Below are 71,801 nucleotides of genomic sequence, written 5' to 3' on the forward strand. Positions count from 1 at the left end.
TGCACACAGACCCAGAGGCGGGAATCGAACCCTCGACCCTGGAGGTGTGAGGCCACATTGCTATCCACTATACCACTGTACAGTACATATTTTATATTTATATATATATATATATATATATACACAAAAAAAGTAAAAAATAAATGTCATGTATTAGAAAAAATACATTATATATAAAATATTCATAATATTCATCATATAATGCCAAAATGCATGCATTTTTTTTCATGTACAGTAAACGCCTTGGGTCAGCAGTGTGTGAGTGTGTGAGTGTGGTGTTAGTCCACGTGTCGAACGTGTCTATTTTTAACACGCTATCTATGGCTCCATCTCCTCCAGCGGGGTGACTTCTGTAGGGAGCGTGGAAAAAATCTGCTGTCACACACACACACACACAGACACACACGGGCATCAAACAGAACCTGGATGTGTTTCCTAAAACGCAATCAAACGAGCATTAATCCAGATCAAAGCACCGACACACACACACACACACAGGGCTGCGTGTGACGCTGGGATAACGCTGAGATCTGACTAATCCGCTATTCGGTACACACACACACACACACGACCGAGTGTTTTGGGGTTACAATGTATCGCGCGCGCGCGTGCGTGTGATGGTGATGATGAAGATAAAGATCAAAGGGAATTGCGTTACCTGAGGAGGTCGCGCGCACGCCGAGACGCTCGCCATGATGGTGCGGAGCTGCGCAATAACCGGAGACTCGAGCCGACTACAGCACACTACTGTACTCACACACACACACACACAGTGCTCCCTCTCGGCTTTATGTCATCCACAGCACACACACACACACACACGAGCTAAGCCGTGCATGCAATCAGAACCCAGAGCTCCTCATGTATCTCCTTTTATTCGGATTTATTAATCGGATTTCTCTTGCTCCCTCCTTTTTTTTTCTTTTTTTTTTTTAGTAGGCTCCATTTGTCCCCCCTCCCTCCTCTCGTTCATGTGCAAACAATTACACACTTCCATTGCATCATTCCTGCACACTACACTCCATGCACTCACACAACTCCTGAGCAGGGCATGTGATATGCTTATAATGCATTGCAATATTATCACTGAGCATCGTATTACATATACTTACAGTACAGTTTATATGTCTGGGTCACTCTACAAAAATTGTGGAGAGTGCTGTCAATTAGTTTTGTTGATGCCCGAATAATTTAAATTAACATAACACACACATTAACTTGTATATCTTTATAATCATGGAACACATTTTCTTACTTCAATGTTTAATTGATTGATTGATTGATTGATTGTTCGATTGATTGATTGTTCGATTTATTTATTTATTTTAAAAGGCCAGAGAAAGGTCTTGTCACTGTGTGGCCAAGTATACTTGGACAAGTGGAACTGTATATTTTTCATCTAAAGATGTTTTTTTTTTTCATTAATTAAATCCGACTTGTGTCACATTTAGCAACTTTTATCTAAAAACTGATCACTTTTTAAATTTCATGGAGCCATGTGATTTCTAGCTTTTTCTTCAGAACTAGAAACATGTGCACACAAAATACTTAAAACAACAGGACAGAATAAGTCAATTGTGCACTTAAATAACTCTAGTAAAAATGTAAATCATGAAACAATAATTGCTTATAATTAATGATATGAAATCAACATCAGTCACCCCAAACTATGTCATTGGCGTTACTGTTACACAAATAAGGTACATTTTGAAATACATTTGACATTATGAAATTCTGCGTGCGTCAGAGGTCACTAGATGAAAAGCACTGGACAAAGCTATGTCAGATGTCTCTTTTCATTTGTTTAGAAATGTCATCATTAATTTAGCAATTTTATAAAAAGCATTGAAGTCATTGGTGAAAAGCATATTTAAAAAGGCAAGTATTTGGAGTTACTCAGTTTATAATGATAACTGTCAAAAATTTGGACATAAAACCTGATTTCACCTAATAATTAACTGATTTTGACATTATTAAACGTCTTACAGTATACTATACAGTACATGGAAGACATTTTGTAAATACAATGAATAATTTTTCTCTAAATTGTCATTGGTCTTACCGTCAGCGTTACCAGAAAGGAAAGTAACACCAGTTATTTAATGTATTTTTTTTTTATAAAAATGCATTAAGCTCTACTTTTTGTTGATTCATAAAATGTAAAAGTAAGTTATTACTATTAAAGAAGTTCTAGATGTGAACATTTCAGGAGATTTTTAAGACCCAAATTCATAAACAATTAGTTTTTTTGTGGTGCCAAAACAACTCATGGGAGGACACGGACAGAAGCTTTTGAATAAACAAAATTTGGAGTGATAGTCTAAGGAAGGTAACTAATCTAGGAGTATTTTTCTAAGGAACTAACTGACTAACTAACTAACTAACTAACTAACTAATGAGCAAGCAAGAGGCGAGGGTGGCGAGGTAAAACTTCTTGAGGAGACATTGAGAGGAACCAGACTCAGAAGGGAACTCAATCATAAACAGTGAGATTAAACATCATTTCCATTTAGTACAAGCATGGCAACTGTGGAAACACCCACTAATGAGTGGCATGCAGAGATTTTGAGGGCAGTTCTTCCATTTGCAGCATTTGGCAGACGAACATATCCTCCTACCTCTGACAAACATGCAGCAGTGTGCGCACACATGAATCCCTGTGATAAAACTGGATAAAATTATATATTTTAAAATTATTTTTAGCCTCAAAGCTAACATACCGCCAGAATAAAACATTTGCATTCTAAATTTCATTATTTATGAGATATATATATATATATACATTTGTACGGACAAATTATAAATATCATACTGTATTTTCAAAAGTTCTAAATAATAAAGAAAATATTTATGATTAAATAAATACAGTAGTGTCACTACACTGGACCAAAATGTCTTGAATGCCTAACTATTAAACTATTTTTTTTTAAATAAATCCAATCTTTAATTAAAATGAATAAACAAACTTATAAATTAATAAATAAAAATAAGAATAAGCTTTTTTAAACCTTAAGGTAACTGCAACCAACAAAACAAACAAACAAACAGAAGTGATTCATGTGCGTTCGAACACCTGAGTCGACACCCTAATCGATTCATTTTATAAAGAACCGACTCTTTCGAATCATTCCTCGGCGCGGGCACGTGCATCAGGGCCTATTAAGTGGACGCGTTCAAGCGCGCGCATTCTTTTAAAGCGCACGTGAGCCGCTTGGACTACATGAGTAGTGTGTGTGTGTTTTGTAAATTTAAAGCTGCTGTGAATAGATGCCTGGTTTAAAATTAGACATCAAAATAAATCTGGTCTGAAATTTTATTAAAAAAAAAAAAGAATAAAGTGTATTAACAAGGCAAGTATGGTGCAAAGTCAAAGATATTTTAGTAAAGTGTGTTTAGTTATTTTAAGTTTAGTGCTGACAGATTGCTTTTGTATCTCTTTAATTGTGAACAGCTTATTTATAGTGGCCTTAACCTATAATCTGAGGTTTCCCTTTTTATATTTCTAGGATCTTTCTTTTCTTTTTTTATTTTAAAAGTCATGTCTCATCTGTCTCACTAAAAAAAGTAATTTAACCCTGACCCAGTGGCATTGTTGTAGCTGTAGAAAGAATAATTGATTCTGGTCAATTCACTTTGATTATTGTTGCTTTTAATTGCTTTGTTTTTGCATGCAAGCCTTTTATTAGGACTAGTTGTGCCAAGGGCCATCCTGTTCTCCTAAGGTTATTAGTCATATTATATAATGTCATTTAGATTAAAACCTTCATGTCTCAGTTAACATTTTTCCTCTGAAAGGGGGGTGGGGGGGGGGTTTGGGCTTCAGTTTCAGTTTAACAGTGCAATGTCCCTTTTGACATCAGTGTCTTTTACTGTGATCTGTTTCGTTAGTCTCAAACTCTCACTTTTGTCCTTTAGATATTTTCCCTTTAAATGCATGTGCTCGCTGTCTTTCTGGTGCACACAGATCGCAATGGTGCAGGTGCTTTGCAGTTATAATTTTATGTTGACTTGCGAGGTGCCATTCATTTAAGCACCAAATGATAAAACTTGCCCTAATCAGACACAAACAAACACAAACTGTCCTATAAAAAAAGGTGACGCCATTTTCCTGAGATTTAAATAATCAGATACCAGATATGGTTTAGGATATAGAACCCTTTTGGAACTTTAATGTGGTTCATATCAGATTTGTATACTATTATAAAGTCATGCCCAAGTTTACGTATTGCATTTTGTTTGCTTCAGATCAAGGCTTCCCTCAGTCATGGAGTTTGGCGTGACCCCGAAGCGCCACAACCCCGTCGACAGCATCTGCCGCAAGCTACAGACGATCCAGCGACGTGACCGTGAGCCTAACTCTCCTTTCCAGATCCCCAAACTGCAGTCGAGCAGCTACGACAGCCCGCACACGGGCCTGCGACGCAACCTCGACACCATCCTGAAGAAGCGCAAGGGTGAGGCCGAGCAGAATGGCTCGCCGCTCGTGCTCACTCCTGGTGCATGCCGTGATTTGGGAAGGACTCCCGTGACGCCCCTCAGCCCCGTTAATGCCACTTACACCATCACCGGCACTTTGGGCACGCTGTCGGACAAGGGGAACGTGGCACCCATGCCCAGCCGAGCCTGGCAGCTTAGCTGCTCCACACCTGCTTTCCAGAACGGTGACGCTCGCTTCAGCTTCACACCAGCTCTCCAAAACGGTGACGCTCGCTTTAGCTTCACACCAGCTCTCCAGAATGCTGACTCTCGCTTCAGCTTTACCCCGAGCGACAAGGAGAGGAGCAAAGCATCAGCACATGGCCTGCTTTCCTACAACCTCAACTTCTGCTCATCAGATGCCTCCACAGTGTTGGACTGCGACCTGCCTTATCCAGCCCTGGTGGTTAAAAGACTCTCGATGGGAGACGGTATATGTCCCAAAAATCACTACTCTTGCTTAGGAATGAATTGCTCTTAAAGGAATACTCCAAATATTTTAGAAATTCTCCCCGGGGTGGAGGCCGTGTGAGTGCAGTGACCTCACTGTCACGTTTAAGAAAGCCAGCTTGAGATGATTTTAGCTTAGTGACATGGTGTGTGATCAGGTCGTAATAACGGGATGAACACGGTCAGAAACAATATACTCCGGTAGCTTTGGCATTTTAAACCATGCTCAATTGGTACTAAGGGGTCTAAGTGCTAAGAGAGTCTCCTCCACACCGTTACACCACCACCAGCCTGAATCGCAGATACAAGACAGGATAGACCAGTGTTATTTATCATGTTATTTATGACCCCAAATTCTGACCCTACCGTCTGCATGTCCCAGCACAAATTAATAAATTTTTCAATCTTCTATTTTTCTGATGATTGTAGCCTCAGGTTCCTGATGAGTGGCACCCAATGTGGTCTTCTGCTGCTGTAGCCTATCTGCTTCAAGGTTTGATGTGTTGTGTGTTCAGAGATGCTCTTCAGCATACCTCGATCGTAATGTTATGAGTTACTGTTGCCTTTCTGTCGGTCTGGCCGTGTCCTCTGACCTCTGGCATTTTCACAACAAAAAAAAATTCCCCTTGCTTGAAAGAAATTTTTTTTCAGACCATTTTGTATAAACCATTCTGTATATAAATGTTTGTGCATGAAAATCTCAGGAAATGAGCGGTTTTGGAAATATCCAGACCACCCCGTCTGGCACCATCGACCATGGCACATTCAAACAACGTGCAACTTCAGCAGATTATCTTGACCAGATCTACATGCTAACTGCACCGAGTTGCTGCCATGTGATTGGCTGATTACATACTGGTCTTAAACAGTTGTACAGGTGTATCTAATGAAGTGGCCGGTGACTGTATATGTGATTACTATGTGCTTAAATTTCCACAAGTTATCTTTTATTTAGGGGGAGGGCGGACAGCAACGCTTTTTGTCTGAATCTAATCATTCGAATGAACTCTAAGGGCAGATATCGAAACTGCATGGACAGATGTTTAAACTATGATGTTAGTCATTAGCCTGCTCCAGATGTGGGGTCGCCATATTATTGCATAAATATTAATCGCAGCATTATCTGTAGTAACTGCACTACTGTCGTTGTAGTTAATGGTAGATAAGTTGTAAACTCTGGAGTATTCCTCTAAGTGGTTTGTGACTGAGATGACGTGAGTGAGCATGTAGTGGTGTTTGTGTCCTTTAGGTGCTTCATTGCCATCTGAATCCAAGAAAGAGAGCTTGGCTGAGGTCAGTCTGATCTGTGAAGAGGATTTGCTTGACACCATTTTTCAGGCCTGTGATACCCAGTGCAGAGGTACTACACACGTGTGTGTATATATACACACACACACGCACACACTTTAGCATGTCTGTCATATGCGAGTCGTTAGAATGCTTAATTTACTAGTGATAATACAAGTGACAGTATATTTTCAATAGAGATTAAGGGAAAATTGATTCAGTTATGTTTAGTGATAGTTTTGTGTGGTGATTCCCGCATTGCCACACTTACTCCAACATATTTTTTATTGTTATTGAATTTACATATGATTGCAAAATGTTGCAGTTCTTCTATAATCATACAGGTGGTGCTCTCTAAACTATTCATACATTTCCAGGCAGCCCAGAATACTATGTGACTGCAGCGAATAATTTACATTTATTTATTTAAAGCCTGAATAGAATTGTAACAAAATCAAAAATTAATAAGTAAATATTAAATTTGGATGTTTATAAAATCACGATACTAACCATTGCAATACAAATCGAATCAGCACTTTGCTATTGTAAAAATGTCTTATCGTCTTGACTCTGGTGCGTCCCATCCCCAATTTTTAATCTTTATTTTTTTCTTTTCCATTTATTAAAAGCCAAGAGCATTTTATAGTGGGTATGAGTGCCAAAAAACAGACATACTGGACTTTATTTTTATGCTAGCAGCTTTTTTCTTAGTGCTCGATGTGAAGCACATTTAAAAGAGGCTTGTACTTACTGTACATCCCGATGTAATAAATCGCATTACCTGCTCACATGAACAGATCATGACGCGTGTATTTTAGGGAAAAGCTGTACAAATTATTTCATTTTGGAGTTTAAATGCAGATTGTAAACTGATTTCCTAGTATCATTTTTAGCTTAGAAGCTACTGTAGCATCACTTCAAACATGAAGACCAGTGTTCAACTCTTACCAGATTGGTACATAACTGCTAAAATTATTTTAGATTTGTTCATTTTTAACCAAATTAATGTTATAAAACCGATTGACTTAAAAAGTGCATGAACTCAAATGTTGAAATAAAACTGTGGAAAAAATTGGATTCTTTGTAAGTGTGTTAAAAATTCAATTTTCAGTTTAGAAAAGCGGTATAGACTGAAGGTTTAGGTGAAATATTTAAAGTGGGGGGGGGGGGAATGATTCTACTTGGCACTTGTTATACAACGTTAGCACTTGTACTGTACATTCAGCTCTAGATTTAAACATGCACAGGATTTCCTACAGGGTGCTGTTTTTCCTTTTAATTAATAAGTAATTAAATCCTTGTCCTTGGACAAGAACTGCAAGTATCTAAGTAACAAAGCAAATTTATTTAAGTAAAACGAATTAGCTAGGCTCTCTCTAATAAAAATATATATTATACTTGCAACCCTAACAATAGTCCATATCTGGTAATCCAATATTTTCCTAAATTAAAAACAATTCCAATAATTTTTATTATTAGGTAAGTAAAGAAAGTAAGTTATAAATACACAAAGAAATGTAAGTAAAGGTCAATATGTTGAGTAAGGTAAGTTACTAAATGAGGTAAAGCAATTAAGTTCAATTTAAGCACTTTAAGAAGAGATTAAAGTCAGTCGAAGTAGATTAAAAAATTATTGAAATAAAAAAACAAAAATTATGAAAATGTACTGCTGCAAAAACATTTTTAGCAAAGAATATACAGAAAATAAAGAAAGAAACAGGTTTTATAATGTTATCTAAAGGAAGTATATTAGGTAACAAAATTTAGCAAGTTAAGTAAAAACAGCAAATTAAGTCAAGTAAATAAAATAAATATAAAATTGTAGCCACTTCTTTCTTTCTTTCTTTTTTTTTTTTTACAAATTTTGTTTTTGCTAACTGGCTCACACTAGCATGTTAAACTGTCGTGTACTGTATTTTTAGGCAGTTGTCCTCAAGGTAAAGATAAAGAAAGAGACATATACATGCTAGCTTGAATTTTATGGAAATAATTCTTTAATCATGCTAACTGGTCCATGTTTTTACTGCGGTTTGCCTACAGTGCAGTAAGTTAGCATGTTCAGGCTCGAGCTATTCCATTTATCTCAGATTTACCTCGTCCTGAGCTCCATCACATTTTTATTTATTTTATTTTTTGCTGTTTGTTGGTAGGTAAAGTGTATGTGTCTCATATTGTGGACTACCTGAGACACACGACGAGTCGCAGCTCTGAGGACAGCGGCCTGGAGGAGCTGTGTAACATGCTGGACCCTGAACGCAAGGACATCTCCATCGACCTGGACACCTACCACGCCATAATGAAGGAGTGGATCGAGGACTGCCGTAATCAGGTGTATGTACAAATCCTGACGTGGCGACAGAGTCTTCCGCTGCTGTTGTTATTTTGAGATAATATAATACAGATTAGTATTTTTATTTGTATTATTTAATGCATTTTACATTTTTTTTTCTTCCTTTCAGGAAGGATGATAAAGATGTAACTCAGGAATCGGTCAAATTGGCAGATCATTTTTCAGGTAACTCTGATCCTAGTGTGTCTAGTTGAAGATATACAGTGTATGTATGTATGTGTGTGTTTATGTATATATGTGTTATATAAAATATTTATTTTCCTAACCATTTAATTTTTTTCTACTGTCTTTATTTCATCTGTTCTCTCTTTCCCTTTGTAGCCAGGAAATCATTTCTGCTGAATATGACCTCGGGCAGCCTGGAGGCTTTCGGAGGAGAACCTTCGAGAGCTGAGCTGTATGTCTGTGTTTGTGTGATGTGTGTTAATGTGTCAATAAAAAGTACTGTATATTAGTTCTGTTAGAATCAATAAAACTGCTAAAATGTGCATTAAATTGTTCGATTTAATTGAGGAAAAGCTGAAAATGTACCTATTAATCATTTAAAATTAAGATGTTTTTCCCACTTGTTCTCACATCTTGTCCTTTGTTTACAGTGAGACGTCGGATTTGGTGTTTTGTGTGGCCGACTTGCAGTTCAACAACCAGAAACTTCAGGAGGAGGTCCGGAAACTGAAGCAGGCCACCGAGGCGATGGAGGAGACCAACCAGAAACTCCTGGAGGAAAACGAAGAGCTGAAGAATCAGGCTAAAATGTTCCACTTTTTCATTTATTTATTTAATTATTCATTAATTATATTTCTTTTCCCACCTTCATCTGTTCACTCTGGTCTTCCTTTATAACCTGTATCTGTTGTGACTGATCTATGTGTTGATGTTTTGTTTACCTGCAGGGGGCAGCAGTTGCTACAGAAGGAGCGCATGCTGAAAGAGGAGGTGGAGGAGATGAAGCTGACTTTAAGCTCTTCTGAAGAGAATCGAGCCCGAGTCTCAGCTCAGAGCAAACAGATGGTGAGAATCGTACTGCATTCATGTATTATTATAATTATTTTTATGATTATTATTAATAATAATAATAATAATAATAATAATCACATACCACCTGGAGCACTACCTCATATATACAGTGGATAATTTACTGCGAAACATCTTTACTTCCCATGACAGTAATTGGTCTATACCCCAGTGCTATTCTCAGTCGATCCTGATTGGTCAGAAGGTGTTGATTGGTAATTTTTACGGCAGCCGCTTATTATAAATTTATGTTAAGGCACTGATTCTAATATGGCAATGTGATACTTTATAAAGCAGATATTAAAAAAAAAAAATTAAGCTTTTTTTGATGAATAATAAAATGTAAAAATGTAAATAAATTAAATATGAATGGAAGGAGTTTCCGGTGGCAGCATTTTGTGGGAAGATGTAGCTTTGTTTTCCAACATGATCACAAAAAAACAAGGTCTTTAATAAGGAAAAATAAAGAGAGAAACTAGCTCGGTCCACAGACATTACATAACATTTATATGACTAAATGAATAAATGCATGATTAGCAGAATGGAAAACTTGAAGTCATTGTATAAAAGGTATAAGGGGAATAAAACACCACATAGTGATGCTGCTGAAATATATGAAATATTTTGTTATAGAAAGCGTAAGTTTAATGAAAAACCTTTTTCCATTACCTGATCTCTGTTTGTTTGTGTTCATCCGCAGGAGCGAGAGAACCTGTCTCTGATATCGAAGATCTCCTCTCTGCAGGATGAGGTAGAGGCTCCGCCTTCATCAGTGTTTTAGAAATATATTGATTAATCAGTAGCTGGAGATTTTTAACAAATTAAAATGTACGTAAAAACTTATTATTCACTTCCACCATAAGGTTAATTGTAATATGTGAAAAAAAAAAAAAAAACGGTTCTTAAGCTCTGGTCTGGCTCTTAATGATATTGTATGCATTTCTTATATAATTAAAATTATATATTATACATTAAATTAGAAATTATATTAAAAAAATATTGTGTACATTTATGTGAAATGTGTTAAAGTAACAATAACTATTGTTTATTTATGAATCGCAACATACAATTATTAAACATACAACTACTGTAATAAACGCTTTTATGTGAATATTAAAATTCCTTTATTATTTAATATAGTTAAAATTATAAAAAAGGGTGTCAATACTCTTGCAGTTGACATGGCATTTACATTTGCTTAAAATTTGAATTTAAACACAATTTTAAAAAAGCATATTTTGTATTTTCAGTAATTAATATATAAATTTTTATTTTAATGTTTTATATTTTTTATGTTTAAATATAATTTTTAGATTTGTCATATTTAAATTGTAATTGTTAATGATTTCAATAATATTTTTTGGTGTATAAAAGTTATAAATAAGTGACTTTTCATTAGAGGAAAGATAAATACATTCTTGTATAGTTTATATGAAAAACACAAGGATTCAATTGTGTCTCTCTTCAATAATAAGAACATGAAGATGACTGCGGAGATGGATGATCTTCAGAAGAAGATGAAGACACTTTATGAGCTTAACGCTGACCTGCAGGTGGCTTTTCTTTCACAGATTATTACACTTTGTTGTCTTCTATTCATTTTGTTCGTTTTAAATAAGATGATAAACCGTTCCCGCTCCAGGCCCAGACTCATTCCTTTGACGCTGCCATGACTGACAAGGACGCGTCAATTCAGGAGGTCAGTCTGCTGCTAATAAGATGAGATTGAACTTCAGTTTGTGTTAACTCGTGTTCTGGTTCAGAGAAACATGATTTTGTTCACATAAAGCATTTGTATGAAACTAGTAAAAAATAATAGTAGAACTCGAATGTTTGCAGTTCCACTGTTGACCACTAGAGGCCACTAGCCTGGATAGTGTGTGTATACTGTATTTTAATGGGGCTAAATCTATGCCTCAAAAAGGTTTTTGTGGGTTTTTTTTTTTTTTTCTTATTAAGCTAATATATGCACAGGGTTACTAGAGCTTTCACCGCCCAGCTTGCGAAAGTTTGTACCCACTGTAGCCTTATGAGTAAAACCTGATGTGGGTTCCAGCTGTTGAGATGCTTTTCCGCGCACCATGCTTGTAAAGAGTGGTTATTTGAGCTACTGATCGTTGTCCTAGACTGTCTTAATAACAGCGTGCTTCTCTCCACACGACTGGATGTGATTTTGTTTTTGATGGGTGTATATGCATGGTTAAATGCATTCTGTCCTTGCATAATACCTCGACCTCTTAGGTTTGCAGGTGTTCCTAATGAACTGAGTTAAATGAAATGAAAGGGTTCAGCAGTATGGACAGTTGAAATGTCGTCTCACTGTGTGCAGGTGATGAGATTTCTGCTATTTCTGATATCATCTTCTCATTGTCTTAACCTTTCTCCCCCAAGAAAACCAGGCAGATTGAGGAGCTGAAGGCTGCAGTTCTGGAGTACTCATCAGTGACAGAAGTAAAGTGTACACACACACACCTACACACACCCTCTCATGATGCTCATTCTGTCTTGTTTGCTGTCATTGAAATGTGGGCTCATTTTAACAGTTGCTGAGAGCGGAGAAGATCAAGCTGGAGAGTCAGATGCAGCTGCTGCAGCCTGATGTGGCCATGTGAGAGAATATAAAAACGCACACTTTTTGATGTGTCCTTTGTTAGAACATGTCTTTAAAACAAATACAAAAAGCTGATATAAAAATAATTGGCCATGCTAGAGATTGTTCATCCCTACATCCCCAGCGCCTTATGTTCCCCAGTTCTAGACACCCATGCTTCCAGGATTTTGTGTTCCATTTCTGGAGACCCATGTTCCCAGGGGCCTATGTACAGTATGTTCTCATTGTCCTGTGTTCTCAGGGTCCAGTGTTCCCAGGATCATGTGTTCCCCAGTTCTAGAGACTCATGTTCCCAGGGGCCTATGTATTTTTTTCATTGTTCGATGTTTCCAGTGTTGTTTGTTCCCAGTGTCCGATGTTCCCAGGATCCTGTGTTCCCCAGTACAGAATCAGAGGGTTAATGTGTGTTAACAGAAAAATAAAAAGTATTATACCTTTGTATGATAGGTCCCCTTTAAAGAACCGCATGTTTTCCGTTAAAAAAAAAAAAAGGAATAAACTATGACACAGCATCCATAAATGCACATTTATATATTGATCTATTTGCTTTTGAATACATGAGCACCTTTTTTAGTCCAAAAGGTTACAATTCAAAGCAGGCTTAAAGCAAATGACTTGTTTTTACACACCACTTCCTCCTTTCTCTCCCTCCCTCCTTCTAGCCCTGGTCTGTCTCTCTCAGTGGCGTACAGACTGAATCAGACGACCTCAGGGTCTCTGGAGACGGAGCTGGCCCTGGCACAACAGAATCCACCTGAGGTGTGTGTGTGTGTGTGTGTGTGTGTGTGTGTGAGTGAGACAGACCGCTTGTTGCCAAATTTAATTGGATTTACACACTTGACTCCCACACACACTTCATCTCCATCCAGGCCTAAAACATCACAACTAAACCAGCTATTAAAATCAGAATACCGTGTACAGGCATGCAGGATCCCTTATTACTCATCCTCCTTTTATGGCAAAGCAAATTTTAGAAGAATAAATAGGCCTTGATTGTTTTTCAAGCATTTACTATGTGATCTTAATGAGTAGTTTGCATACCTTTTTTTTAATTATTATTATTATTACACCTTGGGTGCACAGGGGACGGAGCATTTATCCTCCATCTGCTTGGCGTCACCTCTGGACGAGACTCTGGACCGTGAGGTTCTCCTCCTCCTGCAGGGTCCTACACCTGAGCAGATGTCCGTGGAGTTTAAAATCCTAATAAACAAACTGGTAAAGACAAGTCGAGATGTTTTCACACGTCATACTACAGTACATTTATTACGCAATAAAAAACAATGTTGAATGACACGAAGATCAGGAAAAGTGTCTATCATGGTGAAGTTTTTCCACAGGCAGAAATCAGATCTGTAGACCGAGGCAGTCATGTTTAACACAGTGTTACTACTGCCATGCTTTACTCCTGACTTTAATGACCCCTTTTCTATCTCTTATCTGTGTAGCATTAATAGTCTCATCTCATCGTCTATACTATAGACGGGGTGGGGGGGGCGCATGGAGCCCAGACGGACAATATGGGAGTGCCAATTAGCCTAATCCAGACCCCCACCGGGCACAGGGGGGAAGGGCGACAGTGACACTAGCCTGCTTCATATTAATAGTAACGCAGAAAATATTCATGATAAAGAAACGGGCCTTTAGTGCATATTATTAAGTGTGTTTGTATGTATTGTTGTGCGCTGTGACTTCAGAGACAAGAAGTTGAAGAGGACACGCTGGAGATTCTCGCAGCACTTCCAGGCTTTATGAGGAGTCAGGGAGCACAGGACACCAACACCGACCCCGAAGTCCAGGTGAATAAACGAAAGGCTAGTTAATTACAAGCTTTTTATCACTTGTACAAATATCTTAAAGTATGTAAGACATGATGAAAAAAACAGGTATGCAGCTGGAGAACAGGAAGACGTGTTGATTTGGACGTGCCTCTGGTCAGTCATTTTAAACACACTGCAGCAAGGGGAGATTGTGGGATGGGGCTTCGTGAAACATCGGCAGGACTGGGTTTGATTCACGGAATAAAACAGTCATGTTTTTCACTGAGTCAGTCCCCATAGGGCTGCAGGCTAACATATCCAACTTTACAACAGGAATAAATACATTTACAGCCTGCTAAGAAAAAACTAACAGATTTTTAACAGATAGCCATATTTACCGTCCATGACCACCATACAGGGGTGAAGTTTTATGTAACTCGTCTGTTAAAGATTACATTAAGCCATAAAATGATACATAATTAGAGGTGTTTGATTTGAACGTCTGGTTTCTGCTAGCCGTTACTTTAGCGACCCGGCTAACTGGAATCTTTGTAGTAGTTAAATTTATTCAGAGAAGAGTAGGAGTTCAATTTGTAGGTTACGGGTGATTGAGTTCAAGAAAATGCAAAGTAATGTTAGCATACAACATTAGCCACCTTAGCATTTTAAGTAAGCTTAAGCTAAGCTAGCTAGCTTGTGGTAACTGGGGTAAGTAGGTGTGTTCCATCCAACAGCCATGCTCTGTATGAATCATCCTGGGTTTAGGTGGAGACAGCTCCTGCCAAGATGGCACCAATCAGAGATCCCACAGCTGAGCTTCAAAGCCGCTTTTCAGAAAACCTATTAGTGATCTCACAAACGGTTTTTCCCAGCTGTTTTTGTGAAGTCTGTGGATGAAAATGTAAAATTAAATTTTTCAAACCCAACTGTTTAACGATTAGAGACCTAATATCGAAAAATATGGGGCATTTCTGACAGTCACTTTTAACCCACTATAGTATTTCATATTACATTTTCATTACTTTGCATAAGGAAGCCACCAGAACCTCCACCACCGTGTTTCACTGCTTTTTAATAAAAGTGGTGGAATTTTAATTTGTTTTAAGCATCTAAAGCACCTGCTGTGGAAGTCTCTGTGAATGAGCTGTTGCTATAGAAACGATCTCACACACACACACTCACACTCACACTCACGTTAACCATGCTGTTGTATATAACTGGAATTTATTTTAAAAAGGTGCTGATGGAGGTTAAAGGAAGTGAACAATGATGAGACTTTTTAAAGATTATATAAGATCATCATTCACCACTTTTCTCTCTGATCTCATTATATAACTCTGCCTGCCCAGCTTGTGTGTGTGTGTGTGTGTGTGAGAGAGCGAGAGAGATGGAGCAGAACGACATGCACATTTCTTTCCTAGTTAACAATCCGGGCCGGAGTCGCCCACACAGCTTACGGTCAAATTCCCCCGAGTCAGAGGTGCGGAGCGGAGAGCCGACATGTAAACACTGTACAGACTCAAACAAGTGTTCATCAGCATCCACATTATTAATATTTTTACTGAAATAATTTTCACTGTGATATCCACTTTTAAATGACCATAATGTGCTGTATCATACGAGGCGTTTAAGTCAAACCGGGACTTGTGGTGATTTCTGGTGAAAAAACACGAAAACGGTCAAAAGTTCTAATTTGACTTAAACATTTTACGCATAAACCTTTACCGTATCAACAAACTGTGTCTAAATTATTTTATGGTCTCATTTATATTAACATGTAAAAGTTGTATTATGCAAAAGTAATTTAGCTGTTGCGTGGAGATAAATAACAAAAGCTAGTTAAATGCTGAGGGGTTGAACAAATAAAAGTAAAATATTTTGAATAATTGTAGAGTAATATGGACCAGGACACTTTAGATATTTAATATTAATAATACCAGTAACTAATTATAGTAATAATAATAGTAATAATAATAATAATACAGCTAGTTAGGTGATTAAAAAAAAAAAAAGAAATGAATTAAATATATCGATCTATCTCTCTCTCCTTATCTAAAATTAAAATAAAGGTATAATATTGTATTAGTTTTGTATAAAAAAAAAGTAAAATAGAAGTACAGTTATTTAATTGGAAAAAGTCTAATTATTATGGCAGCAAAATTGTAATTCATAATTTTTTAATTATATTACATTTTTGTACAATAATTCAAGTATTTTAAAACTAATTATTATAAAAGGTAAGAACCATTTTTATTGTTGTTGTTGTGAATTGATTATTATTTTTTAAAGTCTTTTTGTTTCAAGTATTTCTATTTTTATTTTCCCTTTCTCAATATTTAATTTATCTAATTTATTTTCATTTTTTCACCTAATGTATCTGGTTACATTTACATTGCAAAAATATAATAATTATTTCTAAAAAAAATAATTTATTTATAATGTGTAATTTTTATAATAATAATATTAATAATAATCATCATCATCATCATAATTCATAAAACTTTTGTGACTTTCGTTGTACAGCATTTTGATCCACTGTATGTGGAGCTCTCATTAATTAATTAGTAATAGTTTAACTGGAGATGATAAAATGTATCCGTATTTATTTCCTGCACATTTTTATCTTCAGGAATAGCACGGACTCGAGTATGTAGCTTGTGCAGCAAGGATTTGTCGAATGTGAACTTCCCAACTTGTAACACTGTACCTCAGCTCCACATCACAAATCACAGCCTGCCTACGCGTACACACACACACACACACACACACACACACACACACACACACACACACACACACACTCTCTCTCTCTCTCTCTCTCTCTCTCTCTCTCTCTCTCTCTCACACACACACACACTGCTCTTACTCATACAGCTCCATCTCCTTCACTTTATTCTGAGTCACTGAAGCTGCAGTAATCTCACGTCTCAGCAGTGCCTTTTTTTATGTGTTGATGTTGAGTTTGTGTTAATGGAAGTCGGGGTCACCGGGGGTCACAGGGCCTGCGGCTTCAGCTGGAGCAGCGGCGGAAGGACTGGACTCACGGCCTCGAGCAGCTGAAGCAGTACACGGACTCGCTGGAGAAGGAGCTGCTGAAGATGGCGAGCAACATGCGGCGGGCACGCACCGAGATCCTGCACCTGTCCGTCAGGTGAGGGGCAATCTCAGAAACGTTACGTAACGGTCATGGTGGTCCATGATGCATCAGGATGTGCTCTGGAATTTTGACTTTTTAAAAAAAATTTTATTCCTAGTAAAATCCTAGGATGGTGAGTTTTACGAGACTCGTGTTGCGGTCTGAAGTTTATATCCGTGTGTGATGTGAAGATGATGTTTCATAAGGAACCTTGAGACGTGTAACTCGCTTAAACCTGCTCTATCAGAGACTTGCATCGTTAACAACGAATATCTTTTTATACGAGAGCTCCCAGCTCCACTTCCTCATTAAGACACACATTGTTCTAGTTGACCTTCTTCCCCCAGGCAGGTTCTGGTTCAGTCAGCCAGAGTTCACGGGCGTTGATCTGACACACGGCGTGTTTACAGTTGAAGCACGGGGCGAGGAAATAAAGCCAGGAGCAGACTGTTACTGCTCTCCACCCTGAAGCACATGAAAAATGTTTATACTGACTGTATGATGTGTGTTTAATGATTCTGGCGCTTGTGTGTTAGGCGGCTCCTACATCTAACACAGAATGGTGTTTAATAAAGGAGAAAGGGGGAAAAAACTCCCGCACAAGTGATGAGGATCAGAGGTTCCTTTTAGCTCCTAAATGCAAATAAAATAACTGTTTCAAATCAAGTCCCAGGATGCAATGCAATCTCTAAGGTATGACACTGATTCGACTTTATTAGAGAACTATATGGTCAACGATCAATTGATTTTTTTTGTGAGCAGAGCATAAAGACCTGTTTAGGTAAAAAGATAAAAGAGCTAGATCTCTACCAAATATCAGCAGGTAGCTGCATGGCATTGTGGGAAATGTAGGAAGTAGTTACTGTGCATCGTCAACAGCTGTATGTTGCAAAGAACATCGTATAAAAAACGAAAATACATAGAATAGATTATTAAATGAAATAGGAGAAAGTGTGATGTCAATTCTAAAAAAAAACTGTCGGTCTCTTTTTGTGCAGGTTGCAAGAACACGAAAATCACAAACTGCTGTTATGTGATGAGCTGGATCAGCTGAAGACTCGGCAGGACCGCAGAGACGCCAGCAGTCAGACCAACATGCCAGAGGTACACTACACACCCTGAACACCTAAAGCAGGATCCTTCTGATTGTTGTGCTGTTACAGGAAAATAATCAACCTGGTTTTGGAATGAAGCTCAACTAGTCTTTCCACTCCTAAGCTGACATTTTGTTTTCATAACCACACATCCTGAATCCCAAAGATTCTCTTCTTCGTCAGAAGTGAATCTTTGTCCTCGTAGGGCTGCTTTCTGGGGACCAAACAGGTGAAAGTCTGACGGAGCGAGATCAGGACTATAGGAGGACGATTTAACACCTTAAAACTACTTTTTTTTTTGGGCAGATTGTGGGCGGTGTGGGCATAAATACTCCCTCGGATATCAATCCTCTGTTTTTAATCAGAAGTTTAGTCTTTAGTTCTTTAATAAGTGTCTCTAAGCCTCACTAAGTCTTCTACAAAGACTGTCTCACTGTAACTCTATGTCTCTCTGTAACGAGCACTGTTGATTGTTGAAACTTTTTCCTAATAATGTCCCAATACTTCCCAGAAAACTGTTAACATTGATGGTTTTAAATTTTGAACTTTTTCTCGGGCCGTGATTGAGGATGTTTCCGTTCCGTACTCTGACGTTTACTCTCAGACTTTCACCTTCTTTAAAATATCGCTCCAGATTTCCTTTGCAGATATCCAAACGCTACCGTTTATGCTCTTCTGTGAGGTGTTTTGGCACCAGGTACACGCTCGGACCACAAAAAAAATGTACAAATCACTAAACACTGCTTTTCTTTTATGCAAATTACAAGCGGGTCGTCCATTCTTTCCCCTCACACTGCAGTTACACGTTCACATCTGCACAGCAGTGACTGGGGAGACAGGAGCCTTGAGCGGAAATCACTGATGAGACGTGCAGTTAACAGAGGTTTTAATGTAAATGTCAAGGGATTATTTAATAAATAAACAAGTTGAAATGACTGGACATTTAATAATAGTTACATTAAACCTTGTGAAATGACCTAGAAACAAGTTCACTTATGTTTTAGCAGCTATAAGCAGTCTTTATTCTTTCTCCGCTGATTAATTCAGTTCAATTACATTTTATTTGTGTATCCCTTTTATAACTATTGTCATTGGCTTTACACAACCAAAAGAAATTATAAGCTGCTTTGTATATATATTTCTTAATATTTTTTGTATATATTTTTTTCATTAACTTAAAAAAAATAATGTGATGCTCTTTTCCCCCTCTTTGAAGTTAGTAAGAACAAAGATCCTCTGTCCTGAAGATGGCATGAAACGTAACCTCTAAGACTATTATCATTTTCTTTGAATGTGTTGTACAAGCATGTATGAATGTTCTGTTACTATGGAAACGCTAACTTTAGTTACAATAGAACTCCCTTGTTAGGGCTGACGTGATCAAAAGAAAAGACTAAACAAAAAGAAAAAACTTTTTGTCTTTGTATGTGCAGAGTGTGGACGATGAGGAGACCTCATCCCCAGAGTGGGACAGGGTGTATCCCTTACTCGACTCTCCTTCTGAGGAGGAAACGGTCGATTTTGGGGTGCACACACCGGAAATCGATCAGGAACAACCCGATCCTGCTGCTGGTGTTGCTGATGAAGAGGAGTCGCAGGAAGACCCGAGAAAGCTCCAGAGCGTACAGGAGACATGTCAAGGAGAAGACGAGATGCGGGAACTGAATCCACGACCCGGGACAACACATGATTCTGGGGTCGAGGCTGAGGATCTCCGAAGCACCACCGTGTCCCATGAGTATGAGAGTGTGGTGGACACTGGAACTGGAACGTCCGGTGAGAAGAATGTCTCCGATCTATCTGCTGAATTCTAGCTCAGAATGTGTTGTTTCTATAACAGCAGTGCTAAAGCTTTTTCTGCACTTGTATTCTAATGTGTTATTGGTTCTATAGTAACAGTTACTAAGTATGATGTGCACTTCAAAAAACTTTTTTTTTTTTTTGCAAGGAGTCTCCAATGACAACGGTTATAGACTGCACAGACATCCTGTCTATGGATTTCAGGGGGTTCATGCATCCTGGTTTCTCTGTATTGTTTTATTCACCTTTAAAATGAAGGAACCAAACATTGATCACAAAGTGTACACTAGTAAATAGGTCGTTGGTTTATGAAGGATCATCCATGCTCATAGGGACCTAAGGCCAATCCATCCTACCTGATCCAACATAAACCCCAATGCAGAACAAAAATCACCAAAACAAGTCACTGCTTGTACACCAGCACACCACAGCCTACCGCATCCAAGGGCAGTGTGGGCAAAGGGTGCCAGCCCAGTCTCCAAAGTTTCCAGATCCCGATGCGCCAGACCAACAAGTTTGATCCACAGAGACCCCACCTCGCAGCCCACAGCTGCCAATGTCCCAGTGTCCCCAGAGGACCTATAGAGCCACGCCCCTCAGATGATCCAGAGAGTCCCATTTGCACAATTGAAACCCAATCCCCAAGTTGGTGGTGTTAATGTTATTGCGGCACGATGCAGTTTCATACGCAACAAACTGCAATGCCCTTTGTTCTTACTCTGTTCTATCAAAACCATAAATTATTTTTTTAGCAATCGATGGGTGCTTTTAACCCTTTCACTGGTTCTCCAGTTTTTTTTTTTCTTAGGCTACTTTTCTTAGGTCCTGCCCACTGTAGACCGGGATCATTCCGGAAGAACTGTGGTTTTAGAGTTGCCTTGACCCGGTCGTCTAGCCATCACACTTTGGAACTTGGCAAAGTGTAATGGCTTGATGACTGGGTCAAGGTACACTGGACAAAGTTGACCAAACTTTCATTCTTTCCCGTCATCAATACATCAACTTCAGGGACAAAATGGTCACTTGTTGCCTAATATATACAGTGGTCAGGGGTAGCTCAGTGGTTAAGGCATTGGACTATGGTTTGGAAGGTCCCAAGTTCAAAAACCTCGACCACCAAGTTGTCCCTTTTGGGCCCTTGAGCAAGGCCCTTAACCCTTAACTGCGTACATGTAAGTCGCTCTGGATAAAGGCATTAACAAATGGCTAAAAGTAATATATCACACCCGTCTGTGGTCATAATGTACATTTGGTGGATTTCATATCCATCACTAGAAACCTTTACCTCTACAGACCTCCTTCTTCTTTCACAGTTACTCATGACGAAATGAGCACCACATGCAGATTATTCTGAATTTGCATTAATAATCATACACTACTCCACTACTCAGTAGTCAAGCACTTTTTGAGCCTTTAATCCTTTAATATCCCAGAATTCAAAGGGCAGACGGCTTAACCTGACCAGCTTTCTGGTTTTAGATTTTATCCTTGTATGGTGTTTCTGGTTCCGTCAAAACCCTCTTTATGGGCTAAACCTATTTTATCGCAGTAGAAAATGTCTCTTGTGCACATACGCAGTTCTAACAAGTTATAATGTCTCCATGACTGCTTTTATCTTTTGCATTTTAGAAACTGTGTTCGATGAGAAACAACTCAAGCACCAGGATGAACCTCAGCAGGTACCTTATTTTGTAAAGTTCTGTACAAAAAAAAAAAAAAAAAAAAAAACCTGCAAAGCCTACTATATCAAGGTACAGTGTATGTAACCAAAAGTATGTGGACGCATATAAATCACACTCATGTTTGTTTCTTAAATAATTCCTCCGGATGTATTTGTTAAAGTGCATCTGTTGTATAAAAGGCAGAAAATATCTTTAGGAACCACTGATATCAGAGATGTGACACTGAGCATAAACTATCGACTAGCCGAAGCAGATGATGATAATAAAAGCACAAAAATAAACGCTGTCTCACTTGTTTTTTCTCTGACCCCTGCAGGAGGAGGAAGCCAGATTCCCAGCATGCACCGGGCCTGACGACACCCACGAGCAGGCTGTGTGCAGCACTGCTTCTCTTTCACACTCCCACCCTCAGTGTGCTGGTGAGATCTCGGTCTCTCTCTCTCTCTAGAATACATTAATATCACTTAGTCACTGCAGTTGTGTTGAAGAGAACGTTTTTATTTTGTGAGCTGATTTGGAAAATGGAGGAAATAATCATTAAAAAGATGAGAGAGGCCTGAAATTTTTATCATAGGTACGTATACCTCAACTATGTGTGGAGTTAAGGTATACGTGGACATAGTGGAGTTTGGTCAATAACAAAATTTCATCTCGATACTTTGTTATATACCCTTTGTTAGCAATGACGGGGGTCAAACGTGTTCTGTAAGTCTTCACAAGGTATTTACACACTGTTGCTGGTATTTTCGGCCCATTCCTCCATGCAGATCTCCTCTAGAGCAGTGATGTTTTGGGGCTGTCGCTGGGCAACACGGACTTTCAACTTCCTCCAAAGATTTTCTATGGGGTTGAGATCTGGAGACTGGCTAGGCCACTCCAGGACCTTGAAATGATTCTTATGAAGCCACTCCTTTGTTGCCCCGGTGATGTGTTTGGGATCCCAACCATGTTTCATCTTCAATGCTCTCACTGATGGAAGAAGGTTTTCACTCAAAATCTCACGATACATGGCCCCATTCATTCTTTCCTTTACACGGATCAGTCCTCGTCCCTTTGCAGAAAAACAGCCCCAAAGCATGATGTTTCCACCCCCATGCTTCACAGTAGGTATGGTTTTCTTTGGATGCAACTCGGCATTCTTTCTCCTCCAAACACAAAGTTCTATTTTGGTTTCATCTGACCATATGACATTCTCCCAATCCTCTTCTGGATCATCCAAATGCTCTCTAGAAAACTTCAGACGGGCCTGGACATGTACTGGCTTAAGCAGGACTGGACACCTCTAGTGCAGGATTTGAGTCCCTGGCGGCGCAGTGTGTTACTAATGGTAGCCTTTGTTACTTTGGTCCCAGCTCTCTGCAGGTCATTCACTAGGTCCCCCCGTGTGGTTCTGGGATTTTGCTCACAGTTTTTGTGATCTTTTTGACCCCACGGGGTGAGATTTTGCATGGAGCCCCAGATCGAGGGAGATTATCAGTGGTCTTGTATGTCTTCTATTTTCTAATAATTGCTCGCACAGTTGATTTCTTCACACCAAGCTGCTTACCTATTGCAGATTCAGTCTGCAACTTTGTTTCTGGTGTCCTTTGACAGCTCTTTGGTCTTGGCCATAGTGGAGTTTGGAGCGTGACTGTTTGAGGTTGTGGACGGGTGTCTTTTATACTGATAACAGATGCCATTAATACAGGTAATGAGTAGAGGACAGAGGAGCCTCTTATTTTCCACCATAATTTGCAAATAAATTCTTTAAAAATCCTACAGTGTGATTTTCTGCATTTTTTTTTCTTATTTTGTCTCTTATAGTTGAGGTATATGTACCTATGATGAAAATTACAGGTCTCTCTCATCTTTTCAAGTGGGGGAACTTGCACAATTGGTGGCTGACTAAATCCTTTTTTGCCCCACTGTAAAACAAACGTGTTATGGATGTGCACTACTCAATGTTAGGATGTTGAAGAAAGATCTAGGACTGATTATAGGCAATTGGGTTTAAAATTAGTCTTTAAATGATTGAGTGATTAGGTTTGGCGAATGTTGACGTTGTGGGGAAGTTCAGCAGGTAATTTTGAAACTTTGAGACTTTACAGAAATTGTTTGTAAATGTGACGCTGGAGTTCTGTCTGTCTGCTTATCTCTATATATTGTCTATCTAGCTATTTAGATACAATATCCATCTACAGTGGTGGCCAAAAGTATTAGTACTACATATGCCACATGTATAGCTAAAGAATCAGCTGGTTTAGTTAATGGATGAAACAAATACTGTATGTGGCGGGATTTTTGCTTTCTTCGCCGGTGTGACCATTTCTGCACAAAACTGGCTGAAATGCAGGAATTCTCAAGTGAATGGCGAATTTCCATAGGAAAATTGTCATCGTTTTGACTCCATGCCCAGCTGGATTCAGGAGGTTCTGAAGAATTAAGGACTTCATACTAAACAGTCATTGTTTTAAAGGAATTCTACTGCAGAGAATAACATTCTTCTTATTATTTGAATTGTTATTATTAGAAAAAAATTTGAATGTCATTAAAACTTTAGGCCCACACTGTATGATTGAATACCTGTCTGTCTGTCTGTCTGTCCATATACAATATGTCTGTCTACCTACTGTATCGTCCCTCCACATTCGCTACCAGTCTGTCCATCCATATACAGTATCTGGCTACATTCATTAACTATGTCTGTTTATTTGTCTGTCTATGTAGAGTATTTGTCTGTCTGTCTATTTACTGTAATCTTAAGTGTGTATCTACTGTATATAAAATGTCCGTCTATTGACTATTGATCTATCTACAGCATCTGCCTTTTTGTCATTCCATCACAATAAGTACCTGTCTGTCTCCACCTGTCTGTCTCCACCTGTCTGTCTCCACCTGTCTGTCTCCACCTGTCTGTCTCCACCTGTCTGTCTCCACCTGTCTGTCTCCACCTGTCTGTCTATCTGTATACAATGTCTTTGTGTCTGTATAGTGTGTACCTGGATATATATTCTCTCTCTCTCTCTCTCTCTGCCTATACACACACTATCTATGTAAGTGTGTATCTGTCTGACATGTATTCATCACCTCTGTCCATCTACAATATCTCTATCTATTTATCTGTCTGTCTGTCTATGTAGAGTGTTTGTCTTCCTATCTACAATATCTGTCTCTGTCTGTCTACCTATATACAGTATCTATCTACCCGTTTCCGTTTGCCCATCCTTACACCCCCATCTCTCTCTCTCTCTCTTTCTGTTGTGGTAAGGTTTGTGCTTCCTCTGTGGTCAGGGCTTTGGTCGGGTCACACTCTGGTTATAAATAAATGTTGATAAAGCTATGGTCATGTGCTGTGCAGACACATGGAGCCGCTCTCATGCGCACATAATAAAATAAGATGTACACGTTCATTCACTCTCCAGATGAAGCGAGTCCGAGTCTGTCTGAACCGTCTGCTCCGCCCACCTGTGACGTGGTTCGTCCCCCGGCCGATGTCCCTGGAGGACCTTTCTTTTTTACTGACAGGTGAGCGCTTTATTTTTCTCGGTTCAATTTACAGTAGCACTGTGAGCATCGTTATAACCTAATAAACCTGACCCAGTCTGTGTGTTTCAGTCGGGATGCCAGTAGAGTGACTTGTTCCACACCCTGAGCACTCATTTGCTAGTCAAATACTTTTTTCTCTCTCTCTCTCTTTCTCTTCCCCCTTTCCTGTCAGTGTTTGCTATTTTGGTGGCTAAACCCTCGCTTTGCATGGCTACCACACACCTGTGTGTCAGGCCACACACACACACACACGCGCACACACACACACATGACGAACAGTAGTTGGTAAAGCCCTGGCTCATTCTAAGAACACAGACAGGAGCACTTCATTCGTTTCGGATGTCTTTCCTCCACCTCTAATTTCTTCATTTCATTCTGTTTGTCCTGGTTCAGCTCTCCAGAGGAAGAACCAGGACCTGAAGGAGAACAGGACATCCCGGATAGCATGAGCAGTTTGCAGGTTAGTTGTAAAAAAGTCTCGTAAACTGCAGAGACCTTATAAAAAAAAAAAATCTTCCTTTTTTTTTTTTTTTTTTTTAAAGCACTTTCTCTACTTCCTCTTTTTTCTCTCATCCTTTTTTTTTTTTTTCAATTCTTGCAGCTTTAAACTTCCGGGCCTTAACCAAATGATTTGCTTGGGTGGTTCTAAGAGAGCTCTGATGTCTTACAGTTCTTAGTTCCTACAGGTTTTTAGCCTTGCTGATCCTTTACAGGTTGGATGAGCTCACGTCTCCGAGGTCTGTGTAATGTAAGGTAATGTAGAGTGATGGAGTACACTGCATTACATCTAGTGGACTTTAGAATGAAGGGTGCAATTATTTTTTGCTTTAAGAATTTCATGAAACAGTCTGTATTTCTATGTTTGTTAGGGGTGCTGTTGACTCCATGACAGAGTAACATGATTGTACAGTTTAGGAACGTCATACATTTTTTTTTGACGTCATTAATTTTTTAAAAATGAATTAATTGTCTCTGGAATCATAAGCAGCGTGCTGGATGGAGCTGCCTCGGTCTGTCTGTCTAGAGCCAGCTAACTTCCTTTATCTGGTTGTGCATTAAGTAGTTTGTCCTGTCTGTCTCTATACTGATCTGATCTGTACGTCTCTGTCTATTCGTGTGGCTGCTGTCTGTCTCGGTCTGGCTGTTTATATCGCTATTTGTTTACATATTAGTCTATCATATGTCAAGTGACCTGTCTGGACGTCTGTATACTCTAGCTGTCTTTCTCCGTTTCTGTCTCATGGTCTCTGATTGGTGGCCCATCTCTCTGGATGTCTCCGTTTTAGTCCACGGTAGTGTTGGTTTTGACTTCTCCGATGGTATTATCAGTAGTAATCGCAGGTTGCGAAAAATTGACACATTGGCAGAGGTTTTGAGCAACAGGACAGTTGCAGGAAGACACTGAAGTTCATCCCGGCAGCAGAAATGTGATGTTTCTCAGTCCGTGTTTGGCAGGTTGGGTTCTTCTGCACTGTACAGTATACTGCACTTTATTGCCGGAGCCGGACACGCTCACCTCTCTATGGTAATGTTCGGACTCACAGCCGTCTTTGATGTTTTTATGTAAATGAGACCTGAAGAAATTTCCACTATGATCTTCTCGGAGTGAGTTCTTCCACTGAGTCAGGAGCCTGGTGGTGTTTTTATTGTTTTTTTTCTTTGTCCTGCCGTTTCCATGTGATCATCTTGCAGAATAGAAAAACAGAGAGAGTGGGCGTTGATAGAAAAGCTGATTGTTTACTGATCACTGTGGATGCAGATTGCGTTTCCTCTGCTAGGTCCTGAATGATGATGGTGTCTGCACTTGTAACGTCTTTCTGGTCAAACAAATGTCACAATCATATGAAAAGTGATTAGTTTTTGTTTTGTTTTTTCTTGGCAGGTCTGGTATCTGATGATGGTGATGATTGTATTTAGATTGAAATGATTTTCCCAAAAAAATTACTTTAAAAATAGGATCCTGGTGTACTTATAAAATTCTGTCTTTAAAATGATGACAAGCGATTCTATCTGGCTGTTTCCGCCCAGGTCCAGTTTGCGATCTGTCTCACTTCCTGTCTGTTATCCGTCTGGTTAACTGTCCTTCTCACTATACGTGTCGCTCTTATTTGTTTCCCCTTTCCTGAGCTGTCTCTTCTCTGTCTTTAAACCTTTTGTAGGTGTCTCTCCTTTCGTGTCCTCAGCTGTGTCCAATCTTCTGGTAATGGTCTCCTTCTCTTGGCTGGATCTTCTTTCCTTATCCGTCTCCAACAGCCTGCTAGATCTTCTCTTTAACCTCTTATCTTGTCTTTTATATTCTGTTAATTGTCTCGCTCCTTTCCTTAGTATATCTTTCTTTTTTTTTATAACTGTCTCTCTCTTAGTTTGTCTCTCTCTCTTTTCAATAGCTCTCTTACCTTCTGTTGGCTGTCTCTCTTTTCTTTGGCTGTGTTTTCCCTTCTGCTATCTGTCTCTCCTTTCTGTAACTGTCACTTACTCTCTGTTAACTGTCTAGTTGTCTCTCCTTCCCTAAACTGTCTTTCACTCTTCTTTCTTCAGCTGCCATTTACCCTTCAATAGCTGTCTCTCTCCTTTCCTTCGTCGTCTTAATTTTTGTTGGCTGTCCTCTACCTTCTGCTACCTTTCTCTCTCTCTTCCTTAGCTGTCTCCCCCATTCTGGTAACTGTCTCTCTTCTTTAGCTGTCTATGGCTGTCCAACTGCCTGCCTGTCCACCCGATTACAAAACTGTTTAAACTTTTGTGCATTATCTATCTATCTACTGTATCTATCTATCCTATCGATCTATCTATCTAAAGTCTATGACTCATTCTGCTGCTATCTCCCTCCCACCTTTCTCTCCATCTAGCTCTCTTTCTCTCACTCTCTTCCTTAGCAGCAGTAGCTCTTATTAACATTATGTAAGAAATGTTTGCTTCTCTCTCTCTCTCTCTCTCTCTCTCTCTCTCTCTCTCTCTCTCTCTCTCTGTGTGTGTGTGAGGCAGAAGATTGTAGTGTATCAGTATATTTCCAGCTCGTACGGGATGGGACGCAAATGAAGCCATGTGCCAGGCCTGAGACAGACGTGTGTGTGTGTGTGTGTGAGTGAGTGTGTGAGAGAGAGAAGCTGGCTGTGTCAGCAGGTCATCCATGCCTGTGTTACTTCCTTCTTACAGAAGCTGACCCAGGAGCAGATTTCTGACGTGCGTCCTACTGTACCGGAGAGGTGAGACGCTTCTCTCTTAATTAAAAAAAACTTGTTCTGTTCAGTCCTTGCTTCAGGTTTGCATTCCAGGCATTCATATTACTTTTGATCGGTGTTGCTCCTGATCTGATAAGTGTGTGTGCTTTCATTTGTTTCTCCTGTGCGCGCACACACACACACACACACACACACACACACACACACACACACACACACACACACACACACTCAGGAGCGGTCTGTTGCCTGTAGCTGAGGAAGAGGAGCCGATGTCTGAGGCGAGTCAGCAGGGGGCCCCGGCAGGTAGGAGGAGTTTAGACAATTCTCGGTTTCAACAACATTGTTTAAATTTTTCTTCTTATTCCATCTATTTGTTTATTTATTTATTTTTTTAATTAGTTAATTCCAAGGTGAAGAGCGGAGCGGCAGGAGCGAGTGCAGCGAAGGAAAACGGGCCGTCTGCTCTTCCTCAGAGTTTTAGGAACAGAATAAAGAAAGAACTGGTGAGAGTCTGTAATGCAGGTGTAAGAGGAGTGGGAATGGAGATGTGATTTGTTCAGCGTTGATGTAGATGATGTAGATGATGTGGATGTCTCTGTATAACGCGGTCTCCCCCAAAAGTGGTCTCAGTCTCTCTTCCTCTGTGGCTCTCTTGGTTTTTCTCTTTTTCTCTCTTCCTCTGTGGCTCTCTTTCCCCTCTTCTTTCTCCGTCCTTCTGTGTCTCTCTTCCTCTGTGGCTATTTCTACACCACCACCAACAGGCTCGGTCTGTGTTCCGCTATGGCTGTCTTGTGCACTCTCTCTTTCTCTCTCTCTCTCTCTCTCTCTCTCTCTCTCTCTCTCTCTCTCTCTCTCGCCAGCTTTTTCACTTTTTGTTGCCGTCTTTCTTTTTCATAGTGTCCTCTGTGAGGACCAGTCTCACTCTAACAGTGTCCTCTCTCCTTTGGGTCTTTAAGCACAACTGTATCTCTCCTTAGATATCCATCTCCCACTTTTTGTAGGCAACTTTCTCTTTACCTGTTGCGCTCTCTCTCTCTCTCTCTCTCTCTCTCTCTCTCTCTCTCTCTCTCTCTCTGGGTTAAGTGTTCAGTTTAACCCTTTACCAGTAGTGTGTCTATAGCTGTATCTCTCCTCACCCATCTCTCCCAGTAACTGTCCTTCATAGCCGACTCTCCTGCTATCGTGCAGTGTTGTCTCTCTCCATCTCTCCATAGTTGTCTTTCAACATTCCTATCCATTTTTCCCAGCCATTTCTCTTTGTTGCTGGAATCTCACCCTTTCCTTTCCTTTTTTTTTTTTTGCTGTCTCTTCTCTAGCACAGTCTCTATTTTTGTTCCTGTCTCTTGGTTACAATGTTTTATCCTCTCTTTTTTTTTCCTCTTATTCCAGCTGTATTTTTAAATAACGTTGATGCCAAAGCACTTATATATAGTAGATCATATTGTGAACAACGTCTTGTTTGAACGAATATTTTAAACAAAAGCGATCAGTAACAGGCGATTTGATTTATGCATAAACCCAGGTTTTACCCTTATTGGTTTTCACTGGTGGAATGGTTGCTGGTGTTAAGTGTTTGTGTATGAGTGTTTTTAAGCACAAGACCATCACCGTTTGCTTTCAGTCTGATTAGAACCCTGTGTTTTGATTCAGGAGACGCCTAGCAGCAGTATGGAGGCCATCGGAGAGCAGAGATCGCAGGAGGACAGTGAAACTGAAAAAAACGGTAATCCTGCGGCTAAGATTAGCTAAAGTAACTAGCCGGCTTGCTTACCATCGCGTGAGGGCTAGTCTTTATTCGGTGCCGGGACTTTCAGCATCTGACTCGGGTTCATCTCAGATTATTATTCTCCTAGTGATTTAATTAAATTATTTATAAAAAAAAAAAAAAAAAACATTTGCTTAATTATTTAAAAAAAATATATATTGTTTTTATTATTTGGGCAGTGGTGGCTTTAACAGCTATGGCTGTGGGTTACTGGGTTTCTGATGGGAAGGTCGGGGGTTCGAGCCTCAGCACTGCCAAGTTTCCACTCTTGAACCCTTGAGTAAGGCTTCCTGCTCCAGGGGGCGCTATATCTCAGCTGATCCTGCGCTTTGACGATTCATTTAATTTTAATTTTATCTTAAACTTATCTAAAGCTAGCACACAGGACCTGGAGCTACAGTAGCATGAAATCATCCTCTTATAATTTGCCTATTAAACATGATTGGTCCAGGATGTCAAACAATTTATTGCCATCAATGTGTGTGTGTGTGTGTGTGTGTGATTGTGTTTAATCCTAATGCAGACTCCATCTCTCCATGTTTTCTTTTCTATCTGTCTCTTACTCAGGTGGTGTTTCTGAAAATGGTGAATCAGTGAGGGAGGATGGGTGAGCCTCACAATGAGCCTTTTTTTTGTTCATGTTTCAACTAGATCTGTATTTCCTTAAGGAAGTAAACAGTGCTGGGTAAGAGCTAAAAGCGGAAGGAAGAATGGGAAACGGTGGGGGAAAGTGGGGAAGAAAGGATGAAGGTGAGAAATGCAGAAAGTGCATGGAAAAAGAAGAACGTACAGTAAGAGAAGGACGGACGGTAGGGAAGGGGAGGAAAAGCAGGATGTGTAAAAAGTTAAGGGCATGTGGAAAATGAGGAAGTGATGGGAGAAGAGAGAAGAGTAACCTGGAGCCAAAAAGGAAGAATGATGGATTGTGAGAAGAAAATAATAAGAAATACAGGAAGGAAAAAAACAGATGGGGCATGAAACAAGATGAATGTTATGGTCGGAATAGAAGAACTATAGGAATTTTGTTATCTGGGTGTATAAACTTTTACACACCTGTACATTATTATGGTAATGTAAACGGTGTGTGTTTTTTCTTCTCCCCTCCGTTCAGACTGACTCAAAATGAGAAAGACCTCGAGGTGAGCTTCATTAAATCATTACTGCAGTCCAGCTGCTCATCTCACTGCTGTAAAGTGAAGTGTGTGTGTGTGTGTTTGGTTCCAGGCCGAATTCCTGCGCCTGTCTCTGAGTCAGCGCTGTGATATGTTCACACTGGAGAAGAGACTGCGTCTGGAGGAGCGCTCGAGAAACCTGGCTGAGGAGAATGTCCGCAAAGAGGTGTCCAGCTGTCAGGGTTTGCTCCAGGTGTGTGTTTCTGCGCTAGATATGACATTTATACAAGAGTTATTTATTACATTTATACAATAATATCGGACTCTGCGATCTGATTGGACGAGAGGCATTGTACGAGTGGTGGTGATGGACATTGACAGCACCGGGATCTTTAACTATATGTATCGCTCGACCGAGTAGAGAGCAGCTGTCTGCTGAAACTCGCATTCAAAACCAGTCAAGGAACACACATTATATCATCTTAAGCAACACTTTGTCTCCCGCTTGCGTGAGCTCACAGACGCCCCTGATTGGCTGTAGAGCCGTGATTAATGTGGGAGCACGAAGTACCTCTCATCCCTTCCCTCTGAGAGAGCTCGGCCAATCAGCTCTCTCTGGACCTCCGGCTGCGGGAGGTTACAGCATCACCTGGGAATCAAACCAGCGATCTCCGGATAATAGGCCGAGCACTTTACCACTGCACCACTCGGATGCCACCACCGTATTTTAATTCTGTGTTTTTTTTTTTTTCAAAATACATAAATGATCTGATCATAGTGGGTCTCGGTATTAGTTAAATCATCAGAGTATTAAGCCTAAACAACTCCAATTTGGTCTCATTGTTACAGAGGGCTTGTGGTTTATTCCGATGCAGTTCTGTGAATATCAGCCCTGCTTTCATGTCCTTTTAAGACACTGTCATGTGTCTAAAAGTCTTTGTCCTGGCGACCCTTTCGAGCAAACCTTACGTGTTCAGTTGTCTTCTAATTGTTTTTAGAATGGGTGAATGAAAAGCAAAGAATAAAATAAGGAAAAAGTGAGTGAAAAAGAAATGAAGAACAAAATAATGTGAAATGAGGAAAAAGGTAAGAAAGATGAACAACCAAGGGAAAAAGTGAGTGAGAGAAGGAAGTGAAACTGAAAAAGTGAAATAGAGGTAGGGTAATGAAGTAAGCATGTACAGTATAAGGGGTGTAAAGGGTTAATGTTGGTGCACAGTGAGGGGATAGATTGTGGGGAATTGACTCTCTGCTAATTTACATCAACACTTTGCATGTTCGTGATTCTACACGACTCACCTGACTTTCACTTTACTCACATGATGTGATCACAGACTGCACCGATGTTACGTACAGCAGCTCAGGGATTTTAGAGGAAACCCGTTTGCTTCAAAATTTCCAAAATCCGATCTTTGTTTTTACATTTATTTATTCATTCATTTGTTCATTTATTCATCTTATGGGTTTATTCAACATCAAAATAATGATGAGAAAAGAGTCGGAAAGAGAGGAAAACACTTAAAGGAAGGAAAGGATGAGGAGGAACTGATGGATAAATAAATCAGAGAGGAGCTGGTTAACATAGTAAGAAAGGAATGAAGTAAGAAAGAAGTGAGGGAGAGAAGAAAGCAAAGAAAATGTGAAAGCATGAATGGAATGAGAGGGAATAAAATAAAGAATTAAGAAAAGTGAAAGAAGGGAAGTGGTAAAAAAGTTGAATGCTAAGTGAAGGTAGATGAGAAAAGTGAAAAATGAAAAAGAAGTGCGAAACAATGAAATGAGAGAAGGAAACGGGTAAGTGGGAAGAAAATGGAGAAAAGTTAATGAAAGGAGAGAGTGTAGGCAGGGATAAGATTTAAAAAGAAGTAATATAGATAAAAGAAAAAGCAAAACGATCAAGTGAAAAAGAGGAAGAAGTGGGAAATTACAGGGAGAAGCAGGATAAAAGAAAAGAAGTGTGAAGGAAAAGGAAGTGGAGAAAAAAAAATCCAGAAAATCACATTGTAGGATTTTTAAAGAATTTATTACCAAATTATGGTGAAAAATAAGTATAACACAATTTCATCTCAATACTTTGTTATATATCCTTTGTTGGCAATTTTTGGTTTCATCTGACATTCTCCCAGTCCTTTTCTGGATCATCCTAATGCTCTCTAGGAAACTTCAGACGGGCCTGGACATGTACTGGGTTAAGCAGGGGGACACGTCTGTTACTTTGGTCCCAGCTCTCCGCAGGTCATTCACTAGGTCTCCCCGTGTGGTTCACTCAAAAACACTAAAAAACACAAAAAAAAAAAAAAAAAAAGGGGAAAAGGAATTGGGATGTGGGTAATTATTTAATTCAAAGTGATGTATTACCTTTGAGAACGAAACAATGAGGAGAAATGATAAAAGATTGAAGATGGACTGAAGTGCAGTGTTTAATCTGAGTGAAGGTTTGATTGAGGAGTTGTGACTTACTGTATGTATTGAGAGCTGAAGAGTTGTTGGGCGTGTCTGTATTCCTCGCCAGGCTCTGATCCCTCTGTGTGGAGACGATAACCCATCTCTGGAAATCATCCAGCGGCTGCAGAAGAACCTGGAGATCCTGCTCCAGTCCGTGACCCGAGTGGCCAGTCGCTCCGAAATGCTCGGCTCCATTCACCAGGTCTGTGTCCCGGCCATATAATCTTTGCCTGATTATCTCGACTCTTTCACTACATGTACATGCTATGTGTGCGTGTGTATTCATTTATTTATTTATTTATTTATTTATTTATTTATTTTCTTTCATTATTATTATCATTTAAAGCTTAGCTTGGTCTTATCAGTGATTTCCGTTAAACCAATTAGATTATTTCCTCCCCTCTTGTGACTTAGTTGAAGCATCCCTCCCCCTGGCTTGTTACTCAGCTCTCCTGGAAGGGTGTGGCTCAGCAGTATCTCATTTACATAAACACTGAAACTGTGCATCTGCAGGAGTGTAGAGGGAGTTTAAAATAATAAAAATGCATTGTCTCAAAACAATTTCAGCTGGAGCATTAACACACACACACACACACACACACACACACACTTTGGAAGAGAAGATCCATTAACTTTTGTAAATTGTAATGTAAAGGGAAATCAGGCTTTACCTGAACTGTTATGTTTCTCATTTGCAGGTTTTCCCAAAAGTGGAAATGAATAGAAAAAGATTAGAGACTCCATAAATGATAACTTGGATCTGATCTAAAGAAATGTCTGACCTTTAATCAGCCTTTCAAAAATCTTCAGGTTTATTTTGTGCAGTGTTTACAGTAAGTATGTGCTATTAAAGCTCTATATTGGTAACTTGTGGATTACTCATGCTGCCTGTGTGTGTGTGTGTGTAGGAGTTTCGCAATGGGAAAGCGATAGAGGTGATGATTCAACACGTGGAGAACTTGAGGAGGACGTACACTAAAGAGCACGCAGAGCTGCTGGAACTCCGAGAGAACAACTCGCAGAAAGGCAGGTCCTTCAACGCCCACGTGGACCGGGGTAACACACACGCACACACACAATGTGCCTACATTGTGTTCACTTGCACGCTTTACAGCCTCATGTCAGCCTGCCTTTCTCCTGTCCCTTTTTTTTATTTTTTTTTATTTAATAACGTACAGTAAGTAACATTCATGATTTTTCTTGTAGATGATTTCAGGAAGAAAAAGGCCAGCTCTGAATTCTATAAGGTGGGTGCAGGGATGATGAGTGTCACATCATGTTTAAGGAATACACCGCTGCTTTTAGCGTACTGTATGTCTCATTAATGTGGACAAAATTTCCAACAAACTGAAAAATTTGATCAGGATTTAATTATTTTTTCAATAGCAGTGTGGACTGTAGTCTGACTACGAACCGTAGGTTTCTATCGATGTGCTCGTTTTAATTCGTTACAGCTCTTCACAGTATAGTGGAATTAATAAACAATAGCACGAACTCGGTTAATAAACAAATGAAAAGACTATGATATGAAATCGATATCACACTTAATGTCATGCCGTTGTACTGAATATCACAGCCGTGCTGATATTCAGCACAACAGCACAACTTGCTTTCATACAAGAATTTTACGAACAACATTTATCATCACTCACTCTCACTTACTCATCGTCTACAGTTTACCACTTTATCCTGGAATACAGCGTCCCCAGGGGTCTGGAGCCTACATACCCCATCCACGGTACACCTCGCCTCGTGCCCCAAGTTCCATGGGGTATATCGTGGATGGGGTGCCGATCAAGTTCCATCACAGGGCAACCATCTATTATCAACAAATTATTATATGTGATACGTACGAGATTTATTTTATCAGTTTACTTCTGGGTTACAGTGTTGAATCCCAAATAGTGTATATAATGTACGGTGTACAACCCCTTGTTCCACACATCAAATAGTTCTCAGGATCAGGGGTTAGAGAAGGATTTGGGATTCAGCCTTGTGTTAGACGCTTGTTAACATGGTGTGTATGATGACATAACGTTATCGGATGTGCTTAAAGTGCTTCTGTGACTGGGTGTGAATGTGGGTTTTGTCAGGCAGCTGCTCTCTCCTCAGTACTGCGGACCGAACAGACCTACTCTCACCCTCGCTGAGACACACCGTTAGTGTCATTAACCAGTAATTGTAGAACATCTGGGGCGCCGAGTGACGCTTGAGTTTCTCGTGGAACATCTCCCATCCAATCAGATTACTTGGTCTGAACTAACTGTGGTATAAATATAATAATTGAACTGGCAGTGAATAAAAGGTTGGTGTAACTTTATTTAGGTAAGGAGTCTCTAGTGCCAGGGCTTTTAAGGTAATGCTGTACGCCATACACTAACTGTATACCAACATTGAAGAAGTAACGAATCTGCTCTTGTGGAAATCTATCATCAGTACCTCTTGACCGATAAAAATCCAGAATTAAACCACACTTTTATAGTTGTATAATACAATATATACGGTAAGTTGTTCCATATGGTGCAGTGAAGATATAGTTTGTCTTTTATGACATTAATATTTAATAAGATGTCATTCGCTACGTTTCGCTTGTTGTGTGTGTATAGGTGGCAGCCCGTCGTGTTAGCATAGCGGCCATCGCGCGCAGCGCTGGATCTCAAGCCCCCAGTGACCTGGTGAGAAAGAAGCAAGTGTACAGTCTTGAAAACTTTTGGAGATTAAGCTGAATAATGAACGAGGTGTATTTTAAATCCACAGACTAAAGATATCCCGCAGGTGGAGATGGACAAGCTGGGACGGAAGCATCCCGGGTAGGTTCATGTAGCACCTGGAATTTGTATTTCAGAAAGTGATACATTTTTTTATTCAGTTCATGGTTACTTTTTAGATCATCATCATCATTATTTCAGACCCAGAGGAGCATCTGGGACTAACCTAAGATCAGGTTTTCAAATGTTTCACTTTGAGATTGTGTGTACTGTATGTGTGTGTGATGCTTCACAGGAACATGTTTGGAAAGAGCACACACCGGGCGCCTCTAAAACGTTTTATTAGTTGCACTGAGACAGAAAGTGCTGCCCGTAGGAATAGGTAAGAACGGTCCCGGCACGCCGACCGACCCACCGTCTCCGCCGCCTGCTTTTCACGTCCGTCCATCGTCAGCATCATGAGAAAAACGTCATCCAAAAATGCCCGCACTTACCCTGTTGGCTGTTTGAGATGAAGTCTTTCTTGAAAGTATGTTTTGCATCACCAGCTAACTGAGATCCGGGTCTTGTTTAGAAGCAAACAACATCGAAGAAAATCTAAATATCTATATTGAAGTGTTGTCGTCTCTTTAAAATGAGCAGATCATTATTATTACAATCATTATTCTGTGTTTTGCTTCACATTAGTGGTGCATCTGTGATTTTCAAGTGTGTTTGCTTGTTGGTAAGAAATACAATGCTTCAAGACGTTGTAGAAACGCATCACATCACCTCGAAGTTTGTTATTCCTTTACACGACTGTTGAATTTTCAAATCAGGTTAATAACTCGTACCAGCTCTCGCGGTTCTTCCAGCTGTAACACTATAATAAACACTAGCTTTATGGTAACACACTTAAATACAGTATAATTTCTAGTTGTTTGTGCATAACACAAACTTGCTTTATGCTTTGTTAATCATTTCCTGCTTGATTTGAACGCCCCTCATCCATTTTAATAAATTGTAATAAATGCATCTATTCTTAATTCTTTGAACATGGCTTTGCTTCCCTTGCTATCCCAAACAGGACCACCATTGTAGAAGTAAATACACTAGCTAGGTTTTTAGACGCACATCTTTATACAGTGAGATTTTTTTTGTTTGTTTGATTTGTAATGCATGTGTTGATGCAGTTATACACAAAAACACAAATCCCATTTGAGAATTCAACAGCGGAGTGGAATAATGAATGATGGTGTAATGAATATGTTTGGTGTGTTAGCACCCTCTGCAGGCAGTTTAATTATAAAACACTTGAAGCCCACAGTACCACTCAACAGCACTGGTTTGGAATCTGTGATCGTTTTAAGGGGAAAATTCACCCAATGTCCAACAGACCCAGAGATTTGTTTTATCCCACTGTGATGCAGTGAGATTAAGCCCTCATTTCAGCTCTACCTAAACAGAGATGCAGCAGTGCTTTACTCTTTACACTTTTCTCTCACTTCCTTATCTCCATCAGCTTTTTCATGCTAATCCTATCATAAATATCAGTGATCTTCTCGTATATCGCTAACTACTGTAGTAAAGTCTCTTAGAATGGCTGAGACATTATCGCCTTTGTTTAAGAATAATGAGAATACAGCACTGACGAACCGTTACAGCTATTTTGTCGTCTTGCGATTTATCGGAGGTTGGCATCCACTATGTCGCATTACTGTACCAACACCTTCTGGTCTTGATGTCCATCCTCTTCCTTTCAGTTTACATCCTCTTCTCTAGTCCTGTCTCCAGCAAATCCGTTCTTCCTTGTCTGTCTTATCCGTTTTCTAAAACACGTTTAACAGTGTACTTAAGCTTTGCGAATTTCCATTGTCCCTCATTAGCCATGACACTGTGAACGTTTCCTGTTTCTTGTTACGGATCATATGATAGGTATTTCAATAGAAACATTTAAAGCATTTCAGGGTGGACTTTTTTTTCCTTAGTAACGATTCTTTAGCATAACCAGTGGTCTTGCTATGAGGAAATAATCTCAGTTCTTTGAGGTTTTGCTTGAAAACTTTATGGAGTGTTGCTTTTACATCATGCTTCCAGCTTACTTTTTATTTTCTTGCTTTTCATGTGTTTTTTTTAGCCACGCTGTGATGCGTGGTCTCTGTACTGTGTGCACTACAACCTGCGGTTTTGGTCCACACTGAACTCAAGCTCAACTGTACCAAAATGCAAAGTGTACTACAGTACAAGCAGTACCTCAAAATACAAATTTCATCGGTTCTGGAGGCATTGTCCCATGGGAAATAATGTAAATGCAGATAATCCGGCCCAGCCACCCAAAAATATTACCAGTATTACAATTTCCAGCACTATAATTATATTTTTGCATCTAAAAACATGAAAATGAAATGAAATGGACATTAAACCTCACTTAATTTATGATTAATCTGGCCACCAGCCGTTTAAAAAACAAAACTGAAAGTGGCTCCATTTTCTTCTTTCCCTTTTCGTCCTTGATAACATTCGTGGCACCCTTGGCACTTCACTAAATTTGATGCAAACAAGATTTTGAATGGCTCCCTGAAATATGCGAAACACTGCGCCAGCATTGTTTTGGCTCTGTTCGTTCGCTCATATTGATCAATCGATCAACATTCATTTAAATTGCACCATACAGCAACCTGTAAGTTGAACCAAAGTGCTTCACAGAATTGAAATAAATAACAAAATAGCAATAAAATATACAAAACAAAATGCATATAAAATTAACAAAAGCCATTCTAAATAAATAAGTTTAATGTTTTACTTTGAACTGAGGCAGGTCAGTAATATTAGGTAGTTTTCCAAAGCTTGGGACCGGCCACTGCTAATCACCTCATTGTTTGCACCTCCACCGAGGGACCACTAGTAGGTTTTGGTCAGCAGAAAGTAAAACTCTACTTTGTTGTTAAAAGCTTACTGTCTCGCACAAATAAGAAGGTGCCAGGCCATTAATTGCACTACAAACATTAAAACTTTAAACTGAATCCAGAACTGTATTGGGAGCCAGTGGAGGAAATACAGGATTGGTGTCATTTGATCATGTTTACAAGTATAAGTCAGGATACGAAGTTGCAGACGCGCTTGAGTGATGCGCTTGGCGTTGCAATAATCCGTAGCCGCAAAGTCTAAAGTAACCCCAAAATTCTTTACCTGCTTCGCTAAAATGAGGGAGTGGGGAAATCGAAACCAGCAGCAACAAAACTGGGACGATTGGACAGTCAAATTTCTTGCAAAATGTCAGTTCTTAAGGCAAAAATGGTGTTTGTATGCTGAGGTACAACTGTAATATTTTGATTAACCCATTTACAGATTTTTTTTTTTCCTCAGAAATTTCTACAGATTGCAGAATCTTGTCAGTTTACTGTATTCATTTTTGGAAGCAACAAAGATAAACATTCATGATTATAGCTCGAAAATCCTCTTAAATTCTGTCCCGTTATCACGTAAAAAATGTTGCTCGAAAAATGCTCTTGGAAATCACATTTAAAAAGCAATGACTTGCACGTCCTGACAGGTTAGCATAACTTAACTAGCTTTCTAGTGAAAGTAACCTACTATCTAAGCTTTAAAAAAAAAAAAAAAAAAAATTCTTAGCGATTTTATCAGGCAAGCTTACTTTAACTAGCATTATTAGCACAGGGGAGGCTTATGAATAGGCTTTAAACTTTTTTTTTAGTGATCCAGTTAGCTTCCAGTTAGCTTAATTAAGATAGCTAGTTAGCATTAGCAGTAGAGATTATAAACATTTTAAAATCCTTTCACAAATCCTGTCTAATCAGCTTCAATGAGTTAACTAGCTATCTTGAGCATTTTCTTTTTGAAATGTATAATGAGTATTATATAAGCAAAACATTTATCTGCTGTATTCTGTCAGAAAAGTAGCTTTCGTGTCAGGTCAGATTAATTTACCCAGCTTGCTAGTCTGTGCATTGAAGGTAATGGTTTTTACAAATCCTTTTAGACGATTATTAAAACTACTTTCAAAAATTCCTATCACATAACGATGCTTAGCCAACTGGCTAAGATCATCAGAGTTAAAACTGCAACAATTTTTTTAAATCCTGTCTAATTACAGATATTAGGAAAGCTGGCTCATACAGTATTAGCTGTGGAGTATTTTGATATGTGCATGATTTGTTGTATTTGTACAAATTTTATAAATTAATGAAATTTGTGCGTAAACAAATTGTCATTTAAGTAATCTGCATTTATTGATTTATTTGGAGTAAAAAAGGGGAAAAAAAAAACAGTACATCTTTAGACAACTAGCTAATCGTGATTAGCTCCGGTATGCTTCAGAACAGGTTGTTACACTGATTCATCATGGTAAAAGACACTCGAGTACATTAGTGTCCATCATTTCAACAAGCTGGTGCACTTTATGTAGTTTCGTTTCCGTCTGTATATACAATCATGCACATGTAAATAGATTTACCATTCTTCATACCATTTGCACATGGTTTAAATGGTAAACCTTGCTTATTTTTATTTTTTTTACTTTACCTTTTTCTCACTGCAGTTCTTGCTTGTTGCTTACTTGTTGTATAAGCTGTAAATGGCTGCTATAATGATACAAATTTCCCTTGGGATTAATAAAGTCCTCTACCTATCTTAAGTCCAAATAGAGCTGATCTACAGTATGAGAGCTGTCGTTGTGTAAATTTCGAACATACTGTTTTGTGTTCATAGTTTATGCAAGCATCTCAGCTATTGCTTTCTTACACTTTATTTTTTTTGGTTTCTTAAACAGTAATCCAAGTCCCACACCAAGCAATAGTTCGAGTCCTACAACTGACCCGGCCTCGCCTTTCCCGGTGAAGGCACCCCCTGCTGAACTCCCCGAAGGACCTAAGGGAATCTGCACCTGGGCGGCTTTGATGGTGGTGCTAGCTGCGTTTGTCGCGGTGTTGGGCAAGATGCTAATACAACCGGCTGCAGACGCAGCCCCTGTGGGCACCGGTGACTCCTGGATGGCCATCCAGCAGATTCTGTGGCCCTACACAGGGCTCCGGCACAACGGCCAGCCCCCTGTTTAACAGTGTGATGCCCCCTTGTGGACAAGAAGCTAGCAGCGACAATCAGAGAGACCGTTAGGCACTTTTTACAAACAGCAAAACATCTGCATGGGGGAAACGGTACGACCAAGTACACTCTTTTATTGTACAAAAATGGGTTTCCGTTATGTTTTTTACCTGATCAGGAAATGGAACTATACCTCTGGCTTCCTGTGCTGAATCTCTGGACACAGATTGAAGCGTCTACCTTTTTTTTTTTTTTTTTTTTTTTTTAAGTGTTTTATGTTCTGGTGATCTCGATGTTTTTACTGAAGGAGTAACGGACTGCCATTTTTTTTATTTAAAAAAAAGGTCATGCTGTTTGAAATTATTTATCATTTTTGCAGATTATTGCTTTAGCTTGAGTGTGGGGTGTAAATAATATTTAAGCAATTAAGTTTTTATTCATTTTCAGTTTTAAAATTTCAAACACGATTTTTTTTTATTATTATTATAGTATCAACTTCTTGCTTTGGTGTGCACTGTTATGAAGTCATCCACTTTTATACGTTTCTCACAATGACACAATAAAGTTACTAATCCAACTGTAATCACAACTCGATAAAGATATTAAATATACAGAGGATTTTGCAGTTTTTTTTGTTGTTGTTCCCCCCCATTTCCCTCAGCTATTACTCCTCTCTGCCTAGTGTGTACTTTCAGGGATAAAATCAGCAAGTAAATTTACCAGGTTCCTTAATGTGATATGGATTTGGGTTTTAAACTTGATGTTGAGGGATTGATTAGGAGATTATCTTCATGGACCTAGTTCATAACTCATTTATCATTCTGGACAATATGCCATTGCCTAACAGTTCCCACAGTAAATATTACATATGAATTCAGTGTAAATCTGCTTTTTGTGGACATCAATACATTTAGTAAGTTGTAAGCATTTGCTACATTTGAAGTATTTATAGCAAAATTACAAACTTTCTCACCTTCTTGTTTTTTGACGTATTTTTCCTGACCAGGGTGAGCAGAATTTATTTATTTATTTATTTTTTTTAACAGATTATCACAAGTACCAATTGTCAAATTATATTAAACTTCACCTTTCTGACATTCAACCTTTCTTTTTTTTTTTTTATTTGAATATAAATGTTTTCTTAACCACTTTTTATTTAAAGGGTCTCCTATTAGATACTTTTGATGAATATTATTTTTAAATATGTATACTACTTATGCTTTTTTAACTTCAGGATATGTCACATTGCATTTTATTGAACAAAGAAATAATATAAACATACACTGATCAGTCATTATACCCACCCACATAATATTGAGTAGATATAATTGATGTAATATAATTGATGTGTAATTGTGATCCATTTGGAGAATGTCTCTCATTCTTTGAGAGACTATGAGAATATAAGTAAGCGGGTGGCGCACAGCAGTCTCTGCACTGTATTAACAAGGATGTAGTGGGTGTGGTCTAATCTGTCCCTCCCCTCTGGGCTGATGAAGTCTCTGAGCATGTGCAGGAAAGTGGAGTGGAACTCAGTGTCCTGGGCCAGCTGTGGTGAGAACGCAGCACTCGCTTCAGTCATCTTCAAACACTGAAACCTCTGAGCACCGAGCAAGTACAGAGACCAGGCCTCCTCTGGCACAGGCCCCGCCTCCAGGTGCTCACATACCTATGAGGGGGTGTTAGCACAGCCATCACAAATTAATTAGGTGATTATAAATGGATAAATACACAAGCTATTTTTTAATCTTCTTATGCTAATTCCTTAATAAATATGCAGTAGGAATATAAGCACAAAATTGCAATAATCTTCTCACAGTCTTTATCAACTCACTCTTTTTTAGCAGCTTTAATATATTTAAAGGCAAGCTCCAGGATAAGAAATGAACTTAGCTACAGATGGAACTAAGGACACTTTGATTGTAGGGCTAGTGGCTAACAAGTATGCTAAAGAACATTTCATGATGCAGGAAACTGCCACAAAATAAAGTACCTAATCTTCAAGAATAAATTATCAGTTAATTGATGTTTCATTTAATATGTTTTTTTCTGTTCGAAGCACAAGATGTTTACAGTATGTACTCATTCACCTCAAATTCAACTTGGGCCGTCAGATACTTCCTCAAATTCTGGAAATAACACCCAGGAGGTAATGTTCCCAATGACCAATCACTGATCAACATTTTTCCCAATGAACAATCACCAATCACATTTTTCCTTATGATCGATCAGATTTCTACCTACAATCGACATTTTCTCTACGATAAATCATTAATCACCATTCTTCCCATGACCAATCAATGATCAGATTTTACACAAAGACAAATCACTGATCACTGTTTTTCCCAATGACCACTGATCACCGTTTTCCTTTTTACAATGACCAATCAATAATCATCTTTTTATCCCTACAACCAATCACTGGTTAACATTTTTCTCTAGGACCAATAACTGATCACCAATAATTTTTTCCTACAATCAATCACCACCAAATGGTCAACATATTTCCCTTTAACTAATCATTTATTATAACTTTTTTTTCTAACGATCCTCAATCTCCATTGTTCATCCAGCTCCTGAACTTTCTTTCTGGAAATATTTACAATGACGAAAAATGTAACCTAAGATAATTAAATACTTCTGAAATCTACTTCATGTACTGTTTGAATATACAATTACCATTGCCAACCAATGAATTTGGAAATTAGTCTATGATGTCATTTGGTGGCAACTTTTTGACAATCCATTATCTACTTTCCCCTGAAAAATGCTGGGGATGCCGATTCCACTGGTGTGTTTGTGTGTGTACCTGAAGGACGACATGCTCCTGTCCGCACTGAGCGTTCCACCGACTCCGTGAAAAAGCAAAAACTGAGGACACCAAGGCCATCTGCTCGTACACTGCGTGCTCTATCAGCGGGTCCTGAAGAAATGAAACCCTCAGTATTGTCTTGTTAGGTCTTGATGACTAGACTTTCATTTCATGAAACTCTTATAATATTCATTTATTTAAGTGTATGAATGAATACAAGAACATCAACATGATTACCTTAGCATTGACTGTAACGAACTTATCCGAATACTCTTTAACAAATATGTTAACCCCAGCGTGTGTCATGGCTCTCTGGAGAGCAGAAAGAGACATCCATTTACCCAGGATATGGTTCAGTGCAGGAGCCTGGTCCATTTCTAGCAAACACTGATTCCCCTAACACAGACACAAAGTTTTAAAAGTTTATTTCTCAGAAGATATTAACAAGATAGAGTTCATTGACCTCATAAAAAGTGATGACTTAAATATTTAATTCAATTTTATTTATATAACGCTTTTAACAATAGTCGTTGGCTCAAAGCAGCTTCACAAAATTAAAAGAAAATTATAAATCAATCTAGAAATCATAAGTATTATGAGTAAGGAGATTTTAAATTGTGTTTATTTTCATATTTTAAGTAATTCCACCTATTTAAGATCTTTAAGAACAAAGGGGATGTGCAGAGCTGTGGCAACTACAGAGGAATAAAGCTGATGGGCCATACAATGAAGCTTTGGGAAAGAGTAGTGGAAGCTAGGTTAAGGGCAGAAGTGAGCATTTGTGAGCAGAAATATGGTTTCATGCCTAGAAAGAGTACAACAGATGCAGTATTTGCTTTAAGGATTCTGGTGGAGAAGTACAGAGAAGGTAATAAAGAGTTGCATTGTGTCTTTGTAGATTTAGAGAAGGTGTACGACAGGGTGCCAAGAGAGGAGCTGTGGTGTTGTATGGGGAAATCTGGAGTGGCAGAGAAGTATGTTTAAGTGGTGCAGGACATGTATGAGAGCTGTAAGACAGTGGTGAGATGTGTTATAGGTGTGACAGAAGAGTTCAAGGTGGAGGTGGGTCTGCATCAAGGATCGGCTCTAAGCCCCTTCTTGTTTGCTCTGGTGATGGACAGGATGACAGATGAGGTTAGACAGGAGTCTCCATGGACAATGATGTTTGCAGATGACATTGTGCTTTGTGTAGCGAGAGCAGGGAACAGGTGGAGCAAAATCTAGAGAGATGGAGGTATGCTCTGAAAAGCAGAGGAATGAAGGTAAGCTGTAACAAGACAGAATACATGTGTGTGAATGAGAGGAACCTAAGTGGAACAGCAAGGCTACAGGGAGCAGAGGTAAAAAAAAAAGGTGCAGGATTTAGTTCTTAGGGTCAATGGTCCAGAGTAGCAGAGAGTGTGGAGTACAGGCAGGGTACAGGCAGGTTGGAATGTGTGAAGAGAAGTGTCAGGTGTGTTATGTAAAACGAGTATCAGGGAGAATAAAAGGAAAGGTGTTCAAGACAGTGGTGAGACCAGCGATGCTCTACGGCAGCGATGAAGATGTTGAGGTTTTCTTTGGGAGTGACAAGGATGGATAGGATAAGGAATGAGTTCATCAGAGGTACAACCCATGTTAGATGTTTTGGAATAAAAGTCAGAGAGGCCAGATTGAGGTGGTTTGGACATGTTCAGAGGAGAGATTGTGAGTATATTGGTAGAAGGATGTTGAGGTTGGAACTGCCAGGCAGGAGGTCTAGAGGAAGACCAAAGAGGAGATTTATGGATGCAGTGAGAGAGGACATGAAGGTAGTTGGGGTGAGAGAAAAGGATGCAGAGGATAGAATAAGATGGAGGCAGATGCTTCGCTGTGGCGACCCCTAAAAGGGAACAGCCGAAAGACAAAGAAGAAGAAGTCATTCCACCAATTAAACCTTAAAAGGTGGCAATAATTTTAGAGCCCACTGTACATCAGTACTACATTGGGTACAATATATGTTCCAGAACTCGGCTGCATTGATTCCAGATCATTATATGACTCTGAGTGCTACTTGCCTGGACGCTGATTCTGACTTCAGTAAGCGCAGCAGTGATGGTGAGCATGACCGAGTCCTGACCCTGAGGTCGAAGCTCCCAAGACTGAAACGGCATGTTTATGTGCGTCTCCTGTAGGAAAGTAAATGGATAGAAGGAGTCCATCTTAAACGACATGCTGTGAGCCTCGCTGTTGAATGACGTATCGGTGATGCCGTCTCTTTGCCAGTGATGACCTTTCAGTAAATACAGAACAATGAGGTTAAAATGCCCTAAGCCTTCATGCTCTATTACTATAACTAATCAATACCTTCTGACCAATCAGCGTTTTTAATTTCAGTAGTGATGTGGTTTAATTAATTATAGTACGGGATTACCGACTGGGTCCCATCGTGCCACCTTTGGCTCCTGCATGAAGATCACAGACTCAGGCAGGACCACAGTGACCCCTACAGGGGGGTAAGAGACTGGACCTCGGTCCTCCAGCATCGCTGATACAGAGCTGGGAGGCTGTTCTGGGGAAAATGGGAAGTCCTGGAGACCTGTCTGAGACAACTGTGACCACAGACAGACAGACAGACACAGGCACACACACACACTCATGAAAAACACACACTTTTCTCTCTAGAGGGCATTATTTTAAGGATATTCACCTCTGTCACCTCCCAGCCATTGATGGTGAGAGTCTGAGGTGGTAGGTGAAATAAGTTAAAGTAGTAGACTCCCCCTAGGGGCGTGTACTGATGCAGATCCATGATTTGCGGCTCGTCGCTTTCGATCCCTGGCTCCACGACTGTGGGTTCAAGGTCAGCCTTGTCTGCGGAGTATTAAGTCAAGACATGGCATATAAGCCCTTTAGGTTGATTTCACACTGATGTTTTTTTTTTTGTCTTCAGACCTAAGGCTTCAGTGATAAAAGCTCTCTGATCTGATCTGCTCTCTGCTAAAGCGCTTGTTATTGTCCAATGTTTCAATATTTTGTGAATGTTTTAATGAATATTTTTCTGACCTCACACTTTGCTCCCTTAGATAAGGTTATACCTTCCTCCGAATGCTCCTCTGTCTTCTTCTGTGACTTTACTGAAGAACCTTTCCTTCCAGTTTTAGCTGAGCTCACACTCGCCTTACTCTAAAACACACACACACAAACACCATATGAATATCAGCATATTATCCTATTAAAGACTCGAGTCCTCGGCTCAGCGCAGACTCCTCACCTTCCTGCCTTCAGATGATTTAAGTGACTGGAGATCATCCTTTTCTTGCTGGACACTTTCTTTCCCCTCGCGTTCCTCCGTCACCATTTCATCATTCAGGGCTTTAGGGGTCTCCGAATCTGCTTCAGCTTCTTCTTCAGTAGCAAGACTTTTATTCTGAGCTTGCATCAGAAGGCTCACGGGGGTCAGGTGATCGTACCGGGTGTGAAGGAACCGCAGGCAAACGTCACTCAAAGCCAGCTGTTTAGGAAGCTCGAAGCTCAGCCCTGCCTCCTGGAAATTGTAACTTACTAATCTACATGGAGAAAACATACATGTTAAAAAATACGATCGAAACATTGAGTGTTTATTAAATCAGGACCAGGAAGGTTCCTAGTGAAAGTTGTGTATATACATGAGGGTGAGTCAAAAATGATCCACACTCCGGTTATATTGAAACTTCTGTTGGCTGCGCTGTTAAATTAGTGATTTCACCTGTAATGATTTCACCAGTAATGATTTCACCAGTAATGATTCTTTTTAAGAGTACAAGACGAAAGTGAAAGCATCTTTAAAAGCACATATATACTTTAAGTAAAATGAAACTAACTGTAAAACTGAAGACGCACTTACCTGGGATTTTTTTCTATGTTAGCCCACAAACACACAGTGAAGTTTTCATCTCGCACCATCATCTGCATGTTCCCGGTCTCGAAGTCTGCACAAGATCTAGCCGACTGAAAATATATCTAAGGTGTTGAATCATTTTCACTGGTTTATATTAGTGCATTAATTACAAGAAGAATAAAATATTTAGGGATATGTTGTTCAGATATATCATCAAAACCATATTTTAAAACTGATAGAGTATGAATTATATATGCATGTACTCCACATTTACCTTCAGGATCTTCTCAGCAGCCATCTGGTGTTTGACATAGATGAGACTCTGCAGACACTGAAGTGTGTCCTGATACATCTGAATAAGCCCAGGTTCAGTCTCCTCACTCAAGTGAATGTCCAGTTCATCTATAAGCTAAACACAGAAAAGCAACGGACTCAAATACATGGCAGATTTTTCTTCCTCTATTGTACAAGCTCTGTAGCAAGAAAAAAACAAATCTCATTCTTAGGGAACTGGATTCATACCTGCAAGGCCAAAGAACATTGTTTTAGGATGATCTGGATGTCCACCTCTGGGTCCTCCTTCCACAGGGCGATGAAGGTGTTGATCTCGGGTTCAACAGTAGGGTTTGGACTGCCATCACATAGCATGTAGCGATCCCACTGCAGAAACATAGAGCTGCTGTTCATCAAACATCTAATACCGTCTAAATAACAACAAAAATGAACTGCGGGGACACAATCAGAACAAAAATGCACCCAAATCAAAACATGATTTTATAAGATCATGTTTTTTTCCTATCATACAGCACTAATGATGTTTCCTCACACTTACAGTATAAAGTACTGCATCACATAATTTAAACTAAATTGACGGACTTTTTCTTGCACTGTAAGGGTTATTTAGTCATTTTTAAGGACAGTCATTAAGGCACATTGCCAGGCTTGTCCAATGTAGGGATATTGGCCTCTATGGTGTTTCCAGGGGCACTTTACAGTACCACATTATATCTATCACAGGAGCAGCCTATAGGGCACTTTAACTATTAAAGGGGCACCCAATTAGGCTGTTTATCTAATTTTGCTTATTATAGTGTCACCCCAGAAGGCACATATTTATTTTTATTTTTATTACATATTTATATTTATTCTAGGGATACCTTATAGGGTACGTATGTTATCCCATTATATCTATCAAAGGGACACCTCGAGGCTACTTTGTCACAATATATGTATCATATGGACACCCTAGGGGGCACTTTCACATTTTTTAACTATGGGGCACCTGTCTACCACCCCTTTGTTTGGCATAATTTACTTACAAGTTTACTTATAGTGTTACAAGAATGGTGGCATGGTGGTGCCTTACAGGCTAAAAGTAGCTCTTAACCAGCCAATTAACTATTTTAATTACTCAGAAAAAAAAAGAACAGAGAGAACAGAACTCACATACATAAATACTCAATTAGGTAAATATCTCAATGAAATACATAAACATTTAAGGGCACAAGTCCATTACTTCAGCTTTCTTCCTGTCTGCAGCTTCCCACAGGTTCACTTTTCTCTGGTTTTCCTCCAGTATGTAGCGTAGTTCAGTCAGCTCATCCCCTCTGCGCTCTCTGTCCTGTTACATATTAATACTTTAATACAGTTTTTCACAGCCATGCTTTCAGACCTACAGTATGATGCTATGTGAAGCTTTGCAGTTTTGTACAAATAAAACTTCACAAGATGGGAGCTGACCTTTAACTCGAGTCTCTGGCGTTCTTCCTCTTCCTGTTGTTCTCTTTCCAACCTCTCCTTCTCTTCTTGCTCAGCAATCAGACGAGCTTCCTCTGCCACAGGGGTACACATGTTAATGATTAATTAGATAGATAAATAGATAGAGGCTTTATTGATCCTGAATGAATTTTCAAACATCCGGTAGCAAGGTTCGAGGTTACACGTCAATCGTGTAAAGAGCGTAAAGTCAAACAAACAAACAAATAAAAAGTGCACATGTGGAAGATGACCCATGCTTTAATAACTGTATATAATATATATGTGAAGAATGAGATGAATATGTGCAAATATAGGCGAGTGAGTATAAATACCCAGTGGACAGAATAGTGTAAATTAAAGGTGCTTTCTGGTATACTTTTAGTAACCTTTAGAGTCCATATAGCTAGTTTATTTAGAATGTGACCAAAGATGGGAACTAACGACGGGAATCAGGTCCAGTCCAATTTCAGGATATTTTGTACAAGCTCTGTCTATATGAGAAAATAAATTGAAGTCAGGTCTCTTAACTAATGCAAAATGCTAAATGTTATTTAATGCCATTCCTTTAGTTGGATCATCTTAAAGTGTTACATCTGGAAAAAAGAAAGTGGATCGGCAGTAAAAGCTGTAATGCCGTACCTTCCTCCTTAAGTCTTCGTTCTTCTTCCTCTTTCTTTAACCTCTCCTTATCTGCCTTGCTGAGCTTGCCTTGCTTCTTCTTCGCAGGCTTCGTTTATATGATGTGACGTAAAGAAAAGATGTGGATTGAACAGATTATTGTGCATTTACAGTCATACAGTAAAGAGAAACGTGATAAAGCAGTAACTGAAATAAGAAAAAATAATTACCTGGAAGATTTTAAGGTAATACAGGGTTAAGCAGTGCATTATGGGTAATCTAATGTATTTATGTCACTTGTTTTTGAATTGTTAGTGACCAATCAAACTGACTTACAGTATAACTAATATAAGTAAACAAACAAAACACTTAGTAATAAATATACTGACAAAATACTACTACTACTACTACTACTAATAATAATAATAATAATTTACAAATGCTGACGTTGATGTTAATCCACCATCACTGACGCTATTATTATTTATTTATTTTTAAATCTATCTAGTTGCTGATAAGGTAAATATTTTTGGCTCACAACTTTGCACAGTATTCTAAAACTGTATGCAATTTAATGACGTTAGAGCATTTCAGAAAAAGGAGATTTAAAGGAGTTAAATATTCTCACTCTGAAACATTACTGCTAAATTATTTGTATTTAATTTAGACACAGTTATCAAGGATTTTATTCTAATAGATTAATTGTCTCACACTTCCTTACCATGCTTGCGACTTCAGCAGGGAATGTTGTCGTCTAGTTGCCATGGCAACAAGGCACCACCTTAACAGCGTGCTGGGAAGGGTTGCCAGATCTTTTTAAATCCTTTCAACCTAGGACCATAAAAGTTGGTACATTTTCAGTAAAAATTCCACCTTGTGCTGGTGATTTTTTTTCTAGTTTTATTATTTAAATATTTTATCGATTAGATTGCATTTAATTCAAGTTCATTTTGAAAATACTTGAGTCAATTATATAAGTGCATCAATGCTATATATACAGTATTTATATAACTTTCACTTACATTTTATCCCTAGTTACTACTTTTTTTATTTTATATTACAAACACAAACCAAATCCCCTTACTCCCTGATTAAATAAATAAGTAATTTATCAATTTCACCGTACGAAATAGAGAGGGATTGTTGAAAACCTGGCAACACGTAACTCTTCGAACGCTCTCTCTTTGAACGCTAGATGGCGGTGTTTAACAGTTAATACACCACGATCAGGCCCACATGTGCAGTAAGTGACATTATGAACTCAAAAGCAGTTTAATGTTTTATTACTTCATGTCATTAGTTGATGACTTTATCCTGATCAGGGACAAGCTGAAACTGTTCTGGGAATAATCCTGTCAATCAGACACACATTCACACCTAATGATGCGTACATGCACACTTTCATACAGTGACAATTACTATGGGCACCAGTCCATCGCAGGGGACACACACACACTACAGGAACTTTGAGAGATTGGACTGTTGGGTACCTGGAAGAAACCCACTAAGCATGGGGAGAACATGCAAACTTCATGCGCACAGACCCTGAGGAGGGACTCGAACCGAGGACCTGAAGGTGTAAGGCGGCAGTGCTAACCACTAGACCACCGCCTTAAGGGCACTTCCATTTATCTAGGAACCACTGAAGTCCAACTAGAGACTGTCGAGGCCAATGGTGACCATTATATTTATTCCCATTTTTACAACTGTGGTAGGACCTCCAGTCAACATTCACACACGTATTCACACACTAAGGCCAGTTCGGGAACACCAATTAGCCTAATCTGCATCAAGGGCAACTAATAGTAGATCGTAGACAGAAACATGAGCTCAGGCTCACCACGTAAAGTGGGTATACTACTGAATTCATCACAGGTTATACATGGAAATCAAAAAAAAGAAAAACTGTTATGCTTGCTTTGTATTATTTCTTCTACACTCATGCATTTATTTATTTATTTATTTATTTATTTATTTTTGACTGCTTTTTTGTAGGGAATTCTGGTCTGCTCGTCCAAACCTCATGTTTTTAATATGGCTTAAATCCACAGCATGAAACATTTACCCATTTCTGTGTTAGTCTGAGGGTATGCTTGGCTCATCACACCGCTGAAATGTCTATCTATGGCCGAGGCAAACAGTTAAGTTTAGCTCAGCCTTTATTCTTCACATATCACAGTTTTTGTTAAGGAGGCTAGGGTCGGCCATTATGTGGTGCCCCTGGAGAAGACCCCTTGCTCAAGGGCCTGATGACGACAGCTTAGAAGATCTGAACCTTGAACCACCAACCATTTCAGTCAGTACCTCAGAGCCTCAACACTGAGAACCGCCATGTAAAAGTTCCCTCCACCAATTTGGGGCTCAAACCTACAACCCTGAGATTTAGAGACTCATGCACGCTGAAATATCCTGGTTTGTGTAGCAGACATCTGACCACAACGCTGTTGCCCAGTGGCACGTGGTAAACTCTAGTAACTGTGTTTTTGTGAAACGCTCATGAGAAGTGCTAGGTTCTTGCAACACGTCCAAGCAGCTTGTTACGAAAGCTGTGTTTTATAGTTGAGTTTGAAAACTGACAATTAATCATCCTCATCACTGTGTGCAAGGGCAATGTGCTCGAATTCCTGACAGATTTCCAACTGTTTCAGATATGTGAGGTAAATGCTACATAAAAAATTGTTTGTTCATTAGGGCAAAGATAAATAGTTTGTCCAATAATCCGAGTGAAATTATTATTATTTTTCGATGCTTTTGCTGGCACGGGTAGCTCAGAGGTCAAAGTGTTGGACTACTGATCAGTAGGTCCCAGGTTCAAACCCCAGCATTACAAGGTTGCCACTTTCGGGCCCTTGTGCAAGGCCCTTAACATTTAACTTCACAGACGTGTAATGAGATAAAACGTAAGTCACTTTGGATAGGGACGTTTGCCAAAATGCCGTAAATATAATTTTAAAATTCATGTATGGCAACATGTGTGATGTAACACTGACTTGATTAGTAGTTTCTATAAAATATGTTTGGGGTAAAGAAGAAATTTGCACTGTGACCTTGCACATCCAGGAAATAAGGTTCAATTCCCATCTCGGGTCTGTGTTCATGTTCCCTCCGTGCTTGTTGGGTTTTCTTCCAAAATCCAAAGTCAACCAGATTTGGTTAATTGTTTTTAAATATATAAGATTTAGTGTGTGTGTGTGTGTGATTGTGCCATGCAATGGATTGGCACCCTGTCGGGGCGTACCCCGCCTAGTGCCCCGAGTCCCCTGTGCTCCAGGCCTGTATGGGGTAAGCGCTATAGAGAATGAGTGAGTCAGAGAGAGACAAATTTACATACATCAGAACAAATATCATGTTATATGATAAATTTATTACAGATTGACGTAATGTAGTTGTTCATTTAAAAAAAAAAAAAAAAGAATAGACTTTACAAGGCATTTAAAATAATTTCCAGTTATCTACAACCTCTTCTCAATCTGAACTCAAAAACAACCTGATATTTATTGCAAAATAATGTTAATTAATTAAGGATTCAGGTTTATTCCTCACTGCAGGCAAATTCTGATTCTGGTTTCTTAAAGCGCTCCAAAGAGATGGCCTTTAATCCAGGATTAATGTCACTTAAAAAAGAAAAAAGAAAAAATGCGGGCTGTAGTCTTTGAGCTGCGTTTTTCAGTACTAAGCGTATGCCTCGATGCACATAATGATTTATGAAATGTATATTTTGACTTCATGTAATAATGCACCTAATAAATATAATTAAGGACGTGCCAAGTAACACAGTCACCTCAAGAAAAAGAGAAAGGGAAAACAAATCAAACCTAAACCCGACCGAGGCTGAATACAGCTTGTGCAGGGATCGGATCACGTTTTTAAAACAGCAGCAGGAGCAGCAGCAGCAGTTTATTGATTTATATGGGGCTGTAATTGCTTCAGCGTGTTCTGGATGACTCCCCCATAATTGAGGCCTGGCAAAAGCGTGGCTCTGTGGACACAGCCAGACAGCGGGTAGAGAGCGAGGCACCCCACCCACTTACCTCGTGCCAGGCAGCAGGGAGAAGAACCCCGATCCCACCGCCGACTTGGGTAATGACTGAACTTCAAACGCGGAGATGCGGTCGCGACGATGCTATGTGCACAGCCGTCGCATGTCCCGAGTCATGTGACGCGATTATTTTATACTGCTAGAAATTTAAAACAGAGTTGAGGTGCATGCTTTGGCATGGTGTCATATCGTTTCTCCACTACAGTATGTTCTAGGCTCTATTCTGCTCATTAGTTAGTTTCACTTCATTTGTGTCAGTTTGACATTTAGCGTTTGCTCTTTTCGCAAAATCAAATATTAGCTCAACCTTTCACACAAAGCCATGATTCATCTGCGATTTGTACTTCAGGCAGGTCAGAATCCCAAAACGTTCCCCTCTGCTTTCACTTTTCCATACATACAGCAATTGGAAACAATAATTTCTCATAAGACATTTGTGAAACCCCGGTGAAAGCCTGGTTAAATCCTTTTTTGGGCCGTACAAGTTGACATTGGCATTGCCTCGTCTCCATGAACAGGTCAAGCTGCTTAATTCTGAATTCAGATTTCAAACTACATTATTTATCCCCCGGATTAATTCTGGTCTTCAAGATTCTCATCTGTCTATAAATTAAGGCGGCAGATGTTACGAACATGGCTGCACTTTGGCCCAGAGGTCTTTAAACAATTTCAAATTTAACACCATGATTCACCAAAAAACGAGATCCACAGTCTGTCTTTGTGTCTCTTATGTAACGCTTACACCGGTTTCCAGTCAAGCTTCATTAGCATGAATCAAAACCACGTTAATTTGGAGACCTTCTAATGCGGAAAGCGAGCATGATCATCAGTCAGGAGTTTTTGTCTCAGAGTGTGTGTTTGCTTACTGTATTGACCCCCTGTTTCTCAGGCAACATTGAATATTAACACGCGAACTCGCTCTCTTGCATTATGACTCATAACGTACCTTGAGTGCTTCCATCTGAGCACACCTTTGGACGCGAGATGAAATGCTTGGCCCCCTATGTGGGGTGAACTCTTAAATAATGATGGCATACACAGCCTGATTCATTTTTGCAACATGTTTTCTGGTCAGACCGCTTAAAACAATCAGCCGAGTCTCACGTGTGGATCAGAAGCCGCTTTGTTACACTTAGCTAAGCTGAAAGGAAGTCTAACAAGGCATGAGTGAGCAGAACAAAAAAAGAAGAAACAAAGGTGAGCTAATGGTTTAGTCCTGTCCATCACAGCTCTCTACTTCAGCTGTGCAATGCTAACACAGTCATGCAATGTTTGTGGTTTAAAGAACAAAAATGTTTCATGTTTAATCTAAGCTAGTTTTGCTAACGAAATAATCGCTTGCAGTCTGTCTCTCTTTGCGGTAATAGTTTAGATCCACCCTTGTCGAAAGCACAGGTCTAACTATAAGACATGTTACTTCTAGTATTTTTTTGCAATGTAAAGCCCACAATAAAACCTCAAACAGTCAGACTCCAAACTCCACTATGGCCAAGACCAAAGAGCTGTCAAAGGACACCAGAAACAAAATTGTAGACCTGCACCAGGCTGGGAAGACTAAATCTGAAATAGGTATGAAGAACAAGCTTGGTGTGAAGAAATCAACTGTGGGAGCAATTATTAGAAAATGGAAGACATACAAGACCACTGATAATCTCCCTCGATCTGGGGCTCCACGCAAGATCTCACCCTGTGGGGTCAAAAAGATCACAAGAACTGTGAGCAAAAATCCCAGAACCACACGGGGGGACCTAGTGAATGACCTGCAGAGAGCTGGGACCAAAGTAACAAAGGCTACCATCAGTAACACACTGCGAGGACTACAAGGCCTGTCTGAAGTTTGCTTGAGAGCATTTGGATGATCCAGAAGAGGACTGGGAGAATGTCATATATTCAGATGAAACCAATATAGAACTTTGTGTTTGGAGGAGAAAGAATGCTGAGTTGCATCCAATGAACACCATACCTACTGTGAAGCATGGGGGTGGAAACATCATGCTTTGGGGCTGTTTTTTCTGCAAAGGGACGAGGACGACTGATCCGTATAGAGGAAACAATGAATATGGCCATGTATCATGAGATTTTGAGTGAAAACCTCCTTCCATCAGCAAGGGCATTGAAGATGAAACATGGCTGGGTCTTTCAGCATGACAGTGATTCCAAACACACCACCCGGGAAACGAAGGAGTGGCTTCGTAAGAAGCATTTCAAGGTCCTGGATGGGCCTAGCCAGTCTCCAGATCTCAACCCCATAGAAAATCTTTGGAGGAAGTTGAAAGTCCGTGTTGCCCAGCGACAGCCCCAAAACATCACTGCTCTAGATGAGATCTGCATGTAGGAATGGGACAAAATACCAGCAACAGTGTGTGAATACCTGGTGAAGACTTACAGAACACGTTTGACCTCCGTCATTGCCAACAAAGGGTTTATACCAAAGTATCGAGATGAAATTTTGTTATTGACCAAATACTTATTTTCCACCATAATTTGCAAATAAATTCTTTAAAACTCTTACAATGTGATTTTCTGGATTTTTTTCTTATTTTGTCTCTCATAGCTGAAGTGTTAACTTGCCCAATTGGTGGCTGACTTAATACTTTTTTGCCACACTGTATCTAAAATGTATTAAGGTTGTTTTACTTAATGTTATGCATTTAATCGGCTTCATACTTCATACTGTACCAAGCGTAACAGGCTGATTAGCAAAGTAAGCTCAACCCACTACCTAATAGCTACTGTATAACACAGAAACACTGCTACATCATAAGATAAAGCCATACCTAACAACTTGTACCTTTTTCTACTATTTTTATTTGACAGTAAATGGAAACTAATTGCAGACAATTAGCTTTTACTTAGAGATTTATTTTCCAAATAGGGAGTGTGGACTGTGATCATCTGCATGTCCTTGGACTGTGGGAGGAAACAGGAGTACCCGGAGGAAACCCACCAAGCACAGGGAGAACATGCAAACTCCACACATTAAATAATAAAGAGCTGTTTTCTTTATGTTCATTGTTTTCCACTTCATGTAATGAATAATAGTTTAGTTTAACAAATCCCATCAGATTTCCTTTTATCTATGGAGCAACACGTCTTGCCTGTTGTTTTAAAACGTAATAAACTACAGACTAGCCTTGACTAACATAACTAAAATAATGACAGTGTGCTCTGATGATTATTTTTTACAAGGATTGTTTAAGTCGAACTGTGACTTGTGATGAACCAGAACTACCTAAGAACTTTCTGGCAAATGAAAGTGTAAAATCTTCAATTCCCTTCAGCTTCCTGTAGCTGCCCGCATCAAATTCAAAACACTGATGCTAGCCTACAAAGCTTAAAAATGGCCCAGGCACCCACTTAACTCAAAGCATTCATCCCTCCCTGTATCGCACCACATTTCCGTCCGATCCTCTATCACTGCTTGACTTGTCCTACTATTTCTCCGGGATCGGGGAAGACATGCATTCAGACTGTTTTCTGTTCTGGCTACTAGATGGTGTAATTAACTTTCTCTAGATGTTCTCTATCTGTTTCTTGGGTATTGGGGTCCCCCAAAAATCCCTGCCAGCAGTGTTTGCCTGATGGTAGGATACATCCAATGTATACAAAATCCGATGATGGAAACTTTGGAAAAGAGCATCTGCAAAATGCAACATGTAAATGAGAAAGTGATTGACATTGACAGAAGACTTCAGTTGTTCCTGTGAACATTCAGTGAATGGAATGTCTGATACATCCAAATCTATAGCTAATACTGACTGTGGGAACTGTACACACAATCATTCGCCAGCACCAATGGCACTGAATTCAGCCAATTCAGCTGTGAATTATTGGCACGTTCCCGACCTCACTCCAAGCCATTTTCACATATTTGGGCCGTTTAAGGAGTTCCTTGAAGGCTGGCGTTTAAGACGTGAAGCAGGCAGTCTGATCATGGCTCCGTCATCCTGAGAAAACTTCTCACCTTGATGATATCCAAGCACTAATGAAACACTGGGATAAATGCATTGGTGTAGCAGGGGATTATATAAAGAATAAAGGAGGGGTTTACTCTGTTATTCTGCGCAATTAAACGTCTAGCTTAGACTTGAGCGCCCCTCATATAATTTTTTTAAATTTATTTCACAGAAATTTAGCAGATATTAAATTTTTTTTATTAAAGAACAATGTTGTACTTTATATCTGTTTAATTAGTTAATGTGGAGTATCCGCTCTATCTGAAAAGATAATGTACCTGTATTGCAGAATAAATGTGCTATTTGCTTTTGGATGACAGATGAGCATTTCCAGTTATAGCAGCTCCACAAACAGACAGGATAAAATGTCCTCGTCCTCAAATCCCACTGGAAAGCTAAGAGTATGTGTGGTATTGATGTGAGGAGATACAGCATGGATTTTGATCATAAATATGGACATGTGTACCATGGGTTTCATGTGTCTATGCAAGATTTATGAAGTGAAAAGAACAGTCTAGAAGCTAACACTAAAACCTGGCACATTTTCTATTATGAAGATGAATTAAATTTTCCATGTGAGGGATTATAATTCGACATTAGCCAGCATGTGGCATGTTTGGTGTGTCCGTTACTGGCTTTCCTGGAAAGATTTCACCCTGAAGCATATCACGAGGTCTAAAGTGAAGCAAGGACCTCTGCCTCACCCTCTTCCTTACCCTCACCCTCACCCTGTGCTCAGCAGTCTAGTCTCGCCTGTCCGTCTGCTTCCGGAGGGGGGGGGGGGGGGGAAGAGTCTCAGAGGAGAGAGGACGCAGCCGCTTTTCCTGGTCAGCGGGTTCAGAGCAGCGAGTGAGCGTGTCCCGTGGGAGGGAGAACACACTGCTGGCAGAGAGACAGCTAGTGCACAGTAAAGGGAGGAAGGTCAGGTCACACACGCCGATCGAACGCAGACAGACACTCGAGTCGCCGGCTAGACTACAGCCCGGCTTTAATGCACCCTCCGGGCGCCAGGCACCTGTGAGAACCAGCTACCGCTTTTAATTCATACAGAAAAATGCTCTAGCAAGACTGCATCTCAATTTCATATTACCAATAAAGATACAAATCAGCATCTTAAACAGATTCTACTTGGAGCCAAATCAAATAGAGTACCAAGTAGCACCCATGTTCGATGCTAAGACTATCATTTTTTTCTTTCTCATAATGTATATGTATGGCTACCTTTGTTGTTTTGTGCATCATAATATCCTAAAATCAATAAGAGCCCACAACAGAAAAATGTCTAGATACTTTGCATCCAAAATAAAACAAAGTAAAATTACTTCAGGATGCTAAGAACCCGCATCCTCTTAAAGTTCTTATGCTCAATTTAATTTAATTTATATGGGACTGTATAAAGCAATTAACAAAAGCATACCATCTATTGGAGTTTATTCTGTAGCACAGCATATGTCAAATATGTGGTAAAGATCCCTCAATCAGGTTACGTTCACTCCATATTTCTATGTTTTTCATAAATAGATATAGTGACTCTTCAACATACTGCGCATATAAACTGTATGTACACTACCGCTCAAAAGTTTGGGATCACTTTTGGGATCACTTAAACATTTTATTGTTTTCCAAGGAAACACACACGAAATTAGTCTGACCAGAATATAGCAAAAAACACAAGACATGCTGATGTAGACATTTCCCCATGTGGGACGAAGAAAGATATATCTTATCTTACGTTATCTTATAGTCAGAGTTAGAAACAATGATTTTGATGAAAAAGAAGAATGTATTCTTCAAACTTTGCCTTCATCAAAAAAAAACAACAAAAAAAAACCTTTTGCAGCAATTACAGCCTGGCAGACCATAGGCATTCTAGCTGTCGATTTTTCAAGATAATTTGATGAGATTTCACCCAGTGCTTCCTGGAGCGTCTCCCACAAAATGGATTGGTCTCCATACCATACGGTTAAGCTGCTTCCACAACAGCTCAATAGGTTCCAGATCCGGAGACTGTGCTGGCCGCTCCATTACAGTCACTAACTTTAATTGTTTGTGAAATAGATTAAATTGTTTGTGAATTGCATGAAAATGTGTTTATCTTTGGAAAAACAATATACACACTACTGTTCAAATGTTTTAGAACACTTTCTATCTCCATGATGGTTCCTGATTTTTATTTCTTTCTACATTGTAAAGGAATGCTGAAGGCATCCAAAAAAATGCATTAATCTCCTTTGAACAGTTAATGGTGAGATGTTTCTGCTACTTCTGCTCTGTAAAGACTTCAGAACGTCTCTAATCTGAGCTGCTGTTAATTAGTCATTTTTCAAGCTTATAACTCTAAATGAACTTCTCGTCTGTGGCAGAGGTAGGTTTTGGTCTCGCCCTCCTGGGACGGCCTTCATGAGAGCCAGTTTCATTATGGTGCTTGCCCGATTTTCAAATGCACTTGACAATTCAACCATTTGGAAGAGGGTTTGTTTGAGTCTATGGTCTGTTTGACAAAATAAACGTTAATTGTTATTATTGCTGCAAGAAAAAGAAATGCTAAGAAAATACTATATATATATTATTTTTTTTTTTCTAATATATCTATTTTTAAACTTTAACTTTTTATAACTAGACAAAGCATGCACACATTTAATTCAAGAGTTTCTAAAGATTTTCTAAAAATTAATAAGTGTCTTGGCTTCCTTGGGGGTATAATAAATACTACACTTTTTATAATGTTTATTGATATGCACAATTTTAAAGAGAAACAAAATCAGTTATTTCTGAGGAATCTATCAATATACTTAGACAGCTTGCTTTAAAAGGACATACCAAACAACTCTTGAGAAACTCAGTTTTCTAAAGGTGTGCATGTTAGGGTTCTCCACAGAACTTTTAGATCTGTACCCTGCAGCAGGTTTATCTGAGAGCCCTTAAGAGTTTTTAACAGCATCACCTGTACCTCCAAAAAAAGGTCCTGATCCTAAATCATAATTATGAAAAATGGATGAAAACTCAAAATGTAAAGTTCTCCTTTTATTTTATTTTTTAAAGGATGTAGCATATACAAGTTATCAGAGAAAAAGGTTCCTGTGAACGACCCCTCACTGATGTACTTTACTGTGGAGTTTCACATAAAGCTTCCTTGGACATACTGTATGTCTCAAACATTCATTCATTCATCTTCTATACCACGTCTCCTGTGTCAGGCTCGTGGGGGGCCTGGATGAAGGAAACCCACCATGCATGGGGAGAACATGGAAACTCCATGCACACAGACCGGAGGCGTGAATCGAACCCTTGACCCTGGAAGTGCGAGACTAACCACTACATCAACATGCTGCCTAACAGCAAACATTGCGTGAATAATTTTTTTTTCCTAAATGTAGTATGATTTGGTTAAAAACTGTGTTAAAGAATCTTTAAAAGTTCCTTCAGTTACACAAACTGAACAAATATTAAGGCTTCTGGATTGAATTTCTTTGCTTATTTGTTGTGCCAACTTCACTATTTAAAACCCCAAAAGAGCCAATAAATGCTTTATGTAAAACCCTGATATATTACGTTTCTTTGTCAGAAAGGTTTCTAAATAAAACCTTTTTATAAAGCCAAGTGTTATTACACTTACAAAGAACCTCTGAAGAACACAAAGCATCCTTGTTTTCTACAAATGCAGTATAAAAACCCTAACAAGCAGGTACACAGGGTTCTTACAGAGCTCTGTTTTATTAATCAGTGTGCTTTATATACAATGATCAATATTCAATGTTCTTTTGTCCGTATTAGTTGTTCTGACATTACAGACAGGGATGTTTTTAGCTCCACAAACACGCGAAGCTCACACACGGAGCCAAGTGTGCAGATGTTAGTAGCACAGCCGAGTGAAGTGAAGCTTATCAGCGCCGTTTGACTCACACACAGACGTCACTCTCGTCACCCGCCCTGAGCCGGAGGAGAGAAAGTCACACTGACCCACTTCTGCTAGTCTTCATCTGTCTGTTCGGTCTTGCTGTTTGTCTGTTTATTTTATGGGAAAAGAAAAAAAATGAAAAAGAAAGGAAATAAACCGAGAATGGCAAAATGCATAAAGATAGGTTGCATCCTTTTTTTTTTTTACTTTAAGATGAAAAAGGAATGGGTAAATAAAGGTGTTACAAGCCAGCAAATAATAAAGAAAGAGAGAAGAAAATAAAAAATTAGGGACAGAGAGAAAGAAAGGAAGGAATGAAATAAGGAAGAAATAAAAAGGGAGAATACAAGGAAGACATTTTGAATGTACTGTAAGTACAAACACCTGTGGAAATAAGCAGAATAATAGGGCAAATAAAAGAAGGAAAGAAAGAAAGAAAGAAAATACAATGAAAAAATTAGGTCAGGTGTAAATAGGCAGAGAGAAATGAGGAAGGAAGGAAGGAAGGAAGGAAGGAAGAAAGAAAAAAAAGACATTTTGATTGAGAGTACTAGCAAGTTCTGTTCCAGAAGCATGTTTGTAAGTTGGATTCATTCATAAGTCTGACAAAGTGAGCCTTATAGACCTTTGACACAAATATACATCATAAAGCACACAGGTTTGGTGGTTTGGTTCTGCATTATACTCTGCGCCATCAAATGACAATCCCAGCAGGGTCAATTGACCTTGTCTAAAGGCAGTCTGGGAAGACATCAGGGGGAGGACAACGCTACACAGTCTTTACTGAGGGCATGAACGGACCTTTAACTCCTTTAACATGATAAGTTGTGGAAGCGCTAAACTGATGTACACCAGTTCTTTCCATCTTCTGCCAGTTGTGTGCTAGTCTCTGGATCTAGCGAAGGGCTTGGTACTCCACTCCTTACAGTTACATTTTTTTTTAGTCTTCCTTTTCATCTCTTCTGTTCCACAGTTCTCTGTAGGATGGTTTTGACTAAAATATTGGATCATGACACGTCTCCCAACCACTTCCTCTTCTTCACCATAGTGAGGACGTCTTCAAAGGGACAGCTTTGTCTTCTCTGTGTTTTTCTTTATCCCATATCTTTCTGATGTTCCCTCCAGTCTCTTTACCAAGCTGAAAAGTTCCTATTTAATTCCAGACAGTGTTGACAGAAAAAGGAGTTTGGTGCTCGTTCTTTCTCTGATGTGGTCATCCAACATATTAATCATGATCAGTTCCAGGAAAATGTTGCAAGTGTTGATGATATCATTTAGAAGAGATGCTAACTGATGTGTGGAACCACTTCCCCATGCCTCATTGCACCAGTACCATGCTGGTCAATTTGGCATACAGCTTCTTGAAGGTGGTGCTCATGAGGTTCTTCCCTTTGTTGAAGAACTATGGTCCATAACGGCTCATTCAAGACTCGATTAAGAACTAGAACGCCCTGAAAGAGGTGCCAATCCATTACAGGGTACACACACATGCACATATACTCACACGCTCATTCACACACTACGAACAGTTTGACATTGCCAAATAGCCTAATCTGCATGTCTTTGGACTGTGGAAGCCGTCCATTTTAGAATTAACATCACATACAGTACATTTTCTTAAATAAAGTTCTTCCAGTCAGAGGCTACGTTTACACTGCAGGTCTCTATGCCCAATTTTGATTTGTTGCCCCCACCTGCATGACTTGAATGGGGTGCATTTACTGTAGGACAAAGTTGCACTGCCTTTCAGCTAACAACACTGTCAAGCGATCCGCATCAAGTTCCTTAAGAGCATCTGTCAGCTCGTTTTTGGCTTCTACGAAGTTGGTGCCTTGATCGCATTTGTGTACTGCTCCCCGGAATGCAATGAAAAAGTGCCGGCTATTGATGAAGGCTTCTGTAGACATGTTATCTAGCATTTCTATATGAATAGCTCTGGAGCTGAAACACGTGAAGAGGAGTGTTCATACCTCTTGTGCTCTTTTTGACCCTGTTTAATGTTGAAGGGACCAAAGAAGTCCATGCCACAGTATGTGAATGGTGGGGATGGACTTGTGTGCTCTGAAGGTAGGTCGGCCATTCTTTGTTCTTCTGTGGGTTTCCTGAGCTTTCGACATGTTACACAGTGATGCACATGGGATGTCACTGCTCTGCTGTTTCCTGGAATCCATAAACCTTGTGATCAGATCTCATTAATTGTGAGTCCCTTTCCTTGATGCTTGACATTCCCATGACAGAGAGATTATCATCTTTGTTACATGGTGATCTTTGGGAATGATTACTGGGTGTTTGACTGAGCTGGGTAGGGGCGCATTGCAAAGCCTTCCTCCCACCTTGAGTAACCCATCTTGATCTAGGAAGGCATCAAGATGATGCAGCTTGCTTTTACTTGACAGCTGGGCACCCTTGCTAAACAACTTGATATCCTCCGCATAGGTGTTACTTTGTAAGACTTAAATGATGATACACATAGCATGTTCTCGTTCAGCTACTGTACAGTAACTGCTGGACTAATTTCCCTTTGCTCGGTGAATGAGGCAAGCCACAGCTAGGACATCTCCAGACAATAAAGACAGCTTTGACAAGCGGCTGATTTCTATTGTTTCTGCACTCAGAACCTTAGCCTGTCTCACTTCAGGGTCTCCAACCTTTAGTGCTGTGTCAATATCTGCAACAGTATGTATATCCTTCTTCCATAAGAAACTCAGCCCTGTCAACTAATTGGTTTTAAGAATCTCATCGTTTTAACCTCTTGACGCATGGTCAGCAGGATTCAAGGAAACCAAATTCCACTGTTGTGGAGTAGCGCTGAGATGTATCTTTTGCACTCTGTTTGCGACGAATGTGTGAAATCGACATACTTTATTGTTGATGTTTCCTAAAACCACTTGTGAATCAATCCAAAAGTGATTTTCTATGTCTGCATATTCCAGCTCCTGTTCAAGCATATTGTTCATCACAACTGAGATGACAACAGCTGTCAATTCAAGTCTGGGAATAGTCTGGACCTTAATGGGAGCAACTCTGGATTTACCTATGACCAAGGCACAATGGATGTTTCGTTCTTCGTTTCAAATAGGCACACTGGCATATCCTGTGTTACTTGCATCGGAGAAGTAATGAAGTTCTCTTTTGCTCACCCTTCCAAAGTTGGCAGGTACAGTTCATAGCAGCGGGATATATTGATCTTTGAAGTTCGAAAGATCAGCCTTCCAATACTCCCACCTTGGCTGCAATTCTCTAGAAAGGGAGTCATCCCAGCGTGTTCCATGTCTGCACATTTCCTGAAGCATTAATTTTCCAATTAGTGCTTTTTGGAAAGAGCAGGAAAGGAGCAATAAAGCCCATGTCATAATCAACATGCCAGTGGATCCCTAAAGCTCTCTCTAAAGGTGTGCTGTCGAAGTTGAGGTCAAGTGATTTTACATAAATAGCTCAATCAGACATTGGAATGCTACCCCATCATCTACATAGAACTCTGTTGTGATGAATTTTGAGCCAAGAGGATACATACTGTACATTCACCCAAGATGGAGGATGTACCACTTTTCTCCATGCTTTCCTTCATGTGCACTTCTTCTGCATCACCTCTTTTAATGACTTCTTCTATAAATGTCACATAGTGTTCCTTGTACCTTTCATCTTTCAGCAATTTCCTTTTAAAATGATTGAGCCTTACAATTACAAGCTGCTTATTGTTAAGCAAGTGAGGTCTCTCTTTAAAGAGAAGAGGCATCGCGTAATGCCCGTAGTTGTTCTTTCTTATGCACTGCTGTAGTTTAGTCAAAAAAGGGATATTATCCTGTGAGACAGTTCTATTATCTTCACCAGCATCTTTAAAGTCAGCCTCCAATACTTCGATAACATCTGCTGGAGTCACTGGAGGGAGATCTTTAATGCTGACTTTATGACAGATGGTGTTGAAGCTTTATGATTCATGGTGTGAAGACAGGCGACCAACAATGCTCCATCCAAAATCTGTATGGACTGCAAAAGGTTAGTTGTCTCCTCCTAAAATCACCTGTAAAATCACAGCTGTAGCCTATCAGCAGACCAACCTCACATTCTTGAAGAGGTGGAAATTTGTCCACTATTGTAGAGAGATGCGTCCAGTTTCGTGCTGGTAGGGATGTGAGTATGGTTCACAGGAATGGAGTCCTTAGTATAGGCAAGAGGCAGATTGTTAACAATGGTAAAGCTGTAGACTCTTACTTTGATCACAGTCATTCCGTATTTCAAGCCCTTTGACATGTGGCATAGCTTGAAGACATGCATTTAAGAAGTCACAGAATTCTATGAAACCTTCTGAATCCTTAGGTTGAATCTTGGGCCATTTAGACAGTTTTTCTCTAAATGCCTTCTGTATGATAAATGGCTACCCATATCTTTGGTTCAGCTTGCTCCATTCATCTTTATAAGCCTCATGATCATTCCTGTAGAAGATGCCATCAAGAGACTTACGAGCTGGTCTGACAACATACATTTTTAAATAGTGCAGCTTGTCAGCAGAAGAAATGGCCTTTCCATCAATAAGTGACGCAAAAGCAGCCTTCCATTCAATAAACTAAATAGGATCACATTGAAAACAGGCGGTTCTGTTGTAGGCAGCCTGTTGAGAGATATGCTATCTTGTACAGCTTGAGCAAGATAAGTTATTTCAGGTTTTAGAGATAAGGATGTTGCTGTGTTGTCAGTAGAATGTTGAATGGGACATGGAACCACATGCTGCTGTGTTATACAGTACCTCTTATATCCTGCTGTTCTTCTGTATTCGAGCCTAAAGATTGAATACTGGCTTCCTGAGCTATTTCTTGATCATAGACCTGTAGTCTGGCTCTAGCTGCCCTTAGATCCTTCTTTGCCTTTAGTTTTTTAATGTTCACATTTCCGAGCTTTGATCTCTTGTATCATTGAGTATTCTGTTTCTTTGGCCGCTAATTCAGCTGCTGCATCTGCTCGCTTGGCTGCAATGGACGTAACTGTAGACCTTGATGATGTGGGGCGCGATACTGTGGATCCGTACACAGAGCAAGCGTAATTATGATGGAGTAACTCATGTAGACTGTGATTAACATTTTCTCATTCAAAGTCCTCAAGGCACGCCATTCTGTCACAAATTATCTTCCATCGAAATATCCATCGTTACAGGGGCACAAGTATCAACTCTGCGTCTAGTGTCACTGGGTGGGGCAATGTAATTTCTGATTTCCAAGTATATGTGCATAACATCATCCCTTCCCTTCTTCAGTGTATTAATAAGCGTTACCAGTTGACTCTTACTAACATCTAATTTTAGCTCCTCTTTTGTGCTGCAATCTAGGTCCTTCCATTGTTCATACAGCTAAATCTTCTCACCTTTTTTAGGGCCTCCTCCTTCTTAAATGCACGGTTAAATGTAGGTTTCCGTTGCCGACCAGAAACGCGAAGCTACTCCTCTTCTATTCCATTGTGAGGGGCCTCCAACTGCTGGTCAGGACCTTTATGTTCAGAAGCGCCATTTTTTTTTTTTTTTTTTACAAGAGTGCCACAGACTTAAATTATGACAGCAAGACTTTTGATGCCCATTAAACAACTTTCAGATGTGTGAAAGGACTAATGATGTGAAGCCGTTGGTTTTCTATGTAAAGCTCTTACTCCAGGGTAAGGTGAAGCTCCTACTGTAAGTCACCCCTTTTAATATACATTAAATTATATCCGTGCCCTTTATCAGCCAGGAGCTGAGAGGGAGGAGAAAGCCTTTAATCATCTAGTAATATCTGCTTCTTTGTGCACACCAGCCAGACGCTTATAAAGTGGAAAGTACGTTAAAGTGCGCAAACATTCACAAACAGCGCTACTGCACTTTTTTCTGAACTTCAAAATAAAAGTCTGTAAAATAAAACGCAGACACAAATGTAAAACAAATAAAAATAAAGAGTCCATATTAGAATGAACAAAACCTAAACATTAAAGAGTTTTTCCTCATACATTTTTCTAGATAAAATTATTTCTTGTGAAACTTTTATTAGCCATCTATGGCAACACTGCACTCTATTGCTGGAGATAAAGACGACGTCCCACTTCTGTGCTTGGGGGGTTTAATGGTCATTTACAAAGTTCATGTTCTCGCAGTTATTCCATCATTGGTCTTTTGTTTTCTCTCTCTCTCCCTCTCTGGCTCTCTCTATTTCTTCACAGAGAGATTTACAGTATAATAGCGCTACATACAGCAGATCAACTGGAGACGGTGCACTTGTGATTATTTAAAGTCAGCAGAGCGGTAAAAACAAGCAAGACTGTGATTAAATGTGAAATTTATCCATGCGCCAATACCTGACTTGAATAGGCAGCTTTCAGTTTGCTCACGCTCTAGGTGGGAGGTGACACTGTTGTGCCAAAAGCATGACCTCTCTGTCTCTCTCTCTCTCTTTCTCACTCACCTCTCTCTTGCTCTGTCCATCCCTGAAATGTACATGGTGGCCTTCTCCCCCCCCCTCTGTGGCTTTGAGTCATGCCTCACTCCAGTGTGCGCCAGTGGAGCAAAACCTTTCTAGGAACTAGCTCTAACTCTCCTGCCCTGGTAATGAATGCACTGTGTGTTCGTGAGAAGGCCGAGAGAGCTCATTCCTCCACGGTCAGCCAGACCGACATGGACAAAACTCAGCCGAGCAGCCAGACAAAGCATCCATCACTCACTCACGCGCAGATGATGCCGTGCAAATAAATAGTCTCTCTACAAGCCCGACCTCCAATTCAAAGAAGAGGAGCTGCCTCCTTAGATAGACGAACACCTCCGGCTTCACCATCGCCATCTCATTAACACCTCCAGGGTTCTCATGGGTAGACTCTGGGCTCACTGCTGTGCCATTGTGCATCTTTGATTAGAGTCATCTCGAAGGCATAACACCTTTCCATGGCACCACAAAGCTGGAGAGCACAGTTTGGTAACTGGTGATAAGTGTAGGGGATGGAGTGAAGCTAAATACACAGCCTAGGTGTTAATATAAAGTGCGTAAAAACCGGATGGGTATCAAGGACGCGTAAAAGCGCACGTTTTATATATACACACGCGCGCGCGCGCACGCACGCACGCACACACACACGCGCGCGCACAGTGCAAGTTTCGGATGGCACCGTGAATTCCCGAGAGGAATCAAGTGGGATCTTTGGACAGATCAGAATTCAGTCCGGTTCTAAGAAACAGGGGGAGGGATGACGTAATTTGAAATCGGGCCCAAAAAAATCCTCAGCGAATAACTTAGCGCACACGAGGTAGCGGGCGAGTGCTGCTGCTGCCCCAGCTGTTTCCTGTTGAAAATGTCTCCGTAATGTAGATAAATGTGAGGGATTTTCTCCACTAAATCCGTCTCCTGTCCGTTAAATCTCACGTCTCCGAATCGAGCCTGCGCAATGGAACAAAGTCGGAATATCGAGACGTGACACCGGCATCGTGCTTTTCCTCCACGCAGCTTTTTGCATATTTCTTTTTTCTTCTTTTTCTTATTTTTTTTCCTCCCACATATTATTTCTTATTTTAATGACTTTGGAACAAGTGTTTTCGCCGGACAGACGCTGGGATGTCTAGAGGACACATGGGTGGTGATGTCCTGAAGGTAACTTTAAAATTTGATTTTATTTAAAATAATCACAATAAAAATCTTCTTTGCAACCTGCTCATTAAAAAAAAAAAAAAAATCTGAAACACAGATCTTGTCTGAATAGGATGCTCAAGCAACTGAGCCATACAGAACTCATGCACTTTATCCAACTGTTCTTTTCTCTTTCTGTCTTTGCATGCAGACACTTATTAAACGTTAAACTTAAACAGACGCGTCATTATTATTGCTTTCTTTTTAGGATGAAAAAAAAACATAAATAAAGTGTTATGCACAATGCTGATCAGTTCTGATGAAGTTCTGCTGAAATCCGTACTGCTGAGTGTGTGCACGGGATTGGAGCCGTGAACGCGCACGAACTTCGATGCGTAAAACGCCGCTCCTGTTCGTTTTCTTTTTTCTTTTTTTTTTCTTTTTTTTGGAAGAGGGGGGATATTTAATCTATGATCTCCATCGCGTTAGTTAGAAATTTAGATAAAAGAAATGACATGAAAGAAGAGAAGACAAGAAGATCATGCATTATTTAGATTGCATGAGATGTTTGCAAGGGTCGTGCTAGGAATACTCAGATCTAAGAGGCATTGAACCCGGTGCCAGCAGCTGTAAGAATGGTGGGGTGAATAAATAAATAAATTATGATATAGATATATGGATAAACATAAACAAAATAATTGAAGAAAACTTTTTTTTCACTGCTGAATAACATTTCCTTTTCTCCATGATTAAAAAAAACAAAATATTTCGTATCTTTTGATACCAGGACCATATTGGAGCTTGTGATAATTAAGTGTGTTGTCTTGGGCTGGGTTTCAGTTTTAACTCTCTCTCTCTCTCTCTCTCTCTCTCTGTCTCTTTGGGATGCAGTGGACCATGCACTGTGTGTCTCGCGGCCGCGCGCTTGTCCGACTGCTGCTGCTGTGCGCGCTCGCGCTGACGCCGTTGGCGGCGAGGGCGGGGCCTGAGACCCTGTGCGGGGCGGAGCTTGTGGACACGCTGCAGTTTGTGTGCGGGGACCGGGGCTTTTACTTCAGTAAGTGCAACTTTGTTATTTATTCATAAAGGCTCCCGTCGCTGCTCCTCCTCCTCCTCCTCCTCCTCATCCTCCCCTGCGTTCTCCACCTAGCTGTCAGAAGTGCTAATGTTCTCCTCATAAATAAATTAAAATAAAATGCAAGCTTTTTTTTTTCTTCAGTTCACATAAAAAAGAGGCTGACTAACTTGTTTCCTATAGAGATGTTACAATAATCATTGTTTGCTTCTGATACCGATACCTTCTGATATAACGATATCTAATATCAAAATTATAAAATGGCTACATTAATACGTAACAGAACACAGTTATCACTCCCTCATCATCTATACCACTTAATCCTGCGTACAGGATTGCAGGGGGCCCTGGAGCGTATCCCAGGATGGGGTGCCAATACATATTAGGGCGCACACTCACTTACACACACTATGCACAATTTGGGAATGCAAGTGAACCTAATACGCATGTCTTGGAACTGTGGGAGGAAACTGGAGTACCTGGAGGAAACCCACCAAGAACATGCACACAGACCCCAAACTCTGAACCTGGAGGTGCAAGGCGACAGTGCTGACCACCACGCCCCTGTGCAGCCCAGAACACAGTTATGAGAGTAAGAAATTTCTGTACATACAGCGGTACCTCAGCATAGGAACTGAATCCCCTTCGGAGGTGGGTTCTCAAGGTGAAATTTTATAACATCATAAATTAACAAAACCAATAAAGAACTATACAAAAAGACAACAAAATGCATGTGCAGTTGTGCAAACGAGCAACATTTGTGACACAATGCAATGCTTTATGATAATGAGCTGAGGTAGTG

At 39.7% G+C, this 71,801-nt stretch overlaps 4 protein-coding genes across 6 annotated transcripts in view; 2 read left to right on the plus strand and 2 right to left on the minus strand.

Annotated features, from left to right (window-relative positions):
* Positions 1-872, minus strand: part of bcat1 (branched chain amino-acid transaminase 1, cytosolic) — a 30,944-nt gene extending 30,072 nt beyond the window's left edge. The window contains exon 1 of the mRNA XM_053509083.1: positions 659-872. Within this exon, the coding sequence (XP_053365058.1) occupies positions 659-694 (36 nt within the window). The 5' untranslated portion in view covers positions 695-872. The remainder of the gene's footprint in view (positions 1-658) is intronic.
* Positions 873-4,264: 3,392 nt separating this feature from the next.
* lrmp (lymphoid-restricted membrane protein) lies at positions 4,265-42,055 on the plus strand. The gene is made up of 36 exons (XM_053508892.1): positions 4,265-4,907; positions 6,176-6,286; positions 8,364-8,544; positions 8,673-8,728; positions 8,885-8,960; positions 9,160-9,318; positions 9,457-9,574; positions 10,278-10,328; positions 11,053-11,130; positions 11,220-11,276; positions 11,969-12,028; positions 12,121-12,185; positions 12,851-12,947; positions 13,272-13,406; positions 13,886-13,987; positions 16,948-17,099; positions 18,083-18,188; positions 19,612-19,954; positions 21,608-21,657; positions 21,980-22,079; positions 25,062-25,164; positions 25,579-25,645; positions 28,339-28,388; positions 28,600-28,670; positions 28,767-28,870; positions 30,018-30,090; positions 30,700-30,739; positions 31,244-31,271; positions 31,357-31,497; positions 33,757-33,891; positions 34,598-34,745; positions 34,896-34,936; positions 36,296-36,364; positions 36,447-36,499; positions 36,693-36,779; positions 41,166-42,055. The coding sequence occupies exons 1-36, from the start codon at positions 4,265-4,267 to the stop codon at positions 41,449-41,451; spliced, it is 4,236 nt and encodes a 1,411-aa protein (XP_053364867.1). The 3' UTR covers positions 41,452-42,055.
* A 538-nt stretch (positions 42,056-42,593) lies between these two features.
* dnai7 (dynein axonemal intermediate chain 7) lies at positions 42,594-51,207 on the minus strand. 2 transcript variants are annotated; one of them, XM_053508691.1, is made up of 15 exons: positions 51,185-51,207; positions 50,485-50,572; positions 49,828-49,919; positions 49,604-49,708; positions 48,610-48,747; positions 48,362-48,496; positions 48,094-48,197; positions 47,482-47,776; positions 47,306-47,393; positions 46,918-47,081; positions 46,642-46,819; positions 46,286-46,500; positions 44,487-44,645; positions 44,247-44,360; positions 42,594-43,106 (listed from the first exon to the last, which is right to left on the minus strand). In XM_053508691.1, the coding sequence occupies exons 1-15, from the start codon at positions 51,185-51,187 to the stop codon at positions 42,831-42,833; spliced, it is 2,154 nt and encodes a 717-aa protein (XP_053364666.1). In that variant the 5' UTR covers positions 51,188-51,207; the 3' UTR covers positions 42,594-42,830. The 2 variants fall into 2 exon arrangements, with proteins under 2 accessions (XP_053364666.1, XP_053364665.1); XM_053508690.1 differs by lacking the exons at positions 50,485-50,572; positions 51,185-51,207 and having other exon boundaries at positions 42,595-43,106; positions 48,610-48,763; positions 49,828-49,843.
* Positions 51,208-69,642: 18,435 nt separating this feature from the next.
* igf1 (insulin-like growth factor 1) overlaps positions 69,643-71,801 on the plus strand; it is an 18,572-nt gene continuing 16,413 nt past the window's right edge. For both annotated transcript variants that reach the window (XM_053508485.1, XM_053508486.1), the window contains exons 1-2: positions 69,643-69,948; positions 70,816-70,981. In XM_053508485.1, coding sequence (XP_053364460.1) covers positions 69,913-69,948; positions 70,816-70,981 — 202 coding nt within the window. In that variant the 5' untranslated portion in view covers positions 69,643-69,912. The remainder of the gene's footprint in view (positions 69,949-70,815; positions 70,982-71,801) is intronic.

Source organism: Clarias gariepinus, chromosome 12, assembly GCF_024256425.1.
Source record: "Clarias gariepinus isolate MV-2021 ecotype Netherlands chromosome 12, CGAR_prim_01v2, whole genome shotgun sequence".
Classification (NCBI taxonomy): domain Eukaryota; kingdom Metazoa; phylum Chordata; class Actinopteri; order Siluriformes; family Clariidae; genus Clarias; species Clarias gariepinus.

Bases quoted from the DNA above. Each gene is read 5' to 3' on its own strand.
- lrmp (XM_053508892.1), top strand. From the start codon at position 4,265: ATGGAGTTTGGCGTGACCCCGAAGCGCCACAACCCCGTCGACAGCATC. The intron at 12,029-12,120 runs GTAAAGTGTACA...TCATTTTAACAG, and splicing joins AGTACTCATCAGTGACAGAA to TTGCTGAGAGCGGAGAAGAT. The intron at 28,389-28,599 runs GTGAGACGCTTC...ACACACACTCAG, and splicing joins CGTCCTACTGTACCGGAGAG to GAGCGGTCTGTTGCCTGTAG.
- dnai7 (XM_053508691.1), bottom strand. The intron at 49,920-50,484 runs GTACGGCATTAC...CCCCTGTGGCAG, and splicing joins ACGAAGACTTAAGGAGGAAG to AGGAAGCTCGTCTGATTGCT. The intron at 47,777-48,093 runs GTAAGTGCGTCT...TTCTCCATGTAG, and splicing joins AACATAGAAAAAAATCCCAG to ATTAGTAAGTTACAATTTCC.